The 72089-nt window shown below is 47.0% G+C and overlaps 3 protein-coding genes and 1 pseudogene across 4 annotated transcripts in view; 1 reads left to right on the top strand and 3 right to left on the bottom strand.

The window, feature by feature from the left end:
• Positions 1–5769, bottom strand: part of LOC149333979 ((3R)-3-hydroxyacyl-CoA dehydrogenase-like) — an 8337-nt gene extending 2568 nt beyond the window's left edge. The window contains exon 1 of the mRNA XM_089556147.1: positions 5619–5769. Coding sequence (XP_089412273.1) covers positions 5619–5769 — 151 coding nt within the window. The remainder of the gene's footprint in view (positions 1–5618) is intronic.
• Positions 5770–26970: 21201 nt separating this feature from the next.
• LOC149333980 ((3R)-3-hydroxyacyl-CoA dehydrogenase-like) lies at positions 26971–33736 on the bottom strand. 2 transcript variants are annotated; one of them, XM_089556150.1, is made up of 3 exons: positions 33586–33736; positions 28410–28603; positions 26971–27381 (listed from the first exon to the last, which is right to left on the bottom strand). In XM_089556150.1, exons 1-3 carry the CDS (start codon positions 33734–33736, stop codon positions 26971–26973), a joined length of 756 nt encoding a protein of 251 aa, XP_089412276.1. The 2 variants fall into 2 exon arrangements, with proteins under 2 accessions (XP_089412276.1, XP_089412275.1); XM_089556149.1 differs by having other exon boundaries at positions 26971–27380; positions 28406–28603.
• A 9001-nt stretch (positions 33737–42737) lies between these two features.
• LOC149333981 (uncharacterized) lies at positions 42738–53161 on the top strand (annotated as a pseudogene).
• Positions 53162–64235: 11074 nt separating this feature from the next.
• The window catches only part of LOC149333982 ((3R)-3-hydroxyacyl-CoA dehydrogenase-like), a 9520-nt gene continuing 1666 nt past the window's right edge, over positions 64236–72089 (bottom strand). Inside the window, exons 2-3 of the mRNA XM_089556151.1 lie at positions 66662–66855; positions 64236–64649 (exon numbers count right to left, since the gene is read on the bottom strand). Of these exons, the coding sequence (XP_089412277.1) occupies positions 64236–64649; positions 66662–66855 (608 nt within the window). The remainder of the gene's footprint in view (positions 64650–66661; positions 66856–72089) is intronic.

The raw sequence follows: 72089 nt of genomic DNA on the forward strand, positions 1-72089 counted from the left end.
AATAGGAAGAGCTGCACCTGGCTACACTCATTCTAAAGTAATCTGACCGCCGGCCTGGTCACAAAGTGCTAATTCCGCGAGCTGGCGGCTTCGAGCAAAAACCATAATCATGCAAATATCAAATATTCACGCTGTTTTCCTCTCCTCAACAAGATAAAGCTTTGTGCTTATACTAAAAGATAGGGAGTGAAATAAACCCTCGTAATAGAAACATAAGTGAGCAAGATGATGCCCCGGCCGCACGATATCATTGCGGCGCAGGGATACTATGTCTTCAACGGGAAAAACATTATATTTCAAGTCACATAGTCGTCCGAGTGTCTTGCAATGTCCAGTACAAAGCAATAGTTTTTCACTGAGCCGCCGATGGCGCACTGGCGCCCACAACCACGCTCTCTCTACTGGCTGCCATTAAGCGGTGGGTTTAAGCAGGTTGTGACGTCGGGAGTCGACACGCTGCGGATCGCATTTGCAATCCGGCAAGTCCTAGCGCATTTTCTAAGCTGCGCAGGTATACTGAGACTTCTAGTTTGAGTTTCTTCATGACTTTCACGGATAGTGTCGTCGTGTGCACGTGGCTTCTCTGCAGTGGAGTTCCAGGTATGCCAAGTCGTCATCTGAACAGAAGATTAGAACGCGAACACCACGTAAAGCAGCATGGAATCCCGGGTCTTCCGTTCGTATATGGAAAGTGGCCCGCGATAGTCTTGTTCGGGCGCTCTGCATAGCCAGTGCTCGTCGACGATGCGAAGTGGTTGTGCGGTCTCCGGTGTGATTGTGCTGCAGAATGGTTTGCGTAGTGTCTGCCGTAAACGTGGTTTCATTGTCTCTAACAAAAATTGTCGAGGCTTCACGGTGCAGAAGGACCTGTTCAGCAAAGAATGAAGTGATTTCATTCGGCAGTACGTTTCAATAGAGATTTCGTTTTCGCTTAACGTGTCAGGTAATCGATCACTACAATATCACTTGTTACCAGTTGTAGACGTCCGAAAAGTGCCAAGTGAATTTCTTCTAATCAGCTAAAAAGTATTTGTTGGTGATGCTATGGCATTCAAATGTCCAGCTGACAGCCTTGAATTGTTTTGAAAATAGTAAGGGCGAAATTTCGTGTAGCACAGAGGTTCGCAAAGCACGCCTTCTCGACCATCGAATACATAGATTGTCTTTCATAGGAAGCGGATTCCAAATATAATGATTCACTCTTGACCGTTCTACTTTTGAGCGACCACGCCGACGAAGCCCAAACTGCCTCACCAATAGTATAATTCACATCAAATTTTAAGCCTTTATTTATGTGCCCAAAGAATTGTACTACCTGTCTGAAGCTGCAGCTATTTCCTACTTTGTCTATAGGGCGAAATAGGCTGGTCGCGGCTATTTTCTGCATGTCTGGATGAGCTGCCGGCTTTCTAACGATGCAGCCAAGAACCAACAGCGCCGCGGAGGCGAAGGGCACCTTCTCGGTCTTCAGGGTAAGTCTTGAACACTTAAATGCCGCGTTCACTGCTGCAAGGCATCATGGGGGATCTTCGATGTCTTCAGCGGACGCCATGGGCCGTCAAGAGAAAGAGGATACGTTCACTGTGTAAGGCCTTACAGCACCGTGTTTAGAGCAACCTTTATTGCAAAAAAAAAAAAAATTGCCTTCAACTCGCATAAGCCGTCCGGTCTAATAAAAGCAGTGTTCAGTAAATCTCTTTAGTTGTCTTCGATCTGCCAGGAGCCGGTGTTGAGGTCCATCGACGGCAAGTAGTTCGCATGACACAGTCTCGCGTCAATGAGTGGGAGGAGGTAAACATCATGATCCTGTTTGCTGGACGATATCAGAGGCAGAGGCGCTCTGCATGATTTTGTTCTGTTCACCAAGACTCGTGAGGATGGCAATTTCCTCTTAGACGGCTAGATGCCGTCGCCCTGCAGCATATCTTCGACTTGGCTCCGAATCGTTTCCTGTTATTGAGGCGGCGCGCGGAACGGGCTTTGATAAAGAGTGCAGGCATATCGCTGTATTGTAATTCGGTGCTCGGCAATGACCCTTTATTTTTTCTTTAAACAGGACGACGGGGCTTCGCTTTAGTTTGGATATCGGTTTATGGCCTTTAACGTCCTGAGGCATCTCAGGCTATGACGGACACCGTAGTGAAGGGCTCCAGAAATTTCGAGCACCTTGGGTTCTTTAACACGCACTGACATTGCACAGTACATGGACCTCTAGAATTTCGCCTCCATCGAAATTCCACCGCCGCGGCCGGGTTGAAAGCCGCATTTTTCGGGTCAGCAGCCAAGCGCCATGACCACTGAGCCAGCGCGGCGGCCGCAGACGCTTTAGCGTCGGAAAAGAGGACTGTTCGTCGTATTCTTTAGAAGCGCAAAGTTGATTCCAAGGTTGGTGCCGCTTTCAGCTGTGAGAATTCGAGTATTTATGATGGTTCTCACAGAAATAACGCACTTTCCTCCTGAGAAATTTCATCTCAGAAATGAATGGTCATGTCTTTGTTAAAGTGTGTGTATTCTGCATTGATATTTGTCACTTGCACAATGACCAGGCCACTTCAGAAATGGGCAATGCCATTACAAATCGAACTCCACTGTAGAATAGTAACGTCGGGTTTCTCTGGAAGATGTCTTTAAGGTTGCTGGAACCCTCGACGCCAATAAAGACAACGATCCTTTACGAGCGTGTGACGTTCGATAACGCCCCAGATACACTCAAAGCCACCCAACCTAAAAGGTCTGTATTATGCGGAAGGGACTCGTCACGGGAGAAATAGCTGACGTCGACCGGAGGTAAATCAGCACATGTTGCTAAGGAAGAAACTACGTGTCCACAGTAAAGACTCCGGACCACTTTTTTGTAGCACAAAGAAGGTCGTATGTACGCGAGGCCATTGACAGTCCGTTTGAAGTTCATCATCTTTTCGCAGTTTTCAGGTGGCTTGACGCGTACTTTGGGCCGCTTTCTTGGGCTTCAAGATTAAGTGCCCACTTATGAAAGCGGACAAGGGGGATGTTTTTTTCTTTTGGAGTTTGTGGTAACTTGTTTTTCAGATTCATGTGAAGCTTAGGTAAGGTGTCGTAAGATTTGTACTTCTTATCAATGCACCACTAATCTATAAAGCAAAGAAATAACGTAAAATGAAGGTTTTTACGTCACAAGTACTGCAAGACTGTTCCTGCCCATCTCTTCCCTTTACTTTTTCCCTCCTCAAACAATATGTTGATCTCTGGGTTCGTCCTGCGCTTTGCATCCCAAATATCTCAAGATATTTATTATTAGCCGAATAGGCATCCATACTTCGTTTTTAGCTCACTCTCCTCTGTAACAATCATCCTCAGTGAGAGTAATAAGTCAAATAAATAAAGAAGAATCGAAGCATTACTTTGTGACTGTACTTGCCCTGTTACCTTTGTCAGGTTCCTTCGTTCGATTCTTCAATCAACAGGCGCCCTTCAAACAAATATCCTAGCTGGCGTCTACTCGAGTCCGTTAAAAACGAGCACGTTAATTAAATTCTTCTAATAAATTTGCTTTGGAGAACGATAAAATTGCCCACGATTTTGAATACGAAATTTGAGCGCAGCTCATCAGCTGTTTCAGCTTCTCGATAGATTGAGGGAAAAAATTCGCGCAAGACATGTATGTACAATTACAGACGTTATTTTTCACACATTTTCCTTCTTCAAGAAGCACTCCACTAACATTTCTTGACTGTCATGAAAGGCGTTTTGTGGTATAAGCAATAAATGAATATATGCTCGAATTGCTGCACCAATGCCTTGTTGTCAAAGACGAAGTGAGTGCAAGTATTTCGCGAGGTTGTCACAGCCGTGGGAGGCGTTACGAGCGAGAGGAACGGGGTGTTCTCCCGCATAATAGTAAAAAAATTCGTGTTTGTCTTCATATGTACATTAAAGTCCCCACCCACCCTGCCACCCTGGCGAGTGGCAATTAATGGTTGATCGTGAAAGTTCGCTCACCGTTGCCAGCCTAACGGAGGCAGCCCACATCTCTCTCTCATCAGCCAGGCACCTATAAGCGCGAATAAGGCGTCCACTGACCCAGGGAGCCAGTTACGCGCACTTCCTTTCCTTAAAATGGCACAATGCGTCCACTGCCCAAGCACGATTGAGGTGTCCACTGTTCCAAGACGGCAGTTTTGCGCCTTTCCTTTGCTTTCAAAGCTCCCGCTTCATTGGTTTCGCAGCTTAAAGTGTGACTAAGGTGTCCACTGCTGGTTACAACGGCAACGGCGACGCCACGAAACGCAGAAACGGGCGCCTAAAAGCTTCGCTCTAAAACTAAACCAGACAGTTCATGTGACTCTCGATAGCTGGCAAACTGGCAGCTTCCTTGGCAGCTTCTGAGGCCAAAGTTAGATCACCTCTCTTTGAGCTTCAGTTGCAAAACTATGCCGCCTGTCTGGCTGCGGAAGGCAGGAGTAAAACGAGCTTACTTTAACTGGCTGCGCCTGCTGCGCTCTGTGAGCCATTTTGTAATAGGATTACAATGAGGTTTTCAACGGCGTATGGGAGTTTAGTATTCCAAGACGAAACATGGGCTTTGAGGGACGTTGATGTGGGCGGCTCAGGATTAATTTGGACCACGTGGGCTTCTCGACCATGCGCTAATATCATACTGCAGAAATGAGCCTACTTCTAAATGAGGCCGCCATGACTGGGGTTTGAGCCCGCGGTCTTGGGATCAGTACGCCGACACTAGAGTAGGTGTGCCACCGTGACTGGTCTGATGAAATTTATCTTACGCATTGGAAAGGGAGACTCAAACAGTGACATTAGGATTCCGACCCATCTCGTAAAGCACGGGCGTGAAGCACTTTAGACCACCGTAATGTGGAAATATGAAAGTCTGCCCGGCATTACATAAAGGGAACGTAGGAAGAGCTTCGGCACACGAAAAAAGTGTTAGCAGGCCCCTGTTTTATTTTCTCAATTACTTGGCGCCCACTGTAGACATTGCACCGCGCACTGGCAGCACAGCATGTACCAGATGTGCGGAAGCAACGCTGGCGGCAGGCGCCTGCATAAACACATCGTCTCTCTCTTATAAAAATGGTCTATCGGCAGTGTATAGACATCTTATAGAGTTTATTGCCTTCCCATAGATATTTCTTTTTGTGGGTGCATAGTCTATGCACTGTTTGTAAAGAAAAGTCTACTAAAAGTCTGTGGCCATAAATCTATAGATTGCCTGTGGACTGTCTATAGCATTTGTATTGCCTGTAGCCTTTCCTCTTAGATTTGCCTGCACAGAGTTTGTAGACATTATATAAAGGATTCTGTAGATAGTCTAAAGACTGTCTAATACAGTTTGTAAGGGCACAGCAAGATAAAGGAAGAAAGTCTGACATAATGTCTCGTTTCTGCAACTGTAAGTGCAATTTTCATGCCGCTCCGTTTTGGCGCACTTTTTGGTCTACGCCCCCTCCTTCAACTTTCATCACTTAAACATTGACAAGAGGAAATGAAAGCCGCCAAATACGAAGGAATACATGATAGAGTACTCTGGGCTGCAAAGAATTAATGAAAGCCATCAATTCGGAGCCTTTAGGGCTTGTGAAAAAAGATAATCTGTATACGGGGAATATTAGAACACTCACCTGGTAGAGACTGAGCCACTTTCTTGGCTGCTTCAACGCGCCGACCCGAGACGACGACTGTGGCACCCTGGGTAGCAAGGGCGTGGCATATGGCCTGACCGATGCCGCCAGAGCCGCCCGTCACAAGGCCCAACCGTCCACTCAAAGACATTGTGTACCGGTGCACCTTGCACAAGGTATGTCGTATATAGAGCCCGACTCGAGTGCCGTTGCGTTCTTGGACCGCGTTCAGTAAGGCATCACCCGCAGGCAAGTAGTCAACATGCCACAACGCTCTCAGTACAGCTGCACCTGCTTTAGCGCCGGCCCTGCCATAAATTAGCATCTCGCCATCATGGCTTCGGGGCACCGTCCCTAAGTTGGGCAAAAGCTCGTTTCCGGTGGCAATCGGTGAGACAGGTGGCCCTTCAAGTGCATCCAGGACACGAAGCATGCTCTGGCGCCATACATGCATCGCATCTCTGGTCATATGTCTTACTTACATCCGGTTGAACAATGTACAGGGATTGTTTTTTTTGGTATGACATCGTTTCAATGTGAAAAGGGAGCGTGGAAAAAGCTGATAATTAGGATTATTCCGTGGAAGATATATTAAAAGCGAACTACATTGAGAGCTGAGCGGCTTCCACAGCTAACATACAATGCTGAATTGAGAAACTTTGCTATAGTCTAAGGGCTTTCGGGCTTTAGCCCGGCGAAATATTCCTCTTGGGACTAGGACAAGACTGAAAGCTTGTGGAATGAACTAAATGGAACTCACGCAATTTTTCCTTTCCCCGGTTGTTGGCACAACCGACGATTGTACAGTGGCTACCAGCGGAATACTTTGTCTACATTGGGGCGCAGTGTCCATGTACTGAAAACACAAACACCACCGTGACAGCACAAACTATTACCGAGTTGAGCTGAGACTGCACTGAGCGCAGCCATGGAGCGAAGACTTGTGCAGCATCCGATTAGAAATAGGATTCGCCATCAAGAATAAGCGCAGCGAGTGTTAAACCTGAATGTTACACCTGAGCAGCGAATGTTACACCTGAAAAAGGACTTTCATCGCGTGGGTTCTGGCGACGGTTATTTATCCCATGAGCCTGCCGCTGCCAGTTTCGGTACCGGTGCCGGGCAATGATAGCCTGCATAGCCATGCCTGAAATATCAACGGCCACATGCAGTACCAAGCATCAAGCTACCATCAGAGCCACTCAATTACCGCTCTGAACAATGTTCATCCACGACAAAGTGAGAGAGAATCCCTTAAATGAAAAGCAGATGATTAAGCGGGCCTTTCAAAATCGCTGACACGCTATTCTTCGGGAAGAAGGAGTATGGGATAGAAATACGCGAGGGAAGTGGTGCCGAAAATGGCCAAATAAGCAGAACAAAGTTTGCTCATTCATTTTTGGTTGTAATGCAACAAGTAGTAATACTAAGATACGACAAACTGTGAATTGGAATCTACTAGAAATGGGCTGAAAAAGTTAAGAGCATGAGGAATGCATAATGGTAAGATAAAAGGAGTGTTTACAGCTTGTAGAGTAGACCTGCTTCATCTAAATAGAGAAATAAAAATGTTCATGTCACGTCACGGCTGCTAAAGACAGGCAGAATAATTAACCTAATACGCAGTCCACTGTTGGTAGCGCTTAGTTGAGCAATTTCATATGGTGCGTAACTTAGGCACGCTCGTTAGCATACGCTCTGCATTCAAACAGAATATGCTGTACTGTTGCGACTGAGCCAAAGTTTGCGCGATGCGGACTGTTCGCTTGTCCTAAACGGTACCGGAAGCAGTTTGTTAAGGCAATGTTTGGACGAAGTCGATCGTAAAAGGTTTCTAGACAGGAATAAAGTCTGTCTGGAAGTGTATATCTGAGATATAGGTGGATTGAATTAAGCAATGAGTGATCATGTGTCAGGAAGCTCCAGAGCCGCTTTTTGTTTTGTAAGCGCTCGAAGTAGTAAGAGAATACGTCTACTTAGGGCAGGTATTGAGCGCAGACCTGGGCCATGTATGTGAAATAAGTAGAAGAATAAGAATGGGGAGCACAACATTTGGCAGGAACTGTCAGATTGTAAATGGTACTTTAGCCAAGTACCTGGAGAGAAAAGTACACTGTTCGTACTCGCCTATGTAGCAGAAGCGACGAGGTTAACGAAAAGGATTCCAATTAACTAAAGGACGACCGAGCGAACTATGGATAGGTCAAATAATGCAAAGTCAAGATGGCCGATGGTCGCTAAGAGTTATGGACTAGGTTCCAAGAGAAGGAAAATGTAACGGGAAGCGGTAAAAAGTAAGCTGGAAGTGTAAGATTAGGAAGTTAACGTAGATAAAATGTCCCCAGCAGGCGCACGATACTGTTGATTGGAGAGATTTGGGAGATGCTTTTGACCTGCTGTGGGCATAGTCAGTGTGATTATGACCATGATCATGGATTTAAAACAATGAGTCTGAAACTTTCCGCCTCGTTGTGTCCAGTTCTAGAATTTTATGCTTCCTCTACTTTGATAGCTGTAAAAAGAAGCGAGTCTGTGACCTTTTTAAACAAATTTTTACTGCCGCAGTAACTATAGAACATGTCTTTTAACAAGATGCTTACTCCATACGCGGTCACTTGCACATGTAAGTGCCGATTATTCTCCGAAATTTATGTTACGTACAATATAGGTGTTACAGGAGAGCTTCTTTTCTTTTCGCGCTTTTGGAACACTAATTGTAACACAAATTTGGGACACTGATTGCAGTATATAGGTATGTATTTGTAGCGTTCAAAAGCGCCGTGATCCTGGAAAATTTTAAGATCAGAATGAACCGCGCTCACTATGCTGTTAGCATAAATCTAAATACCCTAGAACATACTTTCCGGGATATCCGAGCAAACATAGTAGAGCAAACGGTGCAAACAGAGCAGACGCTGGGCAGCACGCCAACGCTACCTGCGCACCATAGGTCATTTCCACAGTCGGTTAATAATGAAAATATTTATGCGGTATGAGGGGTTTAACGTCTCACAGCGGCACATGGGTTATAACAGATGCCGTATCCGGCGGCTGCGGAATCATTTAGCCCGTTTTTTTGCTAGCATAAAAAAGCTTCAGTGGCCTCTTCGTGATAAGAACGCAGTCGCTTTTCAACGCAGTGTCTTAAAGCGCAGACATGAAGCAGCACCCTTGTGCTTGACCAGTCTGGGTTCTGGACTGGGGCCCACATGGGCCCTATGCGAGCCCACATGGGGCCGTTGTCGGTATTGATGTATACCCCCGATGTGAGACAGCCCACATGGCCCAATGTACGCAGCTGAAGCTCCTCCATCGGACCAGCCTTGGTCAGATGTGGTGAATGTCAGAGGGGGAACGTTTGTTTTAAGGCAATAGGACGGTCATGAAGGCGAGATTTTTCCGGTGAAGCCGTCTTCTGTGAGAGGCTTCCGGATGCCAAACATGGTAGGTTGTGTTTAGGGAGTTTCTATCTCTTTACCTTATACCTGCTTCAATCTCGCTCTCTCTTCTCCACTGGTAGGGGACATCAGGGAGACGCAGGGCGAAGAATGACGCAGGAAAAAGATTGAAAGGAGCGATTATGAACAGAAAGCCAATAAGTTTAGACTATGAGCAGAATAATATTAGTAATAGAATCGGAAATGGGTTGGAATGAAAACTATAATGCAATCAGGAGAGGAATAGATCGGCAAGTGAACGAAAAATGCTCTGCATTTAGTCCGCATCAACCAAATTGCTCGCCCCCTTGATTTCTTTATCTCTCTTTCTCCTTCCAATACCGCCGCCGCGGTGGCTCAGCGGTTATGGTGCTCGGCTGCTGACCTGAAAGTCGCGGGTTCGATCCCGGCCGCGGCGGCTAGAATTTCTTTGGACGAGAAATTCTAGAGGCCCGTGTACTGTGCGATGTCAGTGCACGTTAAAGAACGCCAGGTGGTCGAAATTTCCGGAGCCCTCCACTACGGCGTCTCTCATAGCCTTAGTCGCTTTGGGACGTTAAACCCCATAAAGCAAACCATAAAGCAAACCTTCCAATACCGACATGGCACCGCATGGCGCGGATTCTAATGGCGCAAGCGCAATTATGTGACTGTAGTTCCACTTGGGCTTCAGAAGATTTTTACCACATAGACCTCACACTTTTCCAGAATCTGCTATTAGGTACCCGACAAGTGACAAACGCTCAAAGCATGAGGGCATGCCGCACTCTTTCGTCACTACTACACCGATTTGGAACCTCCAGTTATTATGAGCGGGCCGACAAATTGAAGCATGACGCGACTTTTCCAGCTTATAGCGTATAATTTTTTTTTTTAGCCTGTGGCCCTGAATTCGACGGCACCACAGTGAAATTTTCATGTCGGGATGTGGGATGACCAGAGAATGCTTGCCTTTCTGTTAAATTCGTATTCGGTTAACTTATTTCACTATTTGATTCGTAGAAGTTTCGCTTTTTAACTACCTTATTTTGTTGTCGATTCGGTGGTAAGTCTAGCCCATTCACAAACCCTTAAAATTCATCGATAATACTGACCTGGCAGAGACTGCGCCACTTTCTAGGCTGCATCAAGACGCCGACCCGTGACGACCACAGTGGCACCCTGTGCAGCCAGAGCGTGGCAAACGGCCTTGCCGATGCCGCTAGAACCACCCGTCACAAGGGCTAGACGTTCATTGAAAGACATTACCTACCAGTGCCTCCTTACTCGAGGTACGTTGTATGCAAAGTTGACTTGAGCGTCTGTCTACTCTTCGAATGTAATCAGCGAGTTCTTGCCTGCAGTTAAATCGTCGGCAAATTCCAACCCTCTCGTTACAGCTGCAGCGCTTGACGAAGCCCAAAATGCCACATCTCCATAAAGTACGATCTGGGGTCGCTGCCCCGAGGTCGTACGGCACCTCGTTTCCGGTGCGAACACATGAAAACAAGCCGGCTGCCGCACGCGCCGGCTTGTTCTCACCAAGGGCGCAGACACAACGTCATCCTTTTTGTCGCCCATGCGACTACATCCTATATCTGGTTTTATTTTTCCAAAGAACAGTCTATCTCTGGTTTTATTCTTCCAAAGAACGCGCAAAAAACGCAAAATTCCGTGGGAGGCTCATCACCAGCGACCTGCTAGCGAGCCGTGCGGCTTCAGTATCGTACAGCTAGTACGATACTGAATTGAGAAATGTTGCTACACTCGGAATCATATCGCTTTATCGTGGCGACATATTTATCTCAGCAATCGGACTGGGTTGTACGTTTGCGCAATCAACACATGCTTCACTACACTGCTTTGATCTTCGTAAACTTCACACGCCAACTTTTTATTTCGTTGATTATTGGTGCAACTGACGACGGCGCTGTGTTTCTCAGGGGATTGATTTTATGGTTTCGTGAGGTTCAATGCTCCAAGCGAATCAGGCTATGAGGGATGTAGTGGAGTACTCCGTAAAATTTCGATCACTTGGTGTTCCTGTGCAATGATATCAGGACTATAAATGCGACCGTCGCGGCTGGTATCGAAATCGAGTCTTCAGGATCAGCAGCCGAGCATCAGAAGCACTGAGTCACCGAGGCTGATGGCTCCTCAGTCGAATGGTATCCACCATCATCATCATCAGCTTGACTACGCCCACTGCAGGGCAAAGGCCTCTCCCACGTCTGTCCAATTAACCCCGTTCTTTGCCAGTTGCGGCCACCGTATCCCCGCAAATTTCTTAATCTCATCCGCCACCTAGCTTTCTTCCGCCCCGTGCTATGCCTGCCTTCCCATGCCATCCACTCCGTTATCGTTAAGGATCAGCAGTTGTATTGCGTTCGCATTACATGCCCTGCTCAAGCCAATTTCTTCTACATGATTTCGGCTAGGATGTCATTAACTCGCGTTTGTTCTTTCACCCACTCTGCCCGCTTCCGGTCTCTTAACTTTAGACATATCATTTTTCTCTCCATAACTCGGTTGCGTTTCCCTGAGCTAACGGTGAACCCTTTTAATTAGCCTCCATGTTCATGTTCAGTTTCATGTTCTGCTCTATAGGTGAGTACCGGTAAGATACAGCTGTTGTATGCTTTTCTCTTGAGGAGGATTGGTAAAGTGCCATTCATGATCTGAGAGAACCTGCCATTTGCTCTCTAAACCCATTTTTATTCTGCTAGTTATTTCGCCATCATGATTCAGATCAGCGGTAACAACCTGCCCTAAGTAGACATATTCCCATACCACTTCCAGAAGCTCGCTGCCACTTGTGAACTGCTGTTCCCTTGCGAGACTGTTGAAAATCACAATGGTTTTTTGCGGTTAATTTTAAGACTTACCATTGTGCTCGGCCTGTCTGAGTCATTGATCTTGTTTTACAGCTCCTCTCGTGAGTGACTTAGCAAGACAATATCATCAGCGAATCGCAATTTACTTAAGCTATCTCCACTAACTCCTATCGTCAACTGTTCCCAACCCAGGCATCGGAACACCGCCTGTAAACAGTCTGTGAATAGCTTTGGCGAGATTATGACGTCCTGCTTGATACGTACCCATGCTCATAGGAATTTTACTGCTGACTTCATGAAAGAATAGAGTTGATGTTCAGTTGCCATAGATATCTTCCAGTATCTTCACATAAGACTCTTCTACACCACGATTTTGGAATGCCTGCATGACTGCGGAGTTTTGCACTGAGTGAAATGCTTTCTCGTAATGAATGAACGCTATATATATATATATATATATATATATATATATATATATATATATATATATATATATATATATATATATGAAAGAAGCCAACAGCCACAGAAACCAAGGGGCACAGGGGATTTTTTAATTAATTTATTTATTTTGTGGTGTTGATCAATTTAGAATATTACTAAATATGTTATCGCTTAAAGCGAATTGATTAGAAAAGCAGAAGAAAAAACAACCACTGCCGCCGGTGGGATCCGAACCCACGACCTCCGAATTACGCGTCCGGTGCTCTACCTCTGAGCTACGGCGACGGCTGTCAAATCTTCTGCTTTCGCGGGTATTTATGTTTACAAGTAACCTAACTTTGAGAGTGTTCATCAGCGCCACCCACGTTCCTAAGCGGCGGACGTAGAACGTCCTGAGTTACCGCAGGTGTGACGTAGAACGTCATCGAACGGAGAGGGTGGAAGCTGCGTGAGAACCCTCTTATGCTTCCTATGGCGTCAAGGCTGCCAGAACCGAGGCCCTCGCTAAGCAATTAAGCAAACAAGGGAAGGGGAATGAGGGGCTCGTTATAAATATTACAGAAGCCAACAACCACAGAAACCAAGGGGCACAGGGGATTTTTTTTTAAATTTATTTATTTAATTTGTGGTGTTGATCAATTTAGAATATTACTGAATATGGTATCGCTTAATGGTAATTGATTGGAAAAGCAGAAGAAAAAACAACCACTGCCGCCGGTGGGATCCGAACCCACGACCTCCGAATTACGCGTCCGGTGCTCTACCTCTGAGCTACGGCGACGGCTGTCAAATCTTCTGCTTTCGCGGGTATTTATGTTTACAAGTAACCTAACTTTGAGAGTGTTCATCAGCGCCACCCACGTTTCTAAGGGGCGGACGTAGAACGTCCTGAGTTACCGCAGATGTGACGTAGAACGTCATCGAACGGAGAGGGTGGAAGCTGCGTGAGAACCCTCTTATGCTTCCTATGGCGTCAAGGCTGCCAGAACCGAGGCCCTCGCTAAGCAATTAAGCAAACAAGGGAAGGGGAATGAGGGGCTCGTTATAAATATGAAAGAAGCCAACAGCCACAGAAACCAAAGGGCACAGGGGATTTTTTAATTAACTAATTTATTTATTTTGTGGTGTTGATCAATTTAGAATATTACTAAATATGTTATCGCTTAAAGCGAATTGATTAGAAAAGCAGAAGAAAAAACAACCACTGCCGCCGGTGGGATCCGAACCCACGACCTCCGAATTACGCGTCCGGTGCCCTACCTCTGAGCTACGGCGACGGCTGTCAAATCTTCTGCTTTCGCGGGTATTTATGTTTACAAGTAACCTAACTTTGAGAGTGTTCATCAGCGCCACCCACGTTCCTAAGTGGCGAACGTAGAACGTCCTGAGTTACCGCAGGTGTGACGTAGAACGTCATCGAACGGAGAGAGTGGAAGCTGCGTGAGAACCCTCTTATGTTTCCTATGGCGTCAAGGCTGCCAGAACCGAGGCCCTCGCTAAGCAATTAAGCAAACAAGGGAAGGGGAATGAGGGGCTCGTTATAAATATGAAAGAAGCCAACAGCCACAGAAACCAAGGGGCACAGGGGATTTTTTAATTAATTTATTTATTTTGTGGTGTTGATCAATTTAGAATATTACTAAATATGTTATCGCTTAAAGGGAATTGATTAGAAAAGCAGAAGAAAAAACAACCACTGCCGCCGGTGGGATGCGAACCCACGACCTCCGAATTACGCGTCCGGTGCTCTACCTCTGAGCTACGGCGACGGCTGTCAAATCTTCTGCTTTCGCGGGTATTTATGTTTACAAGTAACCTAACTTTGAGAGTGTTCATCAGCGCCACCCACGTTCCTAAGCGGCGGACGTAGAACGTCCTGAGTTACCGCAGGTGTGACGTAGAACGTCATCGAACGGAGAGGGTGGAAGCTGCGTGAGAACCCTCTTATGCTTCCTATGGCGTCAAGGCTGCCAGAACCGAGGCCCTCGCTAAGCAATTAAGCAAACAAGGGAAGGGGAATGAGGGGCTCGTTATAAATATGAAAGAAGCCAACAGCCACAGAAACCAAGGGGCACAGGGGATTTTTTAAATAATTTATTTATTTTGTGGTGTTGATCAATTTAGAATATTACTAAATATGTTATCGCTTAAAGCGAATTGATTAGAAAAGCAGAAGAAAAAACAACCACTGCCGCCGGTGGGATCCGAACCCACGACCTCCGAATTACGCGTCCGGTGCTCTACCTCTGAGCTACGGCGACGGCTGTCAAATCTTCTGCTTTCGCGGGTATTTATGTTTACAAGTAACCTAACTTTGAGAGTGTTCATCAGCGCCAGCCACGTTCCTAAGCGGCGGACGTAGAACGTCCTGAGTTACCGCAGGTGTGACGTAGAACGTCATCGAACGGAGAGGGTGGAAGCTGCGTGAGAACCCTCTTATGCTTCCTATGGCGTCAAGGCTGCCAGAACCGAGGCCCTCGCTAAGCAATTAAGCAAACAAGGGAAGGGGAATGAGGGGCTCGTTATAAATATGAAAGAAGCCAACAGCCACAGAAACCAAGGGGCACAGGGGATTTTTTAATTAATTTATTTATTTTGTGGTGTTGATCAATTTAGAATATTACTAAATATTGTAGCGTGCAACGCCAAAAAGAACACCCGCGCAGAGACGAAAAACCTGCGGCGGTCACCCAGTGGTTCGAGCGCGCGCGAGAGAGCCAACTAACTTCTTCCTCTTCTAGCGCATGCACTACTTCTGTCTCTTCTTCGAATGCATGTATCACTGCCCCCCTCTTCTGCAGCATCGACACGATGCGGCTAGGAGAGAAAAGTCAGCGAAAGGGTAGAACACAGCTGCAGTGGACCGCAGTTCAGTCAGGTAGCCGGTCGTGGTAAGGCTTCATGCGAACAACGTGTACGACTTCAGTTCGGTGCGACCGGCGCGATGAACAAGCTGTCGGGGCGGGAGCAACTGCATAAGTCACATCACTGATGCGGCGCACTACTTCGTAAGGGCCGAAGTATCGGCGCAGCAGCTTTACAGAGAGCCCGCGGTGACGAACAGGTATCCAAATCCACACAAGGTCGCCGGGAGCATAACTGACGAAACGGCGTCCACAGTTGTACTTAGTGGCGGCAGCCTCCTGTTGACGGTGGATGCGCAGGCGGGCCAGTTGACGCGCTTCCTCAGCACGCTGAAGGAAGGTATCTACGTCGATGTCAGCGTCAGAGTCGCAGTAAGGGTCGACGGGCAACATAGCATCCAACGGAGTGGTCACCTGGCGACCGAAGACAAGCTGAAAGGGGGTCAGTCGGGTTGTTTCCTGCAGGGCGGTGTTGTACGCAAACGTTACGTACGGCAGAATGGCGTCCCAAGTTCGATGCTCGACGTCAACGTACATTGATAGCATGTCGGCTAGTGTGCGGTTGAGTCGCTCTACCAACCCGTTTGTCTGCGGGTGATACGCCGTAGCACGTCGGTGGCTCGTGTGCGTCAGAGTCATCACGGACTGGGTTAAGCGGGCCGTGAAAGCAGTTCCCCGGTCAGTAACAACAACGGCGGGTGCTCCATGACGCAAGACAATGTTGTGGACGAAGAACTGCGTCACTTCAGCAGCAGTGCCTTTGGCAAGAGACGTGGTCTCAGCGTACCGTGTGAGGTAGTCAGTCGCAACGACTATCCAACGCTTTCCAGACGAAGACTTCGGAAATGGGCCAAGGAGGTCCATGCCCACTTGATGGAAAGGGGTCTTCGGTGGATCGACGGGGTGAAGAAATCCGGCCGGTTTCAATGGAGGAGTCTTCCGACGTTGGCATTCACGGCATGTTTTGACGTAGGCCCGCACCGATGGGAGTAACCTGGGCCAATAATACTTTTGTCTAATCCGCGCGAGTGTACGGCTGACTCCAAGGTGGCCGGCGGATGGTGCATCATGACAGGCACTCAAGATCTCAGACCGCAGCTGTGATGGTACGACAAGTAGGAACACTTGTTCGCTGTTGGCAAAGTTGCGCTTGTAGAGAACACCAGACCGTAAAGTGAAGGTGTGAAGCCCTCGAAGAAAAACACGCGGAATGGGAGCTTCACTGCCTTCGAGGTAATCGATGAGCGGCGCCAACTCCGTGTCCGCCCTCTGAAGCTGCGCCATTTGGGTGGTACTAACAGAGCCCAGGAAAGGAAAATCATCGGTGGTTTCTTCGGTATTGATTGGGATAGGCGCGCGCGACAGACAATCCGCATCCTGATGCTTGCGGTCAGACTTGTAAACTACTGTCAAGTCGTATTCTTGCAAGCGTAAGCTCCATCTAGCCAAGCGTCCTGAGGGGTCTCTGAGGCTCGCCAGCCAGCATAAGGAGTGGTGGTCGCTTACCACACGGAAGGGTCGTCCGTAGAGGTACGGTCGGAACTTGCAGATGGCCCATATCACTGCAAGACATTCTTTCTCCGTCGTAGAATAATTGGTCTCGGAGCGCGTAGGTGTCCGACTAGCATAACTGATGACCCGTTCTGCACCGTCTTGCCACTGGATCAGTACTGCACCAAGGCCAACATTGCTGGCGTCAGTGTGGATGTCCGTGGCAGCATGCTCGGCGAAATGGCCGAGTATCGGAGTGCTTTGCAGACGGCTGCGAAGCTCGACAAATGCAGCCTCTTCGTCGGTCCCCCACAGGAAGGGCGTGTCGTCACGGGTCAGTGCGTTCAGCGGTTCCGCGATTTTCGAGAAATCTTGAATAAAGCGCCTATAATAGGAGCACAGGCCTAAAAACCGGCGAACGGCCTTCTTGTCAGTTGGGCGTGGAAAACCTGAGACGGCAGCAGTCTTGTCAGGGTCCGGGCGTACACCTTGTGCGCTGACAACGTGACCAAGAAAGCGAAGTTCCTCAAAGCCAAAATGGCATTTCTCGGCTTTGATGGTGAGATGCGCGGATTTGAGCGCCTGTAGCACAATGCGCAACCGCTCCAAGTGTTGGTCAAAGGTGGGCGAAAATATAACGACATCGTCCAGGTACACCAGGCAGGACTGCCATTTCAAGCCGGAGAGGACAGTGTCCATCATGCGTTGGAAAGTGGCCGGTGCTGAGCACAGACCAAATGGGAGCACTTTAAACTCATAGAGGCCGTCAGGCGTCACGAAAGCCGTCTTCTCCCGGTCTCTCTCGTCCACTTCGATTTGCCAGTACCCGCTTTTAAGATCCAATGACGAGAAGTATCTGGCGTTCCGCAATCGGTCGAGCGCGTCATGTATCCTGGGCAGCGGGTAAACGTCCTTTTTGGTCACGCTGTTAAGTTTCCTGTAGTCCACGCAGAAACGCAGAGTATTGTCCTTCTTTTTGACAAGAACCACAGGCGATGCCCACGGACTGGTGGACGGCTGAATGACATCGTCTGCAAGCATCTCGGCAACCTGATTCTGAATGGCTTCTCTCTCCACCGGGGAAACACGATATGGGCGCTGGCAGACGGGTCGCGTAGTCTCGTCAGTGATGATACGATGCTTGGCGAGTGGAGTTCGGCCGACCTTCGAGCACGTAGCGAAACAGTCCGCAAATTCTGCCAAGAGGGCCGACAGAAGATCCCTCTGAACCGACGGCAAGGCAGGATTTATTCTGACTGACTGAAGAACGTGATGTGGGCCAGCATACTCCGGAGAGGGTCCTCCCACGGTGCACAAACCTGGAACCTCAGCAACGTCGTGGAGGAAGGCAATAGCCATGCCTTTGGCCAGGTGCTGATATTCGTTGGCAAAGTTAGTCAGGAGGACGTGGGTGCGGCCGTCACGTAGTTGGACGAGACCTCTTGCAACGGCAAGTCCCCGCTTAAGCAGCAGTGGACTATGGCTGTCCTCTAGGCCCTCGTAGTCATGAAAGAGGTCGTTCCGCACGAGCACCAGAACACTGCACCGCGGCGGCACCGTGACGTCGTTCTCGACAATGCGCAGAGCGTTGCTGCAGGGATCGCGGGAGTCAAAGCGCGCCACGGCCTGTTTGGTCGAGAACGTGACACGTGCCTCCTGAAAGTCAATCACAGCGCCGTTCGACTGCAGGAAGTCGATCCCCAGAATCAAGTCTCTGGAACACTCGGGGAGTACGACAAATTCACCAACGTACGTAAAACCACTAATCCCAACTCTAGCCGTGCACTTGCCCACAGGGGAAATTAGGTGGCCACCAGCGGTGCGAATGGGGGTCCCCGTCCACGGTGTCAGAACCTTCTTAAGTTCTCCAGCGAAGGCACGGCTCATAACAGAGTAATCAGCACCGGTATCGAGCAGCGCGGTAATGTCAGTGCCATCAATTGTCACACGCAAATAGGATGCAGCGTATCTGATACTGTCGCTGCCTATCTCTGTCCGGGTATCGTCGGCTCGAGGGTTCCGCGATGGAGGATCTTGACACGTCCCGACGTCAGCGGCCTTGCCTCCAGAGGTCGCTGGTGTTAGTTTTCCCGACGCGGACTCGGCGAGCGACGGCCAGCAGAGCTACTCTGGCGGCCAGGGCTGGAAGAGCGATAACGGAGAGGCGAAGGGGAACGGGACTCGCGCCTTCCAGAGTAGGAAGGGTTCTGGCGTGCCCAGAGATGCTGTGCAATCTCATGCGGTCGTTCGCCGTTCTGAGGGCAGGGTGCGTCGGGATGGAAACCGCGAAGGCCCACTTGGCGGTACGGACAGGCGCGGTAGAGGTGACCAGGCTCCCCACAGTGGTAGCAGAGAGGCCTGCGGTCCGGTGTACGCCACAAATCCGACTTGCGAGGGCGTGGCCCAGCTGTAGCAGATGCGGTTGCAGAATACGTGGCGATGTTACTCACGGAGGTCGACGGGGTCACACCGTAGCCAGGCACGCTTGCGTGACATGTGCCGATGTTGCTCACACCAGGCGTTGGGGCAATGGGACCGTAGCCTGTCGTGCGACGTACAACAGATGCGTACGTGGGTCGGTCATCGAACCGGGATGGCGCTTCGGGGACAGGAGGTGCCTGCGCAGCCTTTCGCACCTCGTCCCTGACAACTTCGGACAGCGCTGCCAGCGGCGCAGGTGCAACCTGAGGCAGATGGATCCGTTGCAGTTCCTCCCGGACAACGGAGCGAATTAGTTCACGCAAGGTGTCTGCACTGCCGCCGAGACACGACGAAAAGCCTTCGGGCACCATGCAGTTGATGTCCCGGTTGTACTGGCGGGCCCGTTGTTGCAGCGTCGTCTCCATCGTGGTCGCCTCGGTTAGAAATTCCGCCACCGTGCGGGGTGGGCTGCGCACGAGGCCCGCGAACAGCTCCTGCTTAACCCCACGCATGAGATGGCGCAGCTTCTTCTCCTCTGTCATGTTGGGGTCGGCGCGCTTGAAAAGACGGGCCATGTCTTCGGTGTACATGCGCACGCTTTCGTTCGTGCGCTGATTTCGGGAGTGCAGCGCAGCTTCAGCCTTCTCCCGGCGGTCAGCGTTGGGGAACGTAGCCAGGAGACTCCGGCAAAACGTCTCCCAGGTGGGAAGTGTAGCCTCGTGGTTTTCAAACCACGTCCGAGCAGACTCTTCCAGGGCAAAGTAGACGTTATTCAGCTTGCGCTCGTCGCACCAGCCGTTGTAGCGTGCGACCCGCTCGAACGTCTCCAGCCAGTCCTCAGCGTCTTCGAACACGTCACCGTGAAAAGATGGCGGTGTTCGCGGTGGGTGGCAAAGGATCGGCGCCAGGGGCCTGGTGTCAGCGGCCATGGCAGTTGGACTCGACGGTAGAGGCTGGATCGGCGGCTGGGTCCTGGTGTCAGTGGCCATGTCAGTTGGACTCGGCGGTCGAGGCTGCGTCGTCCTTGTTGGCGGGGGAAGGGGCCCAAATTCAGGCGACTCTCCGCGGAGACGGCGGCTGGGTCGCTGGTGAACCGGTGTGAGGTCCGTAGTGACGCTGTACGGAGTTTGCAGGTCGGGAAGCGTACCCAGCACTGCTCCACCAAACTGTAGCGTGCAACGCCAAAAAGAACACCCGCGCAGAGACGAAAAACCTGCGGCGGTCACCCAGTGGTTCGAGCGCGCGCGAGAGAGCCAACTAACTTCTTCCTCTTCTAGCGCATGCACTACTTCTGTCTCTTCTTCGAATGCATGTATCAATATGTTATCGCTTAAAGCGAATTGATTAGAAAAGCAGAAGAAAAAACAACCACTGCCGCCGGTGGGATCCGAACCCACGACCTCCGAATTACGCGTCTGGTGCTCTACCTCTGAGCTACGGCGACGGCTGTCGACCGGACGCGTAATTCGGAGGTCGTGGGTTCGGATCCCACCGGCGGCAGTGGTTGTTTTTCCTTCTGCTTTTCTAATCAATTCGCTTTAAGCGATAACATATTTAGTAATATTCTAAATTGATCAACACCACAAAATAAATAAATTAATTAAAAAATCCCCTGTGCCCCTTGGTTTCTGTGGCTGTTGGCTTCTTTCATATTTATAACGAGCCCCTCATTCCCCTTCCCTTGTTTGCTTAATTGCTTAGCGAGGGCCTCGGTTCTGGCAGCCTTGACGCCATAGGAAGCATAAGAGGGTTCTCACGCAGCTTCCACCCTCTCCGTTCGATGACGTTCTACGTCACACCTACGGTAACTCAGGACGTTCTACGTCCGCCGCTTAGGAACGTGGGTGGCGCTGATGAACACTCTCAAAGTTAGGTTACTTGTAAACATAAATACCCGCGAAAGCAGAAGATTTGACAGCCGTCGCCGTAGCTCAGAGGTAGAGCACCGGACGCGTAATTCGGAGGTCGTGGGTTCGGATCCCACCGGCGGCAGTGGTTGTTTTTTCTTCTGCTTTTCTAATCAATTCGCTTTAAGCGATAACATATTTAGTAATGTTCTAAATTGATCAACACCACAAAATAAATAAATTAATTAAAAAATCCCCTGTGCCCCTTGGTTTCTGTGGCTGTTGGCTTCTTTCATATTTATAACGAGCCCCTCATTCCCCTTCCCTTGTTTGCTTATATATATATATATATATATATATATATATATATATATATATATATAAAAGGGGGCTGGTTATATTCGGCGAATTTCTCTCTCCTATGACATTGTGAATATGATCTATTGTCGAATATTCTTTACGAAAGCCTGCCTGATCATTTTGCTCACTCATGCCAAAGGTTTCAGAGATTAAATTTACGATTACAGTAGGCAATGAACGCTAAAGTGCTTAGTCTGATTTTTCTATTTCTTGACTTCTCCTTTTCTATCAGTTAAGATAATGTTAGTGTTATTCCAAGCGTCCGGTGCACTCGAGCTCGTAGGATATTGCGTATACACGGTGGCTGGTTTTTCAAGCAAAATCGCCCCTCTTCTCGTTCAAGATATCTGCTGTTACCTAATCCTCACCAGCTGCTTTCCCCCTTTGCATTGCTCCTAAGGCTTTCTTTACTTTCTCTTTGTTATTGGCGGGATATCCGATTACTGTACGCTACAGCCTCTCTAGTTAACGTACTACTGCACTGGAACCAACTATCCATGTACTGATAGCACTGACACTAAATTTCAAGGACAAACGAGTTCCGAATAGCGTTGAGCCTCCATTTAGTGCAAGCTATTTATTTATTCATTTATTTCTGATACCCTCATGGCCCACAGGGCATTATTGAGGGGAGTGGTACATAGATATGAAATGAAACTGTTACAAAAAGGGGGTTAACGCATACATAGGCATGCCTACAAAAAATGATACGCGTGATTGCAAAAAAAAAAAACTAGCTGCAAGAAAATACATGATTCAAAAAAGCGAAACAATACAATAATTAGGAATACCAACACCAAAACGAATAAATTCACAAAAACAGTCAAAAAACATTTCATGGAAACACAAAGATATGAACTAGAACATCACCCTTCGTAGAAACATTGAACGGGTACGATGGCAGAAGGCTATTAACAGAACAAAGTGCATGCGAAAAAAAAAGGAACAGGGCTAAATACACAATATACAAAACGAAGTGAACCAACTGAGGCTATGGTAAACCATATTGTAATGACAACAGTGCCCTAAACTCATCAACGTCCTTTGTAGCTACAATATGTGGTGGTAGGTGGTTCCACTCCGACGATATTTTTGGGATAAAGGAATTTATGCAGGATGTTGTCCGGCAACGAGGAACGCCAACTTTCCGTGAGTGATCGATGCGGGATGAAACATATGTTGGTGTTGTGATCAATGCTTCTTTCAGAGTAGAGTTCATGCTGTAAATTTTAAAAAACAGACACAGACGGGACACTTTTCTGCGCAGAGCAAGAGGGGTTAGCAATAAACTATTTTTTATTTCTGTGACACTGGAAGCACGATCATAGTTGCGCACAATAAAACGCGCTGCTCTATTCTGCACAGCTTCTAGGGCGTCGATGAGTGTGTTAGTGAAAGGGTCCCATACAGAGTTAGCGTATTCTAATTTTGAGCGCACAAGTGACTTATACAGAAGAAGCTTGACAGGGCTTGGTGCTAAGTAAAAATTGCGCTTAAGGTATCCAAGCATGCGGTTAGCGGAAGCTATGATAGAGCTGACGTGTGCTTTCCAAGTTAGATGTGATGTTAGAATGACGCCGAGATATTTATAAGATTCCACGGGTGTTAGCAAGGAAGAAGAAATAGTGTAGGCAACGGGACTTCAATTTTCGCGACGAGAAAAGCGCATTACTTTGCATTTAGTCGTATTAAGAGTCATTTGCCATTGTGAACACCAGTTAGAGATAGTGGTTAGGTCTGCCTGAAGTTGCAACAACGGCTGGTGCAGCTTCCTCTGAGTAGTCGGGCCCGCCATCTAGAGTAAGAGTACAGGTATTTATTCACTCGCTGCATAAATAAAATTTGATCGCTTAAAGACGACGTCTCATTGCGAGGCACTTTATACCACCGCAACCATCGTTATGTATCTTCTTGATTCATGTGCCTTTGGGCGCTATTCAAACTTATCGATAGGGTCTTCTTAAGCGGAATGGCAAGCCTTTCAACCAAAAAAAGTCAGATTAGCCCCACAAGAGCCAATCGCTGCCAGTTTTTTTACTGCTGATCCATAGTCGCAGCCGAAATATCAGCGTCCACAGGAATCACGAACTGCATCGCTACTGAGTTAGGGCCCCCGCGGGGGCTCAACGGTTACGGTGCTGCGACCCTGAGCCGAAGTACGCACGTTCGATGCCAGCAGCGGCGGTAGCATTTCGATGCAACAGAACTGCTAGAGGCCCGTGTACAATTCGATGCCAGTGCGCGGCAAAGAAACTCAGGTGGTAGAAATTATTTGAGCCCTCCAATGCGGCTTTTCTGATACCTGAGCCGCTTTGGGCGGTTAAAACCCACATGCTAAGCAGCCAGCAACTCAGTTATCGCTCCGACCGATGTTTTTATCCGTGAAAGCGTATTCCGCCTGACGCTCAATAGTCTTTGGAAGAGCCATTAATTGTTCTCAAGTCGAATAACTTCTCTAGCTCTTGCCTTCTTATCAATTAATCTCTCGTCTTTTTTTCTGAGGCGCCGTATGTATCATCCGGTTTTTGATATGTCCGTTCAGACATGCATGCGTGTTTGCCTTTTGTGTATTCTTTCGGGCATGGATAAAAAGATGACTTTTCTGACGCATTATGTGCTGCGTCTAATTCCCTGCAGGACCGAACAAAGCCAGGAATCAAATGCACTCCCTCCATCCAACCTGTTATTGAGTGTTGGTGGTGTTTTTGCGGAGAGTACTATCCCGTTTGATCAGTTTTTTTTTCCATGATGCTGAAGGGAAACGCCGTTAATTATCTTATTTTACGCGGTACGGCTCTCTGCGTGCGACAGACGCCGCGTTTAGGTCGCTTCGTGAACACGGTGGCCTTGAATGGCATAACAGCGAGAGCGAGAGGGACAATATTCAACTCCCCTCCCCTGTAGCCCTCAGAAAAAAAAGAGACTCTATGGTTAATAAAAATCTATTATTACTATCTGGGTCACCCTTTAGGACAAGGCCCTCTCTCATATTTCTTCAATCGTGAGCAACAAATTCACGCAAATTTCATAATATCATCCGAATACCTGATTTTTCTACTGTTTGCTTGCCTCCTCTTCTGATAAATTACGTTACCCTTAGAGGGTATCTTTATCTTGCCTTCGCATTACCTGCCCTGCCCACGCGTAATTATTTTTCTTGATTTGGATTATATGCTAAGAGCACGGGACTCCAGAAATGCAGTCGACCGGTTAGCAGGGAACATAATTCACAACATAGACAAAGTCAACACAGGGGCATATGATAAAGTTCTGCTGGATACCGAGTCATATTGGAATAGCTGGAAATGAAAGAGCCGACTTATGTGCTCCACAAGCTCGCAGTCATGAAATCAGGGAAGTTCGCATACCCTTCAGAGACTGCTTAAAGTTAGTACCCCGTAATTTGAAGACTAAATGGTAAATACATTGGCATAATTAAATAAAGAAGCTGCATTTTGTAATGCCTGTACTCGTGGAATGGAATACCTGTACACACCAGGAGCGTTTTATAGAAGTAATTTTATGTCGTCTTCGCATAGGACATACACACCTGACACATAACTTCTTACTCACAAATCAAGGGAAACCACTTTGTGTAAGATGTTGATACGAGCTCACACAAAGCCATATTTTAATGTGTTGCTCAAAACTAGAAGAACTAGGAAAAACGTACTTTACTCAGTTTTATAATGACAACATCCCTTTGCATCCATTACTCATCTTAGGACATAATGCAGTTCTTGATATACCTCATGTTTCTACATTTTTAAGAGAAGCTGGCCTTCCTCACAAACTAAATTTTAGGCCATGAACATATCCCTTTGCATTCATTACTTCTCATAGTAGATAATGAAATTGTTGATTCCTTGAGTCCGTGTTATTAATGACTACCATATAGATTAACAACAAATCAATTTCGTACATTGTGGTGTCGCTCGATTCTATTGGAGATATGCACTCCTAGCAAACGAACAACGAAAAAAAAGGCAATTCAAACACGAAGAGAAAAATAAGCATATCCCTAGCAGGTGCAGGATGAATGCTAGCGCAGATTCCTTTTGCTTAGAGGGCACGGCAAGTCTCTGTTAGAACTGTTAGCTCAACCTCGCTTGCAATCTCTCTCAAGGTGTCTATATGTTTTCGTTTTTGTGTTCACATTTCAGCTCTGTTGTTCACGTCTGAGTTGTTTTGTAGTACTTCGCATAACCTACACTACGTTATTCCTAGCCCTGTCGCTCTGCTTTCTTCTTGACGATTACTAATCTAAGCAATAAGCACTGCTGCAAGTTGGGGTAAAAGCGTTTATTCTAGGCACGAAATATGAACTGTTTAGAGAGTCTGCCGAAAGTGGGTAGCAGACTCACCACCAACGAAAAAAATGCGTGAAACTTCGATGAAATTACGATCAAGTTTCGGCAAAGTGACGCTTAAACACTGCATTGCATAACGGCCTTTTTTTTCTGTTTATTTCGTGGCATCATAACATTATGCACACGGCATAATCGCAGTGACGGTGTGCCTTGTTTACAAAAAAAAAAAAATGGGGCACATCGATGGCCACTTCATCGCCTCCTGTTCTGTTCCTTCGGCACTTGGGGACAACAAGAACATTCAAAATTCAGAAAATGCAGTTAGCCGTGTACGAGCCTGACATGTCCACAAATACTGAGCTCATTTGGCGGATTTCCGACGTGAATGGTGGTGCAAGCACAGAAATGATAGGAGGCTGAGAAGCTTCATATATTTGTAGTATTTGCTCGCACAAATGGCGAGACAGCAGTTTACGAAAATTACATCGAGGATTGGTTCCAGCGAAAAATTGGTTGCAGCGAAATATGATCTTATTATGGCTAACATGTCCAACATCCTCGCAAAAATATTTGAGAATTTGGCAATTCAAAACCACTGCTAAGAAATACTGATGGTCATGGTACATTCTTTTGATATGTAGCAAACTCTCTTTTAAAGCGCTTCCATCGATCGTATCGAACAGTAACAATGACGTGGAAAACCAATGGGGAGCACTTTTTACGATAGCAAAAACAATAATAGAAAAAATAGAAGGCAGCCGTCGGGTGTTCTGCGAATACATTCATCCTTATAGTGAAACATTACATTATACGGAAAAATTGCGTTCATAAACGGTATCCCGCTCGAAAATGCTTTTAAGGCGAAGGCCTTTAATGTCTCATCGTTGTAAGCAGCAGTTGTCGACAGAGAATGTCACGCTTTTCAGTTCGTCGAAACGGTCGTGACGTCACAGTGCGCCAATTTCAAACGGGCCAATTGTACTTTGGCTAGTAACCATGCAACCAATTGAAGGGATCATATAGTGATGCTCCAAGTAAGTGGGACTGTTTGCGGAATTGTTGGGTTCCGCCGCAATAACATGAAACTGAGGGCAAAGGCAGAGGCAGCAATCTCCCAGACGTCAGGTCGGGTTCCACACAGTCCTTACAGTCTCTCTCTTCTCTGTCTCTCTCTTCAAGATTTTTGGAACAAACTTGAACAGTGAAGAAGTCCACATTGTTTAAAATTATTAATGTCGGTATTTTGAGCATATACCAAGGCTATATTTAGTACAATTACTGGTGCTGCTGGAAAGATATATAAAGGAGCGGGGTTTGTGACGGCGACATCAGAACCGCAGTACAATCACTCATAAAGATGAAAAGTTACATGCAAATGCCTCCGCTGACTATCAGCGATGCGCCCGTGATGTAAGAGCTAGATCTTGGAGAGCACAGAAACATGACCGCCTCAGCGATTTCTTCTGGCTGAGCGCCCCTCTTAAGCGGGGTTTGAGATATAGCAGTGGCCCTACGGTCTTCGAAAGCAGTTGTCATTGGAGTGTCTACCCATCCCGGTAGCACGGAATTACATCTGATGCCGTGAGCAGCCAATTCTTTCGCGGCAGCTTTCGTGAGCGCCTCAACGCCGGCCTTCGAAGCTGCGTATGCTCCAGTTTGGGCATGGCATAGCTTGAGTGCCACGCTGGTTATGTGTACGATCGCACCGCCGTCATCGGGTAACTTTTCGCCGGAGCGGAGCATTTCCCGGCTGGCTTCACGAATCACCAAGGCGCCATGAAAAAGAATGGAGGAAAGAAAAACTAAATGGGAATCTCATGCATTATGCATGTAAAGTATGGCTGGAATTGCACAGCTATCCCGAAAAGCAGACTTTGAAGAGAAGGTTATCTCCTTCCTGGAGCGAGCACTGCTTGCGTTCTTTCTCACTGTTTCGCTGCTTCCGTGTCTTCGCTTACAGCTTTACTACGATGTCTATCCTACAGATACAAACACTAAATCCTCACCAGTGATGGAAACAGTTTCAAAGCTAGAGTAGGTGGTTTCTTTCTTTCGTTATTTCAGAACAAACCGAGTTTCTTGGGGAAGACATTCTGACGTCGCTGAGCCCACTCGGGTTGGTACAGCATGGCATATTCGAGTACTAACCCAAAAGCGATCTAAAGACAGGAAACATTTGCCAATAATATGTTCAATATAGCAAGGAGAACCCATTGAATAGCTTACGCGCAGTGATGAGGCAGGAGTTAAGCGATATCCTCCAACGATATCTAGGATTTAAGATTCAGCGACAGGCTAATTAAACTTTAGAGCAATGTACGCCTGTGCTGCATCTGTCATTCGTAACAGCATCAGACGTAGCAAATACTCCACGATGTTTACAACTTGCGCTCCGGGCGTAAGTAGTTAACGGCGCCTGCTGCATACTCCACCCAGGAATACCGGCCGTGCGGTTTCAGGGAGAAAGGCGATGGACACTCCCGAAATTCAGCTGCATGAAGGCCTTCATTTTTTGACCAGCAACTCATAATGTTTTCTGGGAACAGAATCCTAGCCTTGCTTTTTCGTGTTGCCTAAGGGGCAACAGGAGTTTTAAAGTTCTGTTCATATTCCTGGCTGTAAAGGAGGCCGTGATGCAAGAGGTGGATAACATAATTCAGCAGTGTTCCTTTTAAAATTGCAGTGCAAGCGCAGGAGACGAGTGTTTAAGCATTTCGCGCTATATTAGGGAAGATTTCAACAATGCGGCATGAAAGTAATGTTTGATAAGAAAGTCAAGGAAAACCTCTAAAATTCCTCCTTACCTTCAGATTAACCCTGATGATTTCATCGAACTGTTCGTCACTGCAGTCAACGATGGGCAAGAATTCACATATTCCGGCGCTGTTGACGACGATACTCAGAGGCTGTGGGAACGCGGTACGGATGTTGCGGAAGAGTTCTTCCACTGATGGCGTGTCGCCGACGTCAACATGCATCGCACAGTGTTTCGCGTCACCTGCAGAGATACAACCGACAGCCTCTGTTAGACGGCACACAATTAGTGTCAAAGGTTCTGGGATTGTATGCGATTTAGATTGCATGGTGATGCGCCAATTATCAGCAGAAAACACTTCTGCAAGCTCAGAAGAGAAAGACCACATCATTTCCACACGCATCCGCTGTTACTTCATCACAAGATGTCCCAATAAAAATTTACCAAATCAGTGCCATGCAGCACCTGACATCAAACGATTTGGTGAACCTTGAGCATCTGTTCGCCAAGAAATTTAGCGTTTCAGTGTGGTAATGGGATGCCTTAAAATACTAGCGACCCAAGGTAGCCCCTCCTGAACGCAGGAGAACCTGCGTAGAAGCTAAAAATTATTTATTGGGCTGACTTGCTGCCACAAGGAATCAAACTCGGCGATGGTGCTAGCAGTAACAGCCCTCGGTGGTGTTGAGGATTCGAATTACCGCCACTGTTAATAGCGTCCAATTTCAAGGTAACTGAAAACAAAAATGACGCTGAAAGCACCAAAGACAAACTCAAACATCGTAGAGGAGCTGCCCCTGGCTACACTGATTGTAAAGTAATCTTGTCGCCGGCCTGGTCACAAAATGGTAATTCCGCAGGCTGGCAGCTTCGAGCAAAAAGACATCAACAAAGAAATATTAAATGTTTTTTTTCCTCCTGGACAAGATAAAGCTTGATGCTTTATACTAGAAGATAGGGAGTGAAATAACGCCTGAAAATAGAAACTTAAGCGCACATAATGGTGCTCCTGGCGCAGGATATCCTTCACTTATGGTCAAGCGTGGTGGCGCAGGTATACCATGTCTTCATCGGGAACCCCATTAAAGTTCGTCACGTAGTCGCCCGAGTGTCTTGGAATGTCCAGTATAAATCAGTCGTTTGTTACTGAGGCGCCGGTGACGAATTGGCGCTCACATCCACGCTCTCTCAAGTGGCTGGTATTAAGCGTCGGGTTCAAGCAGGTTGTGACGTCGGGCGTCGATAAGCTGTGTATCTCATTTGCAACCGGAAAGACTTAGCGCTTAGCGCTTTATAACCTCAGCATGTATACTGAGACTTCTCGTTTGAATTTTTTCTGGTTTAAGAGGTAAGCATTTTTCTTCGTGATCCTGTTTACTGGACGATATCGGAGGCAGAGGTGCTGTTCATGATTTTTTTTGTTTTCATCAGGACTCGCGGGGACGCCCGTTCACTCTTAGACGGCTAGATGCCGTCGTCCTGCAGCCTATCTTCGATTTGGCTCCGAACTGTTTCTTATTATTGCGGCGGCGCGCGGAGCAGGCTTTGACAAAGAGTGCTGGCATATTCCTGAATTATAATTCAGTGCTTGGCAATGGCCATTTATTTGTGCTTTAAACAGGACGACAGGCCTTCGCTTTAGTTTGGTTCGTGGTTTATGGCCCTTAACTTCCTAAGGCGTATCAGGCTATGACGGACGCAGTAGTGAAGGGCTCCAGAAATTTCGACCACATTGGGTTCTTTTACGCGCAATTACATGAACCTCTAGAATTTCGCTTCCATCAAAATTCCACCGCCGCGGCTGGGTTCGAAGCCGCGTCTTTAGGGTCGGCAGCCAAGCCCCATAACTACTGAGCCTCCGCGGCATCCGCAGCCGCTTTAGGGTTGGAAAAGTGGTAGGATCTGTTCGTCGTAATCTTGAGCAGCGGCACTTTGGATTAGAATGTTGGCTTCACGTTCGCTGTGAGATTTCGAGTATTCGTGATGGTTCGGACCGAAATAATGCACTGTTCTCCTGTGCGATTTCATCTAAGAAAGGAATAGTCATGTCTTTCTTGAAGAGTACGCATTCTGCACTGAAATTTGTCACCTGCAAAAAAACCTGGCCACTCTGCAAATGGGCGATATCATTACAAATGAAACACCGTGGTAGAATAGTAACGTTGTGTTTCCCTAGAAGATGCCTTTAATACTGCCAGAACTGGCTACGCCAATAGAGACAATGATCCTTTAAGAGCATGTGACGTGCGGTAACACCTCAGATCCACTTTCCAGGTGTGTATTATGCGGAAGGGCCTCGTTAGGGGTGTACTGGTCGATGTCGAGAGAAGGTAAATCACTACGTGCTACAGCGCAAGAAACTCCATACCTACAATAAAGACTCCGGACCACTTTTTTTTGTAGCACAAAGAAGGTCGTACGCACGCGCGGCGATTGACTGTCCGTTTGAAGTCCATGATCTTTTCGCAGTTTTCAGGTGGGATGACATGTACTTTGGGCGCTATGTCCGGTGGTCACTTTCTTGGGCAGCAAGGTGAAGTGCGCACTTATCAATGAAGAGGCCGCGCTCATGTAAACTCGAGCTTCAACTTTATGATCATCCATGGTGATTTGCAGTCTGCAGGTTCGTGCCAACTTGGTAGATTGGCGTGATCGCCTTGGAACAACCACTGAGTTCAGTTGTGGCTTTGCTGATTCATGTCATCGTTGCCTTTTTGTTATTGCGTGGCCTCGCCTTTATTAGTGGGCATTGGTCAGTTCATTGGCGGTTAGTGTTTCCTCGACTATTTGCTCTTTACAATTGCTTTTGCAGGAACTGCAGGCCCTCACTCGCTCATCCGCTGACGAGCTCCGGCCCAGAGGCCCGAAGTGTGAGTTGAACCATGATAGAGCACAGGAGAAAAAGTTCGACGTGCACTCTCTCCGCTGGTGATTGTGAATCTCTAGTGCTCCTGTTCAGAGTGAGGTCGCATCGGACGTAAGAGAAGCCGCGAGGCCATTCGTATTGGCAACGAAGGAAGTGCGCAGCCAACTTCACCGCAATGAACGCCGAGGGTGCGGTTGCCACTCGATCACCAGGCATCACAGTTTGAGGGCTTTCGGGGACACCCTTACGTGGGGCGTAGAGCAAGGGTATATCAGGCAAAGGGTATTCATCGTCCGAAGTTGCTCACTCGAGGTTTTGGCTTGTAAGCCGCCCAGAGCCTGATTGGATACTTGACGAACCAAGCACGGTTGTGATTGGAGGTGAGGTGACAATTATTGAAGTCGAAGAAGCCCCTCCCTTACAATACTGGCGGTGACATCCCACGGATATTTATTGCTGACTGACAGAGATGTTGCGTGCCTGGGAGAAAATTCGTATAGGTGCCAATCGCATTTGCTAGCTGCACAAATATATTGATAGATCTTATGCTCACCGTGCCTGAATTGGAGCGGCGCGGAGAGCGACCAAGCATAGTAAATAAATTAGGTGGTTTAATATTTTTTTGTTTTAAATTTAATGTATTGCATTTTTTCTTTCCAACCTATTTTCTATATTCATAGCTATAAGAGTTTGAGTGCTCTGACGGCTCAGGCAATCTTTTCGTACTGCTCTGATACCAGGATTACTGATAAATTTTTTCTTGATCCTCTCCTAAAGTAGATGTCCTAATTTAGTTTTCACAGTTCCTGGAACCCATATCTGCTGTTAGCCTCACCATGTGCTCTTCGAGATATGAATGCGTAGATTTCCAGTCTACCAGAACAAGTTTTGTTGTTTACAGACCGCCTTTATGCAAAACAATTATGATATCCCGGTTCATGCTTACTTTTCATGTGTCTCGCTCTAAAGCGTGATTATCCAGCCTGAAAAACAAAGACATTGTCTTTTGAATTATCGTGCACCGTTTCCTTTCCAATTTCTCCATCTGCGGGTCGCTCGCAGCAAACCTGCAAGGCGTACCTCGGTAGAAAACTCTGCCAAGCGGCCGCCCACATCATGAGGAATCACAATCCCGATACAGACACCCGTCACAGTATTCTGTCGATTCCAGCCCACGATACATAGAGGCCAACGATGCGGCTGACACGATCGCTCGAGGTCATAGAATCCGAGCCCTGGTGCCGTCCACCACCGAACCTTCGTCTTCACTAACATATGGCGCAATCGTAAACTACCAACGATTTAGTCGCAGGAAATAAGCAGCCCCCACAAGACCTCACTCGTCAGGAAGCCACTATATGGCGAAACATGCAAGGCCGCACCCTGATATCATACAGCAGAGGAGTGCTCTTGCATTTCGCTTACTTCGAAATGAGGCCGCCACGGCCAGGTTCGAGCCCGCAGTCTTGGCAACAGTACGCGGACACCGAAGCTAGTGAACCACCGTGACTGGTCCGATAAATTTTATCTTAGGCCTTGGAAAGGGAAACTCGATACTAGGATTGCGACACATCTCGTAAAGCAGAGCGCGTGAAGCACTGTAGAGGACCATAATGTGGAAATATGAGCGCCTCACCCGAGATTATATAAAGGGAACGTTAAAAGAGGTTCAGCACGTCAGGAAGGTGTTAGCAGGGCCCTGTTCTGTCAATTACTTGGTGCCCATTGCGCAAATTGCACCGTGCACTGGCGGCACACCATGTACCAGATGAGCGGAGGGCGCCTGCATAAGCGCACCGTGTCGACCTTAAAAAAATGGCCTATAGACAGTCTACAGACTTCTTATAGATTCTATTGCCTTCCTGTAGACATCTGTTCTTGTCTATTTATAGCCCATAGACTGTCTATAAAGAAAAGCAATCTAAAAGTTTATGGCCATAAATATATACATTGTACACTTTGTATAACGTTTGTATTGCCTATAGACTTTTCTATTGGAGTTTTATAAAGAGAGTCTATAGAGTCTATAGAGAGAAGTCTACAAACAGCCTATAGACTATATAAAATGTTTTTTGAGGCCGCAGCAAGATAAAGGAAGAAATTCTTACATAGTGGGGTTTCGAAAACTGTAGCAGCAATTCCTATGCCCCTCTGCTTCAGCCCACTCTTTGGTCTCCGCCCCTTGCTTCAACTTTCATCACGTAAACAGCAACAAGAGGAAATGAAGCCGCCACATACGATGAAAACATGATAGAGTATTCTAGGCTGCAAAAAAAACTGTAATGAAATTCTTCTATTCGGAGCCTTTACTGCTTGTGAAAAAAAGTACACTGTATAAGATCAATTCGATAGCACTTACCTGGTAGACAACACGCCACTTTATGGGCTGCTTCAACGCGCCGACCCGCGACGACCACCGTAGCACCCTGGGTAGCAAGGGCGTGGCATATTGCCTGACCGATGCCGCTGGAGCCGCCTGTTACTAGGGCCAAACGTCCACTCAAAGACATTGTGCACCAGTGCCTCCTCGCTCAAGGTATGATGCCTATAGAGCTCTACTCGAGCGCTGTTGTGCTCTTTGACTGGGCTCAGTGAGCTATCACCAACAATTAAAGAACCTGCAGGCCAGAAGGGTTTCGTTGCAGCTCGCCAATATGGCCTCGGGGCACCGTCCCTACCCTGGGCAAAACTCTTTTCCGGCGGGAATGGGTGCAGACAGGTGGCCCTTCAAGTAGATCCAAAACACGTGGCATGCTGTGGCGCCATATATGCATCGCATCTGCGGGCATTTGTCTAGCTTTCAACCGGTTCAGCAAGGGACGTGGATTGTGTTTTATTTGTATAATATAATTGTTAACAGGAAACTTACAAAAAAAGAGGAAAATTCTATGAAGATTAATTAAATGCGAGCTAAATTCAGAGCAGTGCGACTTCTGCAGCTGACACAATGCTGAATTGAAAAACATTGCTATCGCCTAAACCTTTTCGGGTTTTAGAACGGAGAGATATTCCTCTTGGCACCCGGACAAAGCTGAAAGGTTGTGGAATGAATGGAATGTAACTCACGCAGTTTTTCCTTTCCCCGATTTTTGGCACGACTGACCATTGTACAATTGCTACCAGGGGAACAGTTTTTGTACATTGTAACGCAGCGTCCATCTACTGAAAACATCAACACCACTGTGACAGCACAAACGATTACCGAGTTTCGCTGAGATTGTACTGAGCGCAGCCATGTAGCGAAGGCTTGTGCAGCTTCCGATTAGAAATAGAGCTTGCCATCGAGGATAACAGCAGAGATCTTAGCTCGCACGCGCGACTGAGTAAAATATATATGAAAAGCGTCTTTTATCGCGTGTGTTTATCGCGTGAGCCTACTGCTGTCAGTTTCGGTACTGGTGCCCATAAATGAAGGCCTGCATAGCAGTGCCTGAAATATCAACGGCCACACGCAGTAGCAAACACCAAGCTATCGTCAGAACAACTCAGCTACCGCTCTGAACAATGTTCATCGATGCGAAATAGAGAGAGAAACCATTCAATGAGAAGTAGATGATTTAGCTGGCCATTCAAAATCTCTGACATGCTGCACTTGTGGAGGAGGAATTGGGGATACAAAGATGCGAGGAAGAAGGTGCCAAAAAGTCAAAATCAGTAGGAAAAATTTTGCTCATTGATTTTTGGCTGTAGTGCGTGAAGTATTAACTGCACGATTTGACAAATTGTGAGCTTGAACCCCGTAGAAATGGGCGGAAAAAGTACAGAGCGTGAGGAATGAATACTGGTGAGATAAAAGCTGCTTTTAGAGCTTGTCCAGTAGGCCTGCTTCGTCTAAATAAAGAAATAAAAAAGTTCGTGACACGTCTCTGCTGCGTAAGGCAGGTCAACCTAATATGCAGTCCACTCTTGGTAGCACTTGGTCAAGCTATTTATTATTTTTTTGCGCATACTATCGGTCCTAACTCGGACCCAGGTAGGGCGGGCATTCACACGAACAACGACGTGACAATATTCATGCGATGATTATGTTAGGCACGGTTGTCAGCATACGCTCGTCATTGAAACAGAAAATGCTGTACTGTTGCGGCTGAGCCAAAGTATGCACGATGCGGACCGTTCGCTTGCCGTATACGGCACCGGAAGCAATTTGTAAACGTAAAGTTTGGACGTAGTCGATGGTATCAGGTTTCTAGACAGGAAGAAAGTCTGACAGGATGTCTAGAACTCAAATATAGGTGGATTCAATCAAGTATTCAGTGGTCATGTGCCAGCATCGCAGCCGTTTTTTCTTCATTAGCGCTCGAAGTGGTAAGATAATACGTGTACTTAAGGACGGTACTGAGCGCAGATCAGCGCCACGAATGGGAAATAACTAGAAGAATAAGAATAGAGCCGGGAATATTTGGCAGATACTGACAGATTATGAACGGCACTTTAGCCAAATACATCAACAGAAGACTACAGCTCTTCGGTACTCACCTATGGGGCAGAAACGTGGAGGATAAAGAAAAGGGTTCAGCTTAAGCAGAGGACGACGCAGCGAACTATCTAAACTAAAATTATAGGTGCGACGTTAGGAGACAGAAAGAGAGCAGAGTGTGTGAGGGAACAAACACGGGTTAATGACATCTTAGTTGAAATTAGGAGGAAGAAATGGGCGTGGATAGGCCAAATAATGCGAAGGCAAGATGACCGATGGTCGTTAAGAATGACGGACTAGGTTCCAAGAGAAGGCAAGCTAAGTGGAAGCGGCAAAACCTCAGGAGGGCGGATGAGATTAGGGTGTTGGCGGATATAAAATTTCTCTAGCAGGCACCCGAGAGTGTTGATAGGAGGGATTTGGGAGATGCTTTTGAGCCGCTGTGGGCACTCTTAGGGAGATCATGACCAGGATCACGGATTTAAAATTTTAGCACGACACCTTAGGGAGATCATGACCAGGATACCAGGATTACGGATTTAAAATTTTAGCCCGACGCCTTGCGCCTCGCTTTCACCGGTACTAGAATTTAACACTTGCCTTCCTTTGACATGTTTGCGAATAAACTAGACTGTAATCTTTCAAAGACTTTTTACATTTGCAATGATTTCACAGCATGTCTATTAGCAAGATACGTACTCGATACGCGGTCACTTGCATATTTAACTGCTAATGATTCTCCGAGATTTACACTGCGTGAATATAGGTGTTACAGTAAAGGTTCTTTTGCTTTCAAGCTTTCGGAACACCACTTATCTGTCAACCCGCCGCGGTGGCTCAGTGGCTATGGTGCTCGGCTGCTGACCCGAAAGACGCGGGTTCGATCCCGGCCGCGGCGGCTGAATTTCTTTGGGGGAGAAATTCTAGAGGCCCGTGTACTGTGCGATGTCAGTGCACGTTAAAGAACGCCAGGTGGTCGAAACTTCCGGAGCCCCTCACTACGGCGTCTCTAATAGCCTTAGTCGCTTTGGGACGTTAAACCCCATAAACCAACCAACTTATCTATCAGCCTTGAAACATGCTGATACTCTAAGTATAATGCATGCTTATTTTAGTCTGCAGCAGAGATATTTGCAGCGTTCAAAACGCCGTCATCCTGGTAAAGAATTTTAACATTAGAATGGACAGCATTCGCGATGCTGTTAGCATAAAATGAAATCCAGAAAGTACTTTCCGGGACATCCGATCAAACATAAAGAACTTCTGAACACGGACTTCGTAGTGTTCAAATGTGGCGTCAAGGTATGGTCTGATAACATTCCTAGCCTGGTCGATCCTACGAATGCACACAGCAGCTGGAATATTTTTCAAATGAGTTCCATTTATGGAAATGAAACTGCGTTGCAAATGCTTCTCTAATATATGGAGCGGCATTTCCGTATTTGTTAGTTAAAATGGTTCTCCACACATTATTATAGTGGACTGCATCTGCCGTACTTTCAAGAATAATGGCGCTTTTGGCATTTCCTAGCAGGACGTCGTTTCTTTTAGGTTACTCTTACTTAGTGTTTTTCCTCTTGCATGCCATAAAAATTGTTTCATGCTCCGGCTGAGGACAACCGAGCAGATCCCGAAGCCGATTCTGTTTTTCTCGGCGCCATCTCCACGTCCGTCCTGACTCAACACTAAAGCGACGACGGTGAACTACGGCCTGTCATTGAGTATCTGGAAGGAAGCGCGAAGCCGCCCCCGCGACTCTTCTCACGGGGTCTGTCGTCATTCTGTTTACGCGATGGCGTTCTGTATAAGAAAAACTACCGCCCGACGGAAGCTGTCTATCTTCTCGTCGTACCTGCGGCCTTGCGCGACGATGTCCTGCAGGCGTGCCATGATGACCCATCTTAGGGTCACCTGGGTTTTCCCGCACTTTGACGAGGATACGCCTAAAGTACTACTGGCCGAGTGTTGCTGTGGCTGTCCAGCGTTACGTCCGAACCTGCCGCGAGTGCCAACGTCACACGACGCTACCGACTAAGCCAGCCGGACTAGTACAGCCTATTCATCCGCCACCAGCCCCCTTCCACCAAGTCGGCATGGACTTACTCGGTCCATTTCCGGAGTCCCCGCTGGGTAACCGCTACATTGTGGTCGCCACCGACTACCTCAGCCGGTACTGTGAAACTAAAGCGCTCCTTCGTGGTGCCGCTGACGAAATTGCGAACTTTTTCGTTCAAAACATTGTGCTTCGTCATGGTGCACCCATCGTCGTTGTAACTGACAGGGGAACGGCCTTCACCTCGACCCTCACGCAGAAGGTTATGTGCCTTAGCGGCACAAGTCACTGCAAAACAACCGCTTACCACCCTCAAACGAAGAGACTCACCGAACTGCTCAACAAGGCGGTCGCCGACATGATCTCCATGTATGTTGACGCAGACGACCGGAACTTGGACGCCATACTCACGTCCATTCACCTACAATACTGCACTGCAAGAAACGACGCGCTTCACTCCACTTCGTTTAGTGGATGGTCGCGAAGCCGCAACCATGCTGGGCGCAATGTTGCTTCCGACTAGTCCTACTTCATCTGTTATGGGTGCTGCCCACTTCGTTCGTCGCGTCGAGGCCGCCCGCCTACTCACTCGACAGCGCCTCCGGCATCAGCAAACCGACGACGCTCGCCGCTATAACCTCCGCCACAGAGCTGTTAGCTACCAGCCCGGCGAACAAGTCTGGATTTGGAGCCCAACCCGCACGCGTGCGCGCTCCGAAAAGCTTCTGCGCCGATATTTCGGCCCCTACGAGGTACTCCGCCAAGTCAGTGAGGTGAACTATGAAGTTCTTCCCCAAGGAACAGTTCGCTCCTCTAGACGGCCGACCTCCGAAGTCGTCCATGTCGCACGAATAGAACCGTACCACCCCCGCTAGCGCTTGAGGCGTGTCTACACCTGCCGTCGGACACATGCAGCGTCCCTTCTCTTCGTGCTTCCCATTGCTGCGGCACCGAGTCGGTGCCCTTCAGAGAGGGGGACTAATGCCACCGTACGAACCAATCAGTGGCGCCGTGCCGCGGCCGAACTGTTTTGGCTGGGACTTGCAATGCCTTGGGCATTCGAGGTGCTCGAAGATTGCCTTCTTCCTCGCTCGAGCTCCCTGCTGTCTGGCACGCCCATCTCGTCTAATTAGAACCTGGTCTCTTTCTTCAACCGTTGGTCGGTGACAATATACTTTGATGTGTCATGTGTGCAGTGTACGGAAGAGATCATTCTACAACGCACTGATCGAATATCAGAATACACGCAAGGAAATGTAACATTTCTAACTAGTACCAAATATCCGTACATCTGTTGCATTCCATTTCTCTTATGCCGTATCGTTGATGGACACCGACCGCATTGCCACGTCAAGTCTGTCAGGAGGCCAGCTTACTAACTAAAATATGTGTTATACTCATACCAAACCAACGAGAATAGGGACCATGGTACTACGATGCAGGTCGAATAGTGAAAGGCAGTGTGGCCTCGATCGCCAAATGTGTTCGCTAGGTTGGCGCGGCTGGTGGTGGACGAGGTTTCAGGGGCCAGAGCAGCGGGTCAAAACACGGTTCGTTACAATTTTAACTAGCCGCTGTCAGTTCTTTTACGGATACCCTTAACACCATGTTCACGGTTCTATTTGACTGTTTTAATCGCAGTTACGTGTTTTCAAGAGGCGGTTGAATTCTGAAACTCCTTAACCGAGCTCATCACCTTACTAAGTGTTTGTTTTTCCTTGTATTTACAAACTATTCTGAGGTTGCTTTCGCTTACACGTTCATCATATGCTCTAAGGACGGACACAGCAAATAAAATGATCAGCTTGCCACATCTTCAGAGATGTGGAATTTCATGGTAGTTAGTAAGGGATTATTCGGAGGAACGCTTAGCGCGAGAAAAACAAGAACATGAGCGCATTCGTCCAGTGTCCTCCTCCCGTGTTTGTTTGTCTCGCGCGGAAGCCACCTCCAAACTCACATTTTTGACTTTTCTATGTCTCTTTTTCCGAATTCATGGGCATGAATCTCTCTCGTAGGAAACAATTATTTCAATATGCAGCGGAGATCGAGGAGAAAATTGTTTTGTTTCCGTCTGACAGCCCGAAAATTGGGCAGAATTAACGCTTTATGCTAGAGCATTGCGGATTACGCAGCTTTGCGGCGACTGCGCACCGGTATATTAGTATATTAGTACGAAGAAGGACGATAAGAGTTTCCGCCACCCCATTGTGGAAGTGGCCTATAGTGGGCAACAGACTAACGCTACCTCTTCACTCTCCTTCTACGAACGACTTATGCGTCCGAGACATCAAGCGCACCCTTGCCGCCATTTATCTTCAGCGTCCTGTCTTCCTCTATCATGTCCCCGGCCAGTGTGGTGTCTGGGACAACGAGCTCGCTGACGGGGCCGGCTCACTGGCGTCGGCGCGCGGCCTCCTGCGGACGTCGTGGCTGTCACCCTTGTGAGTGCGCACCCGCCTGCGTACCACCGTACTCAGGCTTTGGTCAGACACCTGGACCACGGAACATTCGGACACACTCCTGGCTGTTTTTGTCCCCTCTATTAACCGTCTCCCGCTCTCTTTACCTCCACCCCGATCTCTTTTCCCTCTCCTAAACAGCCACGGTCATTTTCCCTCGTGCTTCCATCGTTTTGCCCTCCTTCCTTCGCCTTCCTGTTCATGCGGGGCAGCTGTGGGGGTCAAGGGAGAAAACCAGCCAAAAAAGACGAAAACACAACAAGAGAACGACAGAGGACAACGGCTGGAATAACAACTGAATTTTTCATTGAGTACAGACCGTCAGGTAATCACCACGCATGCGCCAAGGCAAACACTCAGACATGATCACTCAAATAATCAAATTATTTTGTCGTCAACGCTATCAATGGTGAACTGACGCAAGCATCAGCATGTTTAGCAATCTGAAAGGCCTCAAAGATTTCACGAGCCTTCGTTAAATCTTTGAGGCCTATCAGATTGCTAAACATGGTCATGCTTGCGTCAGTTCACTATCGATAGCGTTTACGACAAAGGAATTTGATTATTTGGACAAATGTTTCGGGGATTCCCCCAGGTGGAGTAGATTTTGTAATAAGGGAGTAAATACTTACTGACGTCCACCCGATCGCAGCCATAAGGCTACAAAGGAAAACTATACAGCTTTCTCAGAAACTTCGCAGTTAGAGAAAAATTCGTCCTACTCCGGGGTTCCAACCCGGATGAGTAATTACTCCCTTATTACAAAATCTACTCCACCTTGGGGGAATCCCCTAAACATTTGACCAACACAGTTCCCACTTCGAGTTATTGATCCCTACCATAAGCTTGCCGTCCCGGTTAGCTCAATTGGTAGAGCGACTGCTCCGGTGAACCGGTGGTCCCGGGTTCGAATCCCGGACCAGAACGAATTTTTCTTTAACTACAATGTTTCTGAGAAAGCTGTATAGCTTTTCTTTGTAGCCGTATGGCTGCGGTCGGGTGGACGCCAATGAGTATTTGCTCCCTTATTACAATTTGATTATTTGAGTGATCATGTTTTCAGTGTTTGCCTTGGCGCATGCGTGGTGATTACCTGCGGTCTGTACTCAATGAAAAATTCAGTTGTTAGTCCAGCCGTTGTCCTGTGTCGTTCTCTTCTTGTGTTTTCGTGTTTTTGGCTGGTTTTCTTCCTTAACATGCCATACCAACAGGCCCACCATTCTGCCCTGCTCCAGTTGTGGGGGATGTTCTCCATTACCTGCGTGCCTGCCCTCTCACCGCGGACATAGCAGCACGGCTTCCCGGCTAACCGCACTTTCTTTCCTCTCACGACATCCCGTCTTTATTAGGTTCCCCTCGGTCTCGTGCGTTGTTTATTCGCGTTGCTGTTCGTGTTTCTTCCCTTCTTTCACCTGTGTCTCGTTTTTGTTCCCGCCCAGATGGCTCGTAGACCTCTGCCATTTCTGCGCCTCCCCATGTCTCATGTGGTCGGGGGTACCATATGGCCAATTTTGGTGGGCCGTGGCCCTGCACCTGCTTCACGGGCATGTGGACCTTGATATTTGCTCGCCTTGCGCGCACAGGCAGTCTTTGTTTTGTTTGCTTTTCGTTTTTCTGAATTCTTATTTTTATTCTTTTTTTGTTTTTAATTTGATTTTTTTTTACTTTTTCTTGTCTTTCTTCTAGCTGTTATATTTTTCATTTTTACTTGTTTGGTTATTTTTATTTTCGTCCATTCTTTTCCTTTGCTTCTTTATCTGCCTTTTTGTCATTTATATTAATTTTCTTTTCTACTTCCCCTTTTTTAAGTACCCCTTCTGCTTTCTTAAGCCCATTATCCCCTCTTTGTTTTTTTCTCCTTGCTTTCTTTTCTTGTCTCTTCTTCCTTCCTACAGATCCCCGCACGTAAAATCCTCTTGGCCGCCTGCGAGCGTGTCCGAGGAATCTGGGCACGCTGGACTCACAATTGTTTCCTTTTCATTTCGTTCTTCTTAATTCTTAATCCTTCTGGGGCGTCTTGCCCTAAAAATCACTTTTGCCCGGCCATCATTTGTGCTTTTTCTTCTCTCCTAATTGGTTTTTCTTAAATTTTCTCTTGGGTGTTGGCCGCTTTTCTTTCATTTTCAATTGGTTCGCCTGCGATAACCTCTGGCTGGGTGCGGGCTTCCTCTCGAATTTAAAAAAAAATTTCTTTCATTTCTTGAGAGTTTTACAATAAAAGGCCAACGCTACCTGCGCACCATACGCCATTTCCACAGTCGGGCAATAATGAAAATATTTATGTGGTATGAGGGTTTAACGTCCTGAAGCGGCACATGAGTTATGAGGGATGCTGTATTGGGCGACTGCGGAATCATTTGTACCGTTTTTTTTCTGCTAGCTTAAAACAGGTTCAGCGGCCTCTTTGCGATTAGAACGCAGTCGCTTTTCAACGCAGTCCCTAAAAGCATTGACATGAAGCAACACCCTTTTGGTTAACAAATGTGGGTTCTGGACTGGGGCCCACATGGGGCCTATGTGAGCCCACATGGGGACGATGTCGGTGTGATGTATGCCCCCCATGTGTGACTGCCGACATGGCCCAATGTGCGCAGCTCAACAAGCTCCTCTATCGGTCCAGCCTTGGGCAGATGGGGGGACCTCAGAAGGTGAAAGTTTGTTTTAAGGCAATAGCATTAGGAAGGTCATGGAGGCGTGATTGCTCTGGCGACGGCATCGGTGAGAGCCCTTCGCCTCACAAACCTGGTAGGTTCTGTACGGAGAGTTTCCCCCTCTTCACCTTATACCTGCCATCAGTCTCGCTCTCCCTTCTCCACCGGTAGGGGACATCAGGGAGAGGCAGGACAAAGAATGACTCAGCGAAAAGGATTGAGAGAACCGAGTTTGAATAGAAATGGAATAGGTTTAGATTAAGTGTAGAATCATAATAGTATTAGAATCGGAAATGGGATGGAATGAAAACTGGAATGCTGTCAGAATTGGAATAGATCGGCAAGTGAAAGAAAAATGCTCTGCATTTCCTCCGCATCAACCCAGCTGATCGCCCCCTAGATTCCTTTATCTCTCTTTCTCCTTCCAGTACCCACATCGGACCGCATGACGCGGGTTCTACAGGGGTAAGCGCAATTATGTGGCTACCTTCATTTGGGCTTCAGAAGATGTTTACCACATAGAGCTCGCATTTCCCCAGAATCTGCTCTGAAGCACCCGACAAGTGACAAACGTGCAAAGCATGAGGACATGCCACACAACTCCATCCCTACTACAGCCGATTTGGAACCTACAGTTATTTTGAGCTGGGCGAACCATTTAAGCATGACGCGATTCTTCACAGCAACCTGCGTATCATTTTTTTCTTAGCCTGCGCCCATGCATTTGACGGGACCACAACGTAAGCTGGATGTCGGGATGTGTGAGGAGTAGAGAACTATTGCCTCTGTATTAAATTCGTATTCGGTTAACTCATTTAACTATTCGATTCGTAGATGATTTACTTTTTAACTACACTATTTGCATTCGACTCAGTGGCGTAACTAGCCCATTAGCAAATACTTAGAATTCATCGGTAATACGGACGTGGCAGAGACTGCGCCACTTTTTGGGCCGCATCAAGACGCCAATCCCCGACGACCACAGTGGCGCCCTGGGCGGCGAGGGTGCGACACACGGCCTCGCCGATGCCGCTAGAGCCGCCGGTCACTAGCGTTAAACGTTAACTGAAAGACATCGCCTTCCAGTTCCGGCTTACACGAGGTACGTTGTATGCAAAAGTTGACTCGAGCGGCTGTCTGCGCTTTGAGTCTAATCAGCGAGTTCGCCCGCCGCTAAACAGTCGGCAAACCACAACCATCTCGTTACAGCCGCACTTGCTGCAGTTCTTGCCGTAGCCCAAAGTGCCACATCCCCATAAAGTACAATCTCGGGTCGCTGCCCCGAGGTCGTAGGACACCTCGTTTCCTGTGCAAACCGATGAAAACAAGCCAGCTGCAGCAGGCGCAGGCTTATTTTCACAAAGGACGCGGACACAACGTCGTCCTTTTTATCTCTGCTGCGACTACATCTTATATCTTAAACAAGGGAGTTGCGCTAAAAAGGACACGGACGAGAACAGGACAAGGACGGGCGCAAACCCGCGACTGATTTTATTCAGAAAGAACACACATATATATATACCTTGATGCTTATGCAATCATTGCCTGAGCGCACATGCCAGGAAAGTTTTCTCTTTCTTATACAATTTTATAGTAGAATCGCTTACGCATTCATCACCTGACTTATCTTCTGCGAGTTCACGTGCTATCTGGTTACGGCTGCGCCTTAAGATTTCGGTTCTAGCCAGCAAATGCTGGCATGCTTTATCAGGCGTAGCCAAAGGGCATGCACCGCAATTTAAGGGCAAATTTGACCCTTTTCCGTTATTCGTAGAAAACTGATGTTCCCTTAGTCGTTCATTTATACAACGGCCCGTCTGGCCGATGTAAACTTTACCACATGTAAGGGGAATTTCATACACAGCCCCGACAGAAGACCTCAACAACTGGGTGGCGTGACGCCTCGTGCAGTCTCGCACGCATTCCTCGCCGGAGACAATCCGGGGGCACAAAGAGGCCAACTTGCGCGGGGCAGAAAATACCACCGGCACACCGTAGCGATTGGCTACATTTTTTAGATTATGGGACACCCTATGAATATAGAATATAGAATATGAATATATATTAATATAGAATATAGAACCTAAAGAAGGTAGCCAGAGGTGTTTCGAAAGAGGGAGGTTGGGGAGCGATTGAGTATGTGAGCGGTGGTTATTGAATCTGAATCGGAAGGAATTGTCTGTTTGGCCTATGTATTGCATTCGACAGTCGCCACACTCGAGCATGTAAACCACGTTGCTGGAATCGCAATTTAGGTCTTCCCGGATAGAATGCTTGAAATTTGAATGGGCGCTTTTAGCCAGTGCCACGGTTTCCATGTGTTTGCAGACTTGGCATGGGCTTTTTCCGCATCGTGTGCAACCTACAGCTCTCGGTTTATTGACTGTCGAATGAACAACATGGTTTTGTAGATTTTTTGGTCTTCTATATGTTCCCTCAGGGACCGTGGTGAAAATTTTTGAAAGCCGGTCACTCTGTTCTATGATATTAAAGTGTTTTTTTTAGGATTTTGTTAATGTTCCGGAGATTACTAGTGAAGGTAGAGATTACAGCGCTGTGATGTTGGCTATAAAAGGGGATGTAGTAACAAAGTAAAATCACTCCTGAAGAAGATCGGTCTTCCGATTGAAACGTCGAGTCGATAAATATGTTTCCTTTAACGAAGCGTATACTTCGCTATATACTCCTGTAAACAGTCAAGTACTTCATGCTCTCGCAACCTATATATATATATATATATATATATATATATATATATATATATATATATATATATATATATATATATATATATATATATATATATATATATATATATATATATATATATATATATATATATTTCCACGACACTTCCGTTTGTGGTCATGGGCGATGTGAACATCAATTTAATCTGCGACGACTGTAGCACCCGTGAATTCAACAATATTGTTTTTTCCTATGCATGTTGTAACCACATAACACTGCCTACTAGACTGACTACTAAGACAGCCACATTATTGGACGTTTGTATTACTAGCCAGATGCCGTCAGAACCTTTGTCTGGCGTACTCAGTAGTGACATTAGCGATCATTTACCCATATTCTGTTTCCTCCCTGTTAAACGAAACACACATTCTACTCATAGAGTCGGTTACAGATGTAGAGAAATTCATGACGTCACATTATCCAAATTTAAAGCACTAATTGACAATCAGTACTGGGACGACATATGCAATATTCAGGATGTAAATAGTGCTTATGCTGCATTTATCAAGAGCTTTCTAAAATGCTATAATGAAGCCTTCCCTCTGCATGAAAAAAAATCCCAAGAAATATAGGAAACCCTGGATGACCAAATCCCTCTATGAACGCATCCGCAAGAAAAATAAAATGTATCACGAATTTGTCCAAACCCGTGATATAACACTTTTTAATAAATTCAAGGCTTTCAGAAACAAACTAAACAGTGACCTTAAATACACCAAAACCAATTACTATGTCCAGCGTTTCTCCAAAATACGCGATAAAACAGGAAAGTCTGGAAAGAACTCGGCTACTTACTCGATAACAACGTGCCGTGTAATATTGATGAAATAATCACACCTGAAGGGAAACTTACTGGTTTTGACTTAGCAACAGCTATGAATGAGTTTTTTGTGAAAGTAGCCGATTCTGTTGTTGATGAACCTGCCCATTATACCACATATCAAAACCTCATAACGCCCATACCAAATTCGTTAACGCTTACCCCAACGACGCCTAATGAGGTGACCATGTTAATACATGGCATTAAAAACAACGTATCAGCTGGGTACGATGACATAAAACCTATGCCCTTAAAGTATGTATCCGCGTCCGTATCAGAAGTCCTAGCTCATATCTTAAATCTGATGTTCACAACCGGTGTGTTTCCGGATGACCTAAAGGTTGCTAGAGTCTGTCCGATTTACAAAGGTGGCGACAGAAACGAAATTACTAATTACAGACCCATCTCTGTTCTGCCTATTTTATCTAAAATATTTTAAGGCGCCATCAACCGCAGGCTACAAAATTTCTTCGCCAAATATAACATTATAAATGATTCGCAGTACGGGTTCTTAAAGAATAGGTCTACAGAAAAAGCGCTGCTAACAATTAAGGAAAAAATAATTGATAACATTGAAGCGAGAAAATACACGCTTGGTTTGTTTTTAGACTTTAGAAAAGCTTTTGACTGCGTACATCACACTATTCTGCTACATAAATTAAACTGTTACGGTGTGCGTGGAATTTCTTCAGCCCTGCTTTCTAGTTACTTAGATAACCGTTTTCAGTATGTCCACATTAATTCCGAAAACTCAGAGAAGCTCCCCATCACACAAGGTGTGCCACAGGGCTCAATCTTAGGGCCGCTCCTATTTATAACTTACATTAATGATATATGTAATATACCAGATTCAACAGACATGGTAATGTATGCTGATGACACAAACATTTTTTTCAGTGATAGAGCTCTGTGCACCCTGGAAGGCAAGGCAAATGCATACCTAAATAACCTTCAATCCTGGTTGCAGGCAAACAGACTATCATTAAATCTTTCGAAGACTCACTACATAATTTTCAGGCCTATTAACACTATAGAACGGCATTCGCTTAATATTTATTATTCTAACACTACGATTCACAGAGTTTCCAGTCACAAATTTCTTGGTGTTTGGTTTAGTGAGACACTGTCCTGGAATACACATATTTATAAACTTTCTTCCAGTCTGAGCAGAACAGTTGGCTGCCTTTACCGACTGGCTGACATCATACCTACGTGGTTAATGATATCTATATATTATGCACTTTTTTACTCTAAAATCTGTTACTGCATCCTCGTCTGGGGTACAAAAACTTCCGGTAGTTACGAAAAATTATTTAAGATACAAAAGAAAGCACTGAGAGCAATTGAACGATATCACGGCCGACCACAATACCTCCCATCAATGCCACTATTCATCAAACATAGCATTCTGAAGGCAGATCAGATATACTTCTTCCGACTATTTCAATATATTCACAAGAACCGACTATACGCTTCTATTCCTGACAACTCTTCCACAATGTACCACTTCCGAAAGCAAAGAAAACTGGTACCTAAAATCCGGTCCAATTACGGGACACTACACTACCAAATTCCTACAGCCATAAATAATTTACCGCCACCTCTTGACTTCAATTCTTCCGCATCTTGGTCCAATAAGAACCTTTAACATTACTTAATAAGCAGTAACATTAAATTTCCATAATACTTCACTCGAGATTTCTTTACAGCTACTGTGTGTATTCTGTGAATCATGCTACATTGTTTGATGATTATGTATTCTGATCAGTAAATCTTGGTTGTGTTGCCTGCTCTTGCTCTGTGAACTTTATGTACAGAAGTGTGTGTTGCAAATTGTTTTTTTGTGCATTATTGTATTACAACCTGCTATGCGTCCTCTTTTTTCGTAACTTGTATTACAAGTAAGATTTTTTCAAATGTTTTACTTTGCCACTGCATTGCCAACCGTGTATGGGGGCTGAGGCCTTCGTCAGGCAAGTCAGCCTTTTGCCTCAGCTCCTCTTTCCATGGAAAGAAATAAACTGAATTGAATTGAATATATATAAGAGAAGCCAACAGCCACAGAAACCAAGGGACATAGGGGATTTTAATTAATTTATTTTGTGGAGTTGATCAATTTAGAACATTACTGAATACGTGATCGCTTAAAGCTAACTGATTACAAAAGCAGAACAAAAAAATTGCCAGAGGCTTAGCTTCGTTAAGCCCGACAGGTTGCGAAAGCTCGGTGTTTCTTCCTGGCTTCACACTGGCGAGCTGCCTTATCCTTCTGTTTGGCAGTAGACGGCATGGCAAACTATCTTTGCACACAGCGAGAAAGATCCACCGTGACTATTCGCCGCGCTGCACCTACGGATCGAGCTGGGGGCCCTTTCTTTATGCAGCTGGTACGGCGTCACCTCGACTGTAGCGCCACTGGTTAGAGGAGCGCGAGGCTCACCACCGTGACTACCGCCGCCCCCCGCCGACGGATCGAGCTGGGGGCCCTTTCTTTATGCAGCTGGTACGGCGTCACCTCGACTGTAGCGCCACAGGTTAGGGGAGCGCGAGGCTCCCCGCCGTGACTACCGCCGCCCGCCGCCGACGGATCGAGCTGGGGGCCCTTTCTTTATGCAGCTGGTACGGCGTCACCTCGACAGTAGCGCCACAGGTTAGAGGAGAGCGAGGCTCACCGTCGTGACTACCGCCACCCCCCCGCCGACGGATCGAGCTGGGGGCCCTTTTTTATGCAGCTGGCATGGCGTCACCTCGACTGCAGCGCCACTAGTTAGAGGAGCGCGACGCTCACTGCCGTGACTACCGCCGCCCCCCGCCGACGGATCGAGCGGGGGGCCCTTTTCACTCCGCGAAAGGTCAACCGTAACTACCGCCGCGCCACGCTGAAGGCTCAAAATCTAGTGTAGTATTGCTTTCGCAATCAAACAACCTCGCATAGAAATTTGTAAATAACATTGATCGAATTGCAGTGGAGGTCTTCATTTATGTGAAACACAAAGCTATCGGACTTGAGTTTGCCAGGTTGGTGTCTGAAATGTGTGGACAAACTTTGCAACGGGATTTTCCGCTTGGGTGGGATCCATCTCGGGTAGCGTTCTTCATTGTTTTCGCCGCATTGAAAAGCAAGTCTCTCAATTTCTTGTCCCTACGGTATACCACTCGGGGTGGTTCCTTGAATATTAGTGACAACCTATTACCCTGTCTGATAAAATTAAAATGACGGCTTAGTATGTTGTTTACCCTGGGAGCCTTTGCGGAGCAGGTAAGGATTAGGTTTGTTTTGCTGTCTTTTTTCACCTTGTTCTCTGCCAAGATGGAAGAACGGTCTAGGTTGTGAGCGCGTTGAATCGCGTCATCGATAATTTCCCTCGGGTATTTCAGTCGTGACAAAGCGGCCTTGAGAGTCCCCGTATGCTGGTCAAATTCCTCTATTGTAGAGGATATTCTTCGGTATCTATGCGCCTGAGAATATGGAATACTTGTTTTGCAGTGCATCGGGAGGCTACTGTGAAAATGGAGATACTGCTCTCTATCCGTGGGCGTTCTGTACAGGGTAGTCGAAAGGAAGTTACCGTCTACCGATATTTCCACGTCCAAAAAATTAATCTTTGAGTCGGAGATACAGTGGGCAAACCTAATGAAGTGATCCCGGGTATTATAGTGCGCAATGAAGTCCAGCAGGCTCGTTTCATCATTTTCCCATACAAGAAAGGTGTCGTCCAGGAAACGCTTGCAGAAAAGTGTTTTTTTGGCTGTTCCTCAAGGAAGGGAATTTCTAGTGACGCCATAAAGATGCTGGCATAGCTAGGTGCAGTTTTCGTGCCCATCGCAGTACCGCTTATTTGGAGGTAGTACTCGCCATCAAACTCCAAATGGTTGGAATTTAGCACCGGTTCAAGAAGGACGGAGAGGGTTCCACCGTCCAAATCAACCGAAGAGTTTGAGCTTCAGAAGGCTGCCTGCGTTGCTGCTAAGCCGTCTGCGTGAGGGATATCTGTATGCAGGGAGCAAACATCCATGGTCGCCAGAAGGCCTCGTGTGGGGATGGTCAATTTTGAAATCTCCTGAAGGAAATGGATTGTGACTTTGACGCACGAAGGGAGACGGTGAGGGATGTCCTTGATGAGAAAATTAATAATATTAGATATGTTCTCCGGCACTGCCCCATTGCTGGACACAATTGGACGGCCAGGATGGTTAGCTTTATGTACTTTAGGGAGGAGATAAAAGCAGCCTGGAGCTGGTTCGCTCGGCGACATTGATTTTAACATTGCCTCAGTTATTCTACCCTCCTCAGCGAGTTCAGCAAGAGAGTCATCTATTTCTGTCACTAAGTGACGTGTGGGGTCGTTCGGAAGCTTTCTGTAAAACTGAGGATCATTAAGCTGGCGGTGGCGTTCTCTTAAATATTCTGATTTATCCAGGATTACTATAGCTCCTACCTCGTCAGCTTTGTTTTATTACGTTGTTTTCGTCATTACGCAACGTTTCCAAAGCCTGTCGTTCTTCGTTCGAGAGGCGCTGTTTTCCATACGCCCTTATTATGTCCTTCTGCACCGCATATATATATATATATATATATATATATATATATATATATATATATATATATATATATATATATATATATATATATGTATATATATTTGCGATGTGTCGGTTAGAAAAATGGTTTATAAAGGTTTAGGAGAATCCATATTGCGATATGGAATAACCATTTACGGAACTGCATCACTGTATAAACTAAACATACTAAGCCGCATACTGTACAGAATTGCATCGAATCTCGCCTACGGAACTAGCTGTCATGATAAAGCGGTAAAAGCTAGTATGGAACATTTTGAGATGCTACCTGTACACAAGCAATTTATCTTTGAAATATTGCGCAAAAATTTCTTCCACAGCGTCTTTAAAATCGACAACATTAAAGCACGGCCTCTCCGTCAGTCGGAAAAATACGTCATACCACGGATTTACACCAACTATGGGAAAAAAACCCGCAGTCATTATGTTCCTTATTACTTCAATAAGATACAAACAGCCCCGAGCATTAATGGATTAAAACAACTTAATAAGTTTCTTCGATCGTGGTTGAATAGTAATACTGAGTGATAAATTTTTAATCTATTTTTTTTTCTTTTCTTTCCATGTTCTCAGCGTTGTCATTTCGTGCATGAAAACGGTGGATGCTTTCTTGTACTCTATGTTTTTTGTTCATGTATTCGCCTTGCACCGCGGGAGCAGTATCTGAGTCTGTCTGGTTTCAGCTCTTTAGTATTTTTATGTTTTATTGCATTGCGGAAACAATTTCTGAGTCTGTCTTGTTCGAGCTCTTTTTTTGTGTGTGTGTGTGTGTGTGTGTGTGTTTTATTCACCGCTGATCATGTACTTCACACTTCGGCTGCCCAGCCCCGCACACAAGCGATAACGCTTACGCGGGCTGGAGCATGTACTTGCGAATTGAAGTGAATAAAAGATATTATTATTATTATTATTATTATCAAGGTGTCTATTTCCTCTATGATGTCTACCACGGTGTCTATCCTGCGTAATTGTGTGCGTGGTGGGGGAGGCGGGGCGTAGTGTCCTCCGGGTGCTCCGACAGCCGGGTTTAGCGCTCTTTTGCCCCTTCTATCGCTGTGCTGTTCATACTCGTTCCTTTCCACTACTTTACCCTTTCCACCTCCCCGTTTGCTTTTTTGGTTCTTGATGTTGAGCCGCGGCCCGTATGAGACTTGTGCTGTCTATTATGCGGTCCCTTGCCCTCATTCTCAAGTTTGTTTCAAGGGTGGAGATTATAACTCCTCGCTTGTTCTGTCCTTATATTGACGAAACCGATTTATTGTAAGCCTGCCCTGACGAAGGGAATATATCATTCCCGAAACTGTTGGCAAAGTAAACGTTAAAAGAACAGTCGCGTTTGTCGTAATACTGTACCTAAAATAGTAACCTGGGCCATTGGAACCCCTACTGAATACAATTTCTCAGCATGGCTGCCAGGAACCCAACAACAGAGCTTCTGATTCGTCACTATCCAAGGCATCCGATCAACAGTGCCATCATCGGTGACTCTCTTACGAAGTACGTACTCAACCACTCCACGCCAAGTGACCCAGAGGCCCCCTGCTCCATCGCTTACTGTGGCACCACGTATGCGGACGTTCCCATGCTGCTGCAGTACGACCCTGCGAGCGTGAACACCATGATCGTGGACATCGGGGCAGTTTACATCACGAGAAATGGGTCGTCTTCGCCCCTGGAGAGACTGACACTATTCGTTGAAGAGATTCGCCAGAACCGACCTAAAATCAAGAAGATAGGCGTTAACCTTCCTTTTTCCTATGCTCCAAATCACCGAAGCAGAGGATAAAGTCACCGCTTCGTGAGATGATTTAACATCCAGTTGTCCAAATTCAAGACCGGAGTTCGTCTGCTGTGGAAGCGCTGAGAACGCGGCCCCAGTGTGCGATACATCGAACATGGTTTTACATTGTTGCCTCTGTGGCGCTTCCTCGCCGTGGGCGGACTGCACACCAGTTTTGAGGGCGACGGACTGCGGGCCCAACACTTCAAAGTGGAGCTTAACTACTCGCCTCACCGTTGGCAGCCGACCCCGTTCGTGCCACGCAGCTGAATCCCTGGGGGCCGCTCGGAAGACGCGGCCCCGTCAACATCACCACCCAGTATCCCTCAACCGCCACCGTCACTGCCGGAGCGACGCTACAACACCCGCCGGACGTACGCCATGGCTGCCCAGCAGGCGGCTTCTGGGCAGAGCAACTGACTGCCTGCTGCAAAAGGTACGGGCCGCGGAGAGCAGACGTGGTCCCAGGCGTTCCTCTCAGTGAGGAAGATTATTGATAAGCGCGTGAGATTTGAGCTTCATCCATCTCACCTAACGTCCTACCTGTCGCAGGGTACTGTTCCAAAAGGTCTTCATCTGGGCTGTACACTTTCCATGTCCACATTCAGTGAGAGAGAAAAAGAGGTCTGGGATAATATACTATTAGGTTTGGTTTGGTTTATGGGGTTTAACGTCCCAAAGCGACTAAGGCTATGAGAGACGCCGTAGTGGAGGGCTCCGGAAATTTCGACCACCTGGGGTTCTTTAACGTGCACTGACATCGCACAGTACACGGGCCTCTAGAATTTCTCCTCCAAAGAAATTCCAGCTGCCGCGGCCGGGATCGAACCCGCCTCTTTTGGGTCAGCAGCCGAGCACCATAGCCACTGAGCCACCGCGGCGGCTCATAATAATATACTATTATGGCGGTGGATATCCGCGGCGGTGGATAATATACTATTAGAAGCATCGCTAAAGCTCACAGAAACTGTCGTCAATCACGGCAAACCGAACATTGCCGAGCTTAGAGATGTCGAGGAAAAGCAGAGACGCCAGCTTACTCTCTGTACTGCTGAACTGAGCGAACTATAAAACTACGAGGCAAAAAGAAGAGAGGAAGTATCCAGCGATAAGACCAAAAAGCTAGAACGCGACAAAGTTCCACTGGCTTCAAACAGATATACAGAAACCAAACCATCCGAGCGAAGCGCTAATGGTAGGTTGGCAACTGTCGGCCGTGAGACCGTTGTCCGAGCTCCAGAGAATGACACAACTGCTCATATTTCTCGGGGTGCTGTCGATACGAGGTCCGCAGCTGAGAACTTGTTGTGTTATCTTCTTGTCCTTGTCTTTTTGTGCGCAGTACCCCCCTTGCGCTTGTTGTGTTATCTTCTTGTCCTTGTCTTTTTGTGCGCAGTACCCCCCTTGTATTCACCATGATTGACCGACTAGCCCAACAACGTACGCTTTTAAACTATGAAACAGCTGGTGGAAACACAAACGTGGTTAATTTTTCACAAAAGATTCTCACACCTGCCAACCTTAGCCTCCTTTTTAAAGGTTTAACTTTTTGTACAGCATCTGGTAGGTTCAATGAGTTTCAACTCTTTCAGCATCTGGAAAATTTCGCGCGAAACCTTCGCCCTAGGGAGTATTTCCAGGAACTCACCAGCGAAAGACAACAAACGATACCCACCGTGTCAGAGAGGTTGTGGACACCGAACGAACAACGTGATAGACACCTTGATATGTACACTCACCGTCAAAAGTAAATGAAAGGCGACTTTGTCAAAAAAAATTATTTCTTTAAATCTAAAGCATAATGGTCCATGCTTGTTGATGCAAAGTGCAATTCGCATAATCACAATTAGGCTCAACATATGTATTAAAGGATGCGTGAACTGGGAGGCCAATGACTAAATTTTTTCGTGAATAGTGCCTTCCATTTACTTTTGACGGCACCTGTACGTATCTACGGTGCAGAAGGACGTAATAAGGGCGTATGGAAAACAACGTCCGGTTCGCAACAATCTCTCGAACGAAGAACGAGAGGCTTTGGGAACATTGCTTACAGACGACAACATCATATTAAAATCGGCTGACAAGCCCCGCCGCGGTGGCTCAGCGGTTATGGTGCTCGGCTGCTGACCCGAAAGACGCGGGTTCGATCCCGGCCGCGGCGGCTGGAATTTCTTTGGAGGAGAAATTCTAGAGGCCCGTGTACTGTGCGATGTTAGCGCACGTTAAAGAACCCCAGGTGGTCCAAATTTCCGGAGCCCTTCACTACGGCGTGCCTCATAGCCTGAGTTGCTTTGGGACGTTAAAGCCCAATAAACCAAATCAAACCAAAATCGGCTGACAAGGGCAGAGCTATAGTAATCCTGGACAAAGAAGAATATTTAAAAGAACGCCACCGCCAGCTTAATGATCCTCAGTTTTACAGAAAGCTTCCGAACCACCCCACACGTCCACTAGTGCCAGAAATAGAGGATTCTCTTGCTGGATTCGCTAAGCACGGTAGAATAACTGAGGCAATGTTAAAATCAATGTCGCCGAGCAATCCAACTCCAGGCCGGTTTTATCTCCTCCCTAAAATACATAAATCTAACCATCCAAGCCGTCCATTTGTGTCCAGCAATGGATCAGTGACGGAAAACATGTCTAATTTTATTAATTTCCTCATCAAGGACATCCCTCCCCGTCTCCCTTCGTGCGTCGAAGTCACAATCCATTTCCTTCAGGAGATTTCAAACTTGACCATCCCCACACGAGGCCTTCTGGCGACCATGGATGTTTGCTCCCTGCATACAAATATCCCGCACGCAGACGGCATAGCAGCAAAGCTGGCAGCCTTCTGAAGCTCAAACACTTCGATTGATTTGGACGGTGGAACCCTCTCCGTCCTTCTTGAACCGGTGCTAAATTCCAACCATTTTGAGTGTGATGGCGAGCAATAACTCCAAATAAGCGGTACTGCGATGGGCACAAAAAAATGGCACCTAGCTTAGAGCACTGCACGGGCCTCAATCTGAGGCCCAAGCCCGGCCCGGGCCCGAGACCTGAAGCCCGAGCCCGGCCCAGGCCCGTGGCTTCAAGCCCGGGCCCGGCCCAGGCCCGCTAAATTATCGCTCTAGAGGGCCCGGCCCGGCCCGTGAATCCCGGAGTGAAGCCCAGCCCGGTCCCGGCCCGGTCCGTTTCACAGTAACGCTTGAGGTTTACTGCTCGCTCTGAGCAAGTAGACTTCTTTCTACTAGACCGATAAGAAACAGGCCGAGAAAGGTTCTGAAACCACAGTTCGGCTTGCAGAAAGTTGGTTCTTTTTAACCCAGAAGGAAGTGATTAAGAGTAGTGCTCGCCAGGCCCGTCTTTTGGACAGTGATCTCACGTAGGTGCACAAAGATAAACTCGGAAGTTCCGAGGGCCAAATAAAACGGGCTGCATACGCGCGTAATAGACTACTTTGCATTCCCCCATGATTTTAATCAGTCATATTTTGCCGCCCGGAAGTATAAACATTAAAGCTGCCTAGCAAGCAGTAGGATGACATTTTTTTAGTGAACGCGATCACACAGGTTGAACTCATATCCGAACTGGTCGCCTTTCAGCAGAAACGAAAAGCTAGAAGGCTTGAGTATTTCACGGTGTGTGTTTTGAAGACTATAAGCGTCCTAAACTCATATGTTATTACCGAATGCATTTCTAACAGTGTATAGGTATGTTTTTGGATGACGAACGATCAATGGCCGATTAAGACCAGTTGAATTTTACTCTTACTGAAGGAGCAGAAGATAACGCGCGAACCACGTGATAACTTACAGGGCAAAACACTTGTCATGACAACGAGGCTGAAGAAGCGAGGAGGGATAGATGTGGTTATGAGATGAGAGTTACAAACTCTCGCGAGTTTTTGTGGCTATTTTATTTACGAGACGTTCCGGTCGGCTGATCAAAAAGAAAAGCAAACGCGCTTTAGTTTGTGAATTTTCTCAAATGAGCAAAAAAAAAGCTATGAAATAAAAGCTATGTTTTTGGGGCTGAAGGGCCCAAGGGGAGTCAGGCTGTAAGAGACACCGAAGCAGAGGGCTCCCGATCATTTCGATCACCCGGGTTTCTTCAACGAGCAATGATACGGCAAAGTGCATGGCTGTCATGCTTGGCGCCTAAATAGAAATGCGGCCACCGAGGCTAGGAGCAAACCCTGGTTCCCCGGCTCAGTAATCAAGCGCCTTGACCACTAAGCCACCGCGGCGTGGAAATAAGGAAATAAATAAGTCAATGAGTAAAACTTAGTTTTTTTTTTCAGCGCGTACTATAATCCGTAGCTCATCCGTGTCGGTGCTCAAATGCCGCAGTTGTGCACTTCACTCTGCAAAAGTGAATGAACAGTCGGACACCAGCCGTTTCTGTAGGGACCTAAGCCCGACTCGAGTCCGCAGCTTTAAGCCCGAGCCCGGCCCGGGCCCGCAACTTCAGGCCCGGGCCCGGCCCAGGCCCGGCAAAACAGATCATATCTCGGCCCGGCCCGGCCCGCGGGCCGGGCCGGGCCCGGGCTTTCGGGCCGGCCCGAGCCCGTGCAGTGCACTAACCTAGCTATGCCAGCATCTTTATGGCGTCACTAGAAATTCCCTTCCTTGAGGAACAGCCAAAAAACCACTTTTCTACAAGCGTTTCCTAGACGACATCTTTCTTGTAGTGGAACATGATGAAGCGAGCCTGCTGGACTTCATTGCGCAATTTAATACCCTGCATCACTTCATTAGGTTTACCCACTGTATCACCGAATCAAAGATTAATTTTTTGGACGTGGAAATATCGGTAAATGGCAACTGCCTTTCGACTGCCCTCTACAGAAAGCCGGCGGATAGACAGCAGTACCTCCATGTTCACAGTAGCCACCCGAAGCACTGCAAAACAAGTATTCCATGTTCTCAGGCGCACAGATACCGAAGAATATGTTCTACACTAGAGGAATTTGACCAGCATACGGGGACTCTGAAGGCCGCTTTGTCACGACAGAAATACCCGGGGGAGAGAGGCTATGACGCTATTCAACGCGTTCGCAACCTAGACAGTTCTTCCATCTTGGCAGAGAAGTAGGTGAAAGAAGACAGCAAAACAAACCTACTCCTTACCTACTACGCACCGGCTTCCTGGGTAAACAACATACTAAGCCGTCATTTTAATTTAATCAGACAGAGCAATAGGTTGTCACTAATATTCAAGGAACCACCCCGAGTGGTATACCGCAGGGACAAAAACTTGAGAGACCTACTTGTCAATGCGATAACAAAGAAGAACGCTACCTGAGGTGGATGCCACCCATGCGGAAAACCCCGTTGCAAAGTACATGGTCTGTTCTGAAAATAGTAGGACTCATTTTTTTAAACATAATTTATTCAAGAGAATAGTACAAACGATTACAATTTTTCAAGGTAGCACCCTTCCGCACCTACACGCTGCTGCCAATGAGTTTTACAGTTTTCGTACGCCTCCAGGAACACCTGGGCCGGAATGCTGTTTAGCTCCCTCGTCACGGCCTGTTGAACCATCTCTACCGATACGTGATGTTTCCCCTCAAGGGTCGATTTTATTCTCGGAAACAGGAAAAAGTCTGGCGGGGCCAAGTCGAGGCAGTATTGGGGCTGAGGCAGCGTTGCCGCCTTGTGCTGGGCAAAAAATCGGGGTCCTCATTCAGATGATGAAGAAGATCCTACCGTTTGGCCTTTTCCTTCTCTGACAACACTCCCGGCACCAACTTCGCGCACGCTTTCCTCATGGATAAGTTTTCTGTCACGATCTCAAAAACTTGGGTTTGAGGAATGCTCAAGTCATCAGCAATCATTCTGATACTCATTCTACGATCACTGTTAAGTAAATGTTTCTCTCGCTACACATTTTCGTTGGTTTTGCTGGTCGAAGGGCGTCTGGAGCGGGCGTCTTCCTCCACTCTTTCCTTATTTTCTCGGAAAAGCTTGTGCCACTCAAAAAACACCTGATCTACCCATGGAAGCGTCGCCGTAGGCCTCCGTAACCATGTTGTGAGTCTCTTTGCCCGTTTTATCAAAATTTACTCAAAATTTGATCGCGTATCGCTGATCCAGTAAACGCTCGACGATTCTGCGTGAAGAGACGTTTCGACAGGGGTTCACAGTACAAGCGACCTCCTCTCTTCAACGGCCGAGAGCCGACTGCCGATTTTCCCCAGCATTCCCAATATCCCCCTTCAACGATCCTGCACGCGCAGACCACCTCTCGTCTGCCCGTTCGCCCAGGAAAAAACCAGTCTTACTACTTTCAGAACAGACCCTGTATGTCCACAGATTTCAGACACGAAACTGGCAAAATCCAAGTCCAATAGCATTGTGTTTCACATGAATGAAGACCTCGAAGCGATTCGAGCAATGTTATTTACAAACTTCAATGCGAGCTGTGTGGGGAGAAGTACATTGGTCACACCAAGATATCATTTCGTTTCCGCTTCAACAACCACAAAGCCCATGTGTCATCCTTACCCAACTTGGCCCTTTCCAGGAACCGGCGTCTGCCTCTGCACTGTTTCGAAAATATCCATGTAATCCTTCTTCAGTCCGGGTTCGCTAACACCTATTACAGGGAACAAAGGGCATCATACTTCATTCACAAGTTTGACACGTTCTCCCATGGCATGAACGCTACTCCCGGGAGACTTTCCTTCTTAAAGGAGCCAACGTAGGAAATTCCGCCGGTAAAAGGCTCTGGACAGCGTTGTTATCGGAATACGCCGGAATTTGTTCCCGATTACTTCGGCGACACTTTGAAATGGCAGGGAATCCAGCAGTTTACTTCATGAGTACTTTTTTGTCCAACCTTCTGCCAGCATCCACGTTCGATCCCATACAGACGCCTTTGATCTATTACCTAGACCATTGGGACCACGCGGACCTCCGCGGGCCGCAGACCTTTCGCGTTTTTGCACACATCTATCATTATTAATTTTAATTTTTTATCTTTTGCATAATTTCTTGTGCTTCATGTTATCTTTTCCACGCCATTTTCATTTTCATTTTTCTACATATTCGTTGTCATTTGTTATTTACCTTCAACAACGTCGACTTAAATCGTTAATCTCAGAATGATTTAACCTGCGCGTGCATGCAAGTCTCGAAACCACATGCACTGCGCCAAGCTTTATCAAATTACTGCCACGATGTCATATTTGTATGGCGCCACATTTCTTCAATAGTTTTCTTTTTTATTTTCTCTTTTTGTGTGTGTGTCAACATTTTTATGTGTTATAGATTCTTTAAATATTTTTGAGTTAATTTTTTCTGCTCTTCCCTTCTTTTTGTTCCCCGAAATTCATCTGTGCCTTCCCATTACGCGCTCGGGCTAGACAGTATTTTACCCGACGGGTGCTGCTTTTCTCATGTTTCTGCCTGATCATTCGGCTGACTGAAGCCTAAGGTTCTACAGATTACATTTGTGACTAGAGTAGTAAATACCGTGTAGACAATGAACAGTAAGGAGCTCAGTGTGTAATTTTTCTATTCCTTGACTTCTCCTTTCCTACCAATAAGGATAATGTTAGTCTTCTTCAAAGTGTCCGGTGCACTCGAGCTCGTAAGGCACTGCGTATAGACGGTGGCTAGTTCTTCAAGCACAATCGCCCCTCTTGTCGTTCAAGATATCTGCTGTTACCTAATCCTCACCAGCTGCTTTCCCCCTTTGCATTGCTCCTAAGGCTTTCTTTACTTCCCCATTTCTTATGGGCGGGATGTCCCATTGCTGTAGGCTACTGCCTCTCTAGTTAAGGTACTCCTGCATTGCAACTAACTATCCATCTACTGATAGCACTGACACTAAATTGCAAGGTCAAGCGAGTACCGAATAGCTTTGAACCTCCATTTAGTGCAAGCTATGCAACGACGTCTCCCGCAGCCCCCGCTGAGCAGTCGGGCCTGCCATCTAGAGTAAGGGCACAGGTGTTCATCCACTCGCCGCAGAAATAATATTTGATGACTGAAAGACGACCTCTCATGGTTAGGCACTTTATTATATACAACCGAAACCCTCGTTATGTGTTTTCGTGATTGGTGTGTCTTTGGGCGCTATTCAAGCTTATCGGCAGCGTCTTCTTATTCCTAATGGCAATCCTTTTCAATAAAAAAAGTCAGATCAGCCCCACAAGAGCCTGTCGTTGCTAGTTTTGTTAGTGGTGATCTATATTCGCAGCCGAAATATCAGCGTCCACAGGAACCAAGAACTGCATCGCAACTGAGTTAGGGCGTCCGTGGTGGCTCAATGGTTACGGTGCTCGGAGGCTGACCAGAAGTACGTAGGTTCCATGCCAGCAAGCGGCGGTCGCATTTTGATGGAGCAGAACTGCTAGAGGCACGTGTACTGCGCGATGTCAGTGCACGGCAAAGAACCTCAGGTGGTCGAAATTAGTGGAGCCTTCCAATGCGGTATTTGTCATACCTGAGCCGCTTTGGGTCGTTAAACCCCATATGCTAACCAGCCAGCAACTCAGTTAAGCTCCGACCTCTGTTTTGACCCGCGAAACGCGTACTTTGTCTGACGCTCCATTGTCTTCGAAAGTGCCATTTCATTGTTCTCAGCTTGAATAACTTCTCTGCATCTTGCCTTCTTATCAATTAACCTCTGATATTTGTTTTATTAGGTGCCTTATGTACCGTCCGGTTTTTATGTCAGTTCAGATGTTTATACGTGTTGGCCTTTTGAGTATTCTTTCGGACATGATTGTAAAAATGACTTTTCTGACGCATTGTATGCTGCGTCTAATTCCGTTTACGACGGAACACAGCCAGGAATCAAAGGCACTACCCCCATCTCACCTGTTATTCTGTCGTGGTGGTGTTATTGCGCGGAGTACTATCCCGTTTGATCAGACTTTTCCACCGTGCTGAAGGGAAACGCCGTTAATTGCCTGATGTTACGGGGCACGTCTTCTTGCTTGCAATAGAGGCCCCGTTTATTTCGCTTCGTAGAAATTATGGCCTTGAATTGCATAACAGCTATAGCGAGAGGGACAAAATTCAACTCCCGTCTCCTGTAGCCCTCAGAAAAAAAGGCTCCATGGTTAAAAAAAAATCTATTATCACTATCTAGTTCATCCCACCTACGTCCCTTTCAGGACAAAGCCCTCTCTCATATTTCTTTAACTTACCTTGACTTCTAGAGGCTGTGAGCCTCACATTCACGCAAATTCCATAATATCATCCGAACACTTGATTTTCTGCAGCCTGCTTGCCTCCTCTTCTAATGCATTACGTTACCCTGAGAAGACATCTTTCTCTTGCCTTCGCATTACGCACCCTGCCCCGCGTAGTTATTTTTCTTCATTTGGAGTGTAATGCCATTAACTCACGTTTGTTCCCTGACCCACTCTCCTCTCTTCCTGTCTCTCAACGTCACACGAACCATTTCCCACTCCATTGCTTGCTGCACTCTCCTGGCATTATGTTGAAACCTTTTCGTTAGCTTCCACCCTTCTGCCCCATAGGTGATAAACGGTAAGATATAGTTGTTGTATTGCGGTAGAAGGATTTGAATGTTGTTGCGTACTCTGCATCATTTCCGCCTTCTATATATTTTGTTGTAGTATTTGCTCACTCAGCGCAAATAGGGGCAGCCGAAGTAAAGCTTAGAGCAATCGTAAAGGATTGCGACTACCGCGTAATGCGATGTGTGCAGATAGAAGCAGAATGCATCGAACTGCTAGGCTCAGTTTAGAAGGCATTAGCTGAAAACGATGCTTTGTATCTGATGTACTTTCCGCAGCTGCCGTAATCGTAGTTTCCAGCTCGGGAACGAGCGTATTTACGCCACAGTTACACCTCATAAATTCGTAATGTTGTTAGACAGTGCGATTAGGGGCGAGTGAAGAAGTACTAAATCAATCACCTCGTTTTCTCGAAGATATTTTTTTCCCGTGAGTACGTGTTAGGAATGACCCAGATATCCATTGAAAAAATTTCAATATCGTACCATGTGGTGTCGCTCGATACTATTGGAAGATGCACTCTCAGCAAACGATCAACGAAAATAAGGAAGTTCAAACACGAACAGCTAAATGAGCATATCGCTAGCAGGTGCAGGAAGAATGCTAGCGCAGATTGATTTTGCTTAGAGGGCGGAGGAAGTCTCTGTTAGAACTGTTAGCTCCCCCTCGCTTGTATTCCCTCTCAAGGTGTTCATATATTTTCGTTTTTTTTTGTTCGCACTTCGGTTCTCTTGTTCGCATCTGAGTTGTTGTTTAGTACATTGCATAGCTTACGCTTGGTTATTCTTAGCCGTGTCCCTTTGCTGTCTTCTTGACGCTATGGTATCATTACCAAACTAAGTAGTAAGTACTGCTGCAAGTTGGGGTAAAAGCGTTTTTATTCTTGGTGCGGTTACGATCTCTTTAGCGAGTCTGCCGATTAGTGAGTAGCAGACTCAGCACCAACAAAAAAAAAATGCGCGAAGCTTCAATGAAATAACGATCAAGTTGCGGCAAAGTGACATTTAATGACTGCATTTCACAAAGGCCTTCTTTTTTGGTTCCTTTCGCGGCATCATAACTTCATGCACACGGCATAATCGCAGGGACGGCGTACCTTATTTCCATAAATATGGGGCAGATCGACGGCCGTTCTGTTCTTTCGGCATTTGGGGTGAGAAGAACGTTTGAATTTCAGAAAAGGCACTCAGCCGTGTACGAGCCAGACATGTCCACAAATACTGAGCTCATTTGGTCGATTTCCTACATTAATGGCGGTGGAAGCGCAGAAATGATAGGAAAGGGAGAAGCTTCGCATATATGTAGCATTTGTTTGCACAAATGGCGAGGCAGCAGTTTGCGGAAACTACATCGAGGATTGGTTCCAGCAAAAAATGATGTTATTGCGGCTAACATGTCCAAGATTCTCGAAAAATTATTTGAAAGTTTGGCAGTTGATAGAAACTGTTATAGAAATACTGAAGGTAGTGGTACATACTTTTGATATGTAGCAAAATATCCCTTTTAAAGTGTTTCCATCGATCGTATCGAACAGTAACACTGGCATAGAAAACCATTGGGAAACACTTTTTAGATAGCAAAAACAATAATAGAAAAAAACAAGACAACCGTCGGGTGATCTGCGAATACATTGATGGTTATAGTGAAACCTTACGTTATAAAAAAAAATGCATTCATTAACGGTGTCCTGCCCAAAAATGCTTTTTTGCGGAATCGCTGGGTACAGCCGCATTAATATAAAACTGAGGGCGGAGACAGCGGCACCAATATGCCAGACATCAGGTCGGATTCCACACAGTCTTTAGAGTCTCTCTCTCTCTCTCAATGATTGTTGGAACAAACTTGAAGAGTGAAGAAACCCATATTGTTTGAAGTAATTAATGTCTTTATTGTGAGCCTATACTAAGGGTATATTTAGTACAATGACAGGTCTTTCTGAAAATATATATAATGTAGCGGGGTTTTCGACGGCGACATCATAAGCACACTACAATCACTCTTAAAGATGAAAGGTTACATGCAAGTGCCTCCGCTGACTATCAGCGATGCGCCCGTGATGTAAGAGCTAGATCTAGGAGAGCACAGAAACATGACGGCCTCAGCGATTTCTTCTGGCTCAGCGCTCCTCTTAAGCGGAGTTTGGGATATAATAGTGCCCTTGCGGCCTTGGAAAGCAGCTGTCATTGGAGTGTCTACCCATCCCGGTAGCACGGTATTACATCTGATGCCGTGAGCAGCCAATTCTTTCGCGGCAGCTTTCGTCAGCGCCTCAACGCCGGCCTTCGAAGCTGAGTATGCTCCTGTTCCAACATTGCATAGCTTGAGTGACATGCTGGTTATGTTGACGATCGCGCCGCCCCCATCGGGTAAGTTTTCTCCGGAGCGGAGCATTTCCCGGCTGGCTTGACGAGTCACCAAGAAGGCGCCCTGAAAAAGAATAGAGGAAAGAAAAATTTAACGGGAATCTCATGCAGTATGCATGTTAACTAGGGCGGTAATTGTACCGCTATCCCGAAAAGCAGATCTTGAGTAAAACATCACCTCAGGCCTGAAGCGAGCACTACTTGTGTGCTTTCCCACTGTTTCGCTGCTTCCGTCTTTTCTCTTACAGCTTTGCTACGATGTCTATCCTACAGATACAAACACTAAGTCCTCACCAGTGCAGGAAACAGTTTCCAAGCAAGAGCAGGTAGTTTCTTCCTTTCGTTTTTTGCAGAACAAACCGAGTTTCTTTGGGAAGACATTCTGAAGTCGCTGACCACACGCGGGTTGGCAGGGTGTGGCATATTTGAGTACTGCCCACAAAGCGATCTAAAGGCAGGAAACAATTGCCAATAATACAGGGTCTGTTCTGAAAGTAGTAGGACTGGTTTTTTCCTGGGCGAACGGGCGGACGAGAGGTGGTCTGCGCGTGCAGGATCGTTGAAGGGGGATATTGGGAATGCTGGGGAAAATCGGCAGTCGGCTCTCGGTCGTTGAAGAGAGGAGGTCGCTTGTACTGTGAACCCCTGTCGAAACGTCTCGTCACGCAGAATCATCGAGCGTTTACTGGATCAGCAATAGGCGATTAAATTTTGAGTAAATCTTCGTAAAACGGGCAAAGAGACTCACAACATGACTAAGGAGGCCTACGGTGAGGCTTCCATGGGTAGATCAGGTGTTTTTTGAGTGGCACAAGCTGTTCCGAGAAGGTAAGGAAAGAGTGGAGGAAGACGACCGCTCCAGACGCCCTTCGACCAGCAAGAGCAACGAAAATGTGTAGCGAGTGAAACGTTTACTTAACAGTGATCGTAGAATGAGTATCAGAATGATGGCTGATGACTTTAGCATTCCTCAAACCCAAGTTTTTGAGATCGTGATAGAAAACTTATCCATGAGGAAAGCGTGCGCGAAGTTGGTGCCGGGAGTGTTGTCAGAGGAGGAAAAGGCCAACCGGTAGGGTCTTCTTCATGATGTGAATGAGGGCCCCGATTTTTTGCCCAGCACAAGGCGGCAACGCTGCCTCAGCCCCCCTACAGCCTCGACTTGGCCCCACCAGACTTTTTTCTATTCCCGGGAATAAAATCGACGCTCGAGGGGAAACATCACGGATGGGTACAGGTGGTTCAACAGGCCGTGACGAGGGAGCTAAACAGCATTCCGGTCCAGGCGTTCGTGGAGGCGTACGAAAACTGTAAAACTCATTAGCAGCAGCGTGTAGGTGCGGAAGGGTGCTTCCTTGAAAAATTGTAATTGTTTATACTATTCTCTTGAATATATTTTGTTTAAAAAATGAGTCCTACTACTTTCATAACAGACCATGTATGTTCACTACAGCCAGGAGAATACATTGGATTATGAGCCTAGGTAGCTTACGCTGCAATTATGAGACCTGAGTCTAGCGATATCCTCCCAAGATGTCTCGGATTGAAGATTCAGCCGCAGGGTAATTAACCTTTAGGGCATGCGACGCCTGTGCTGCATCTGCCATTCGTAACACCATCAGACGTAGCAAATACTCCACGATCTTTCCAACTTCTCCTCCCGGCATTAGTAGGAAACGGTTCCTGCTGCAAACTCCACCCTGGAATACCAGCCGTATGCTGCCGGGGAGAAAGGCGGTGAACACTCCCGAAATTCAGTTTCATTAATGCGTGCCCTATTTGAGCTGGTTTTGCAACTCATAATTTTTCTTCGAAGAAATTCCTAGTCTTGCTTTCTCGTGTTGGCTAAGGGGAAACAGTAGTCTTAAAGCCCTGTTCACATTCGTGACTGAAAAAGTGGCCGTGACGAATGGTGTCGGCAACATATTTTAGCTGTGTTCCTTTCAGAATTGCAACGCAAACGCAGGAGAAGAGTGTTTAAGCATTTCGCGCTATATTAGCCAAGATTTCAACAATGTCGCATTGATGTAATGTTTAAAAAGAAACTCAAGGAAAACCTCTAAAATTCCACCTTACCTTTAGGTTAACCCTGATGATTTCATCGAACTCGTCGTCGGTGCAGTCAACGATGGGAGAGAATTCACATATTCCGGCGCTGTTGACGACGATACTTAGAGGCTGCTGGAACGCGGTACGGATGTTGCGGAAAAGTTCTTCCACGGATGATGTGTCACCGACGTCAACATGCATCGCACAGTGTTTCGCGTCACCTGCAGAGATACAACCGGGAGCGTCTGTTAGACAGCACAGAATTAGTGTCGAAAGCTCTGGGATTGTATGCGATGTAGATCGCATGGTAATGCGCCAAAGATCAACAGAAAACACTTCTGCAAGCTCAGAAGAAAAAGACCATACAATTTCCACACGCATTCGGTGTTACTTCATCACAATATGTCCGAAGAAAAAAATTTCCAAATCAGGGCTATGCAGCACCCGATCTCAACCCATTTTGGGAACCTGGAGAGCCTGTTCGCCAACAGATTTAGCGTTTCAGTGTGGTAGTGAGATACCTTAAAATACCAGTGATCTAAGGTAGCCCCTCAAAAAGGCAGGAAGACTTGCGTAGAAATTAAAAATTATTTATCGGGCTGACTTGCTGCCACAAGGAATCAAACTCGGCGATGGTCAGAAGCAGCACTTGGTGATGTCCAGGACTCGACTCTCCTGAACAAGGTAAAGCTTGATGCTTTATACTAAAAGGTAGGGGGTGAAATAAAGCCTGAAAATAGAAACATAAGCGCACATGACGGTGCTCCGGGCTCATGATATCCTTAACTTATGGTGAAGCGTGACGGCGCAGGGATACCATGTCCTCATCGGGAACCACATTATAGTAGTCGTCCGAGTGTCTATTAATGTCTAGTATAAAGCAATAGTTTTTTGCTAAGCCCCTGGCGACGAATTGGCGCCCACAACCACGCTCTCTCAAGTGGCTGGTATTAAGTGCCGGGGTCAAGTAGGCTGTGACATCAAGTGTCGATACGCTACGCATCTGCTTTGCAGCCGGGCAAGACTCTGCGCTTTTTCTCAGTTGGGCAGGTTTACTGAGCATTCTAGTTAGAGTTTTTCTTGACATTCATGCGTAGTGTTGTCGTGTGCATGTGACTTCTCTTCTGTGGAGTTCCAGGAATTAGATATGCCAAGTCGTCATCAGAGCAGAAGATTTGAACGCGAACACCACGTAGAGCAGGATAGCATCCGCAGTCTCCTGTTCGTATATGGAAAGTGGCCCGCGACAGTCTTTGTTTCGGCCCTCTGTATAGCCAGTGCTGGTCGATGATGCGAAGTGGTTCTGCGGTCTCTGGTGTGATTGTACTGCAGAATGTTTGCGTAGCCTCTGCCATAAACGTGGTTTCTTTGTCTCTAACAAAAATTGTCAAGGCTCCTCTGTGTAGAAGGGCCTGTTCAACAAAGAACGTGGTGACTGCATACGGCAGTACGTTTCAATAGGTTTTTTCGTTTTCGCATAACATGTCAGGTAGTCGATCACTACAATATCCTCTTGCTACCAGCTGTAGACGTCCGAAATGCGCTAAGTGAATTTCTTCTGATCAGCTAAGAAGTATTTGTTGGTGGTATTATATCAGAATGTTCAGCTAGTTGCTGGCAAGCTTGAATGGTTTTGAACAGAGGTAAGGGCGAAATTTTAGGTAGCACGGAGTTTCGCAAAGCACGCCTTCTCGGCCATCGAATACATAGATTGTCTTTCATATAGAGCGGCTTCGAATATAGGGATTGGCTCTTTACCCATCTCCTTTTGAGTGACCACGCCGACAAAGCCCAAACAGCCTGACTAACTCTAAGCTTCACATCAAATTTGGCGCCTTTACTGACGTGCCCAAAGTATTGTGGTGCCTGTACTCAGCGGCTGTCCTTTTCTATTTTGTCCATAGGGCGAAATAGCGTGGTCGCAGCTATTTTCTGTATGTCTGCATGAGCTCCCGGCTTTCTAACGCTGCAGCCAAGAACCAACAGCTCTCCAGAGGCGAAGCGCAGTTCTCGGGCTCCAGGGTACGTACTTAAGACTTAAATCTGGCGAGCACTGTTGCAAGGCACCCTATGGGGATCTTAGATTTTTTTAGCAAACGCTATGGGACATCAAGAGAAAGCGGAGAAGTTTGCTGGGTAAGGCCAGGACCGTATCTATAACGACCTTTATAATAAAAAACGTAGCTATCAGCTCACATAAGCCGTCCGCCTTTACAGAAGCCGTGTTCTATCGGTCTCTTTCGTTGTCTTCGGTCTCTCAGGGGACGATGTTGAGGTCCATCGACGACAAAAAATTGGCGCGACGCAGTCCATCCAGTCTTTCGTTACTTAGGGGGGATAAAGAGGTAAGCATCTTTCTTAGTGACCCTGTTTACTGGGCGATATCCGAGGCAGAGGTGCTCTGCATGATTTTTTTCTTTTCACCAGGACGCGTGGGGACGCCCATTCACTCTTAGGCGGCTAGATGCCGTCGTCCTGCAGCGTATCTTGAATTTGGCACCGAATTGTTTCCTATGAGTGAGGCGGCGCGCGGAACGAGCTTTGACAAAGAGTGCAGGCATATTCCTGTACTATAATTCGGTGCTTGGCAATGGCCATTTATCTGTGCTTTAAACAGGATGACAGGCCTTCGCTTTAGTTTAGTTTAGACGTCCTAAGGCGTTCCAGGCTATGACGGACGCCGTAGTGAAGGGCTCCAGAAATGTCGACCACTTTGGGTTCTTTAACTCGCGCTGACATCGTACAGTACATGGACCTCTAGAATTTCGCCTCCATTGCAATTCCATCGCCGCGGCCAGGCTCGAAACCGCACCTTTCCGGTCAGCAGCCAAGCGCCATAACCACTGAGCCACCGCGGCGGCCGCAGTCGCTTTAGCTTCGAAAAAAAAGGTAGGATATGTTCGTCGTATTCTTGAGCAGCGCAAGGTTGGTTTTGAAGGTTGGCGTCGCGTTAGCTATACGAATTCGAGTATTCATGATGGTTCTGAAAGAACTAATGCACTGTTCTCCTGTGCAATTTCCTCCAAGAAAGGAATGGTCATGCCTATGTTGATGTGTATGCATTCTGCACTGAAATTCGTCACTTGCACAATGACCTCGCTACTCCGGAAATGGGCAATACCATTACAAATGAAACTCCGCGGTATAAAAGTAATGTCGTGTTTCCCTGGAAGAGGCCTTTAATACCGTCGGAACCCTCGACGCAAATAAAGACAACGATCCTTTAAGAGCGTGTGACGTTCGATAACGCCTTATATGACCTCAGATAAACTCAAAGCCATCCAACTTTAAAGGCCTGTATTATGCGGAAGGGCCTCGTGAGGGGAGAAATGGTTGACATCGATTGGAGTTAAATCGTTGCGTGTTGGTGAGGAACAAACTCCGTGTCTACAATAAAGACTCCCGACCACCTTATGGTAGCACTAAGAAGTTCGTATGAACGCGACGCTATTGAGTGTGAGTTTGAAGTCGATCATCTTTTCGAAATTTTAGCTGGCATGACACGTACTTTGGGCATTATGTACGGTTGTCACTTTCTTGGGCAGCAAGATGAAGTGCCCACTTATCAATAAAGATGCCAGGCTCATGTAAACCAGGGCCTCAACTTCATGGTCATCCAAGGCGATTTCCAGACCGCAGGTTCCTGCCAACTTGGTAGATTGGTGTGATCACCTTGGAACTACCGAGTTCAGTTGTGGCTTTGCTCATTCATGTCATCGTTGCCTTTTTGTTGGTGCGTGGCCTTGCCTTTATTAGTGGGCAGTGGTCAGTTCATTGACGAGCAACGTTTCCTCTATCATTACATCTTTTCAGTTGCTTTTGCAGGACCTGCAGGACCTCCCTGGCTCATCTGCTGACCAGCTCTGGCCCAATGACTCGAAGCGTGAGCTGGACGATGACAGAGCCCAGGAGAAAGAGTTCGACTAGTACTCTCTCCGCTGGTGATTGCGAATCTCTCGTGCTCCTGTTCGTGGTGAGGTCGCATCCGACGTAGGGAGAAGCCGCGAGAGAGAGAGAAAGGAATTTTAATGAGGGAAAGGTGGAGAGGTCGGCCGGTGGTAACATGGCCCTGGCCTGCTACTCCACACAGGGGAAAGGGAAGAGGAGGAAAAGGAAAGTGCGAATGAAGGCTGATGATGGCATAATACAATGAGTTTCTCGGGTGATGTCTACACACACACACACCACACACACCACACTGGCTGGCACTCGCATCGCGGTGAGTAGACGCACATAAAACTCATAAAACTGGTGTCAGCAATACAAACACCGACACATGTCATTAACCATGTAGGTTGTGCACAGGCGGTCACAGACGAGTATCCAGGCCTGTTTCACACAAAAAGTTGAGCAGGGCCTTTGTCACACGGCACCAATCAGAACGTCTCGTCCTGGCGCCCAGAAGAGTTTCCTCAGAGAGAGGGCGAGAGTCCAGTCGTTTCACGGTCGCCTCCAATGTTGTTCTTTCAGCAGTATAGTTCGGGCACTCGCAAAGAAGGTGTCCAATAGTCTCTGGAGTCTGGCACTGTGCGCAATTTGGGTTACTTTCGATACCGATCTTGTGAAGATAGTGTTTGGTGTAGGCAACACCAAGCCGTAGCCGGTGGAGTAAAGTCCCATGACGTCGCACCACCATAGATGGCAAATGTAATCGTGAGCCAGCGTCAAGCTTACAGACGCGGTCCTGTTGATGACTCCGCGAGGCCATTCATATTGGCAACGACGTAGTATGCGGCCAGCTTCACCGCAGTGAACGCCGAGGGTGCGGTTGCCACTCGATCACCAAGCATTACAGTTTGAGGGCTCTCGGGGACACCCTCACGTGGAGCGGAGAGCCTTGGTCTATCAGGCAAGGGGTGTGTCATCGTCTGGAGTTTCCCAGTCGAGTTTTTCGCTTGAAAGCAGCCCAGAGCATTGTGGGATACTTCACGAACCAAGCATGCTTGGGATCGGAAGTGAGGTGAAAATTATTGAAGTCGAAGCAGCCCCTGCCTTACAATACACGCGGTGAATTCCCAAGGATATTTGTTGCTGGCTGACAGAGATTTTGCGTGCCTGGGTGAAAAGGCGTATAGGTGCCAACCGGATTTGCGCGTTACACAAATATATTGATATATCGTATGCTCACCGTGCCTGAATTGGGGTTTGCTGCGAGAGTAACCAAGCATTGTAAATATTGGGTGCTTCAATTATTTTACAAATTCTTTGATTTTTAAATGAAGTGCTTTGCTTTTTTTCCAACCTATTTTCTATATTCTTACCCATATGGGTTTAAAGCTATAAGAGTTAGATCTTTGCGGCGGCTCAGGCAATCTTTTCGTACTGCTCTGATGCCAGGATTACTGAAAATTTTCTCTTGCTCATCTCCTAGTGCTGATGTGCTAATTTAGTTTTCACAGTCCCTGCAACCCATATCTTCTGATAGGCTAACCATGTGCTCTTCGAGATCTGAAAG

The sequence above is a fragment of the Amblyomma mixtum genome, chromosome 8 (assembly GCF_055824585.1).
Source record: "Amblyomma mixtum isolate Tamu chromosome 8, ASM5582458v1, whole genome shotgun sequence".
NCBI classification, from domain to species: domain Eukaryota; kingdom Metazoa; phylum Arthropoda; class Arachnida; order Ixodida; family Ixodidae; genus Amblyomma; species Amblyomma mixtum.

Bases quoted from the DNA above. Each gene is read 5' to 3' on its own strand.
- LOC149333980 (XM_089556149.1), bottom strand. From the start codon at position 33,736: ATGTCTTTGAGTGGACGTTTGGCCCTAGTAACAGGCGGCTCCAGCGGC. The intron at 28,604-33,585 runs GTAAGTGCTATC...GTATCTCTGCAG, and splicing joins AGTGGCGTGTTGTCTACCAG to GTGACGCGAAACACTGTGCG. The intron at 27,381-28,405 runs GGAGGAATTTTA...TTCTTTTTCATG, and splicing joins CAGGGTTAATCTGAAGGTAA to GCGCCTTGGTGATTCGTGAA.